General features: G+C 39.0%; 2 long non-coding RNA genes across 2 annotated transcripts; both read left to right on the plus strand.

The window, feature by feature from the left end:
• The first annotated feature begins 2421 nt into the window (after window positions 1-2421).
• LOC143670034 (uncharacterized) lies at window positions 2422-44484 on the plus strand. Its single transcript, XR_013169221.1, has 4 exons — window positions 2422-2678; window positions 22402-22576; window positions 23053-23196; window positions 42056-44484. It is a non-coding gene; the product is annotated as an uncharacterized LOC143670034 (long non-coding RNA).
• LOC143670035 (uncharacterized) lies at window positions 23212-38521 on the plus strand. Its single transcript, XR_013169222.1, has 3 exons — window positions 23212-23860; window positions 25682-25718; window positions 38317-38521. It is a non-coding gene; the product is annotated as an uncharacterized LOC143670035 (long non-coding RNA).
• Window positions 44485-72089: the final 27605 nt, after the last annotated feature.

The following is a 72089-nucleotide window of genomic DNA, read 5'->3' on the forward strand; positions in this document are numbered from 1 at the left end:
TGCTGGAATGCAACACACCAGAGACAGATTGGCTTTTAATAAAAGGGGATTTATTTCATTTGTTCTTCAGAGGAAAGGCAGCTAACTTTCAACTGAGGTTCTTTCTTATGTGGGGAGGCGCAGGATGATCTCTGCTGGCCTTCTCTCCAGGCCTCTGGATTCCAACAACTTTCCCTGGGGTGATTTCTTTCTGTATCTCCAAAGGCCTGGGCTGAGCTGCGAGTGTTGAGATGAGGTATGCTGAGCTGCTTAGGCTGTGCTACATTGCACTCTCTCATTTAAGCACCAGCCAGTTAAGGCAAACATTATTCATTGCAGCAGGCACACCTCCTAGCCACTGCAGATGTAAATCAGCAACAGATGAGGTTCATGTACCGTTGGCTCATGTCTGCAGCAACAGAACGAGGTGCCTTCACCTGGCCAAGTTGACAAATGAATCTAACTACCACAAATGACTATGCTTCTAGATAGGTCTGGGTGTTCTCAACATTTTACAGCAAGAACCACCCACCTCCCCACAGCCAGACAGACAAGGAAAGGTGAAGTTTACATAAGTCCTAGGAGCCTCATCCTTATCGAGCCATAACTTAAACATGAAGGAAGCTTATCCCTTACTTCAAAAGGAAAAGAGGAGATGTTGATGGATTTAAACAGTCCATCTCACAGGCACTATCAAAAAGAAGAGGAAACATGTTAGGATTATTTGTTGGTAGTGATTGATTCCTAACTAACTAGCTTCACTGAAAAAGGAGAACTTATTGAAATATGAGAATGTCACGTAGAGTCTAAGATCAGATGGGTGCACAACTGGAACAAGCAGTAAAACTCATACAATGGTCTCTACCTTCAGTTTTCATTTGTTCCTCTCAGTAAATTTTTAAAATTTTTCTGTTTCCTTAGACTGGTTGCCTCCATTCCTCATGGGGGCAAGGCAGGAAACAGTTACAGAGTCTTCTAAACTTTAGAGCATATGCTTCAGGGAGTGAAAAATTACTTGCTTTAAGTTCTGGTCTCAAGTGCAAAAAATGTAGGCAGGGGCCCTGATTAGCTTACCTTTTATATGGGGTCAAGGTTGGACTGATCTACTGTAACTAGAGGCAAGGGTCACGTAGTGTAGAATGGCTGGCTGTTCCTTAACCCATGTGAGTGATGACTCTGTAAGTGTGAGTGAGGGATGGAGGCTACCGTCTTCAGAAGAGCCAAAGGAACTGGGTAGGCAAACAATGTGGCCAGTGTAGAAAGGCAGATCAAATGATGAGGTGGGCATTACGTGTCCCATACAAGGTCATTTCTCCAGGCTATGGGTATCCCCTGCTCTGCTTGCATAGCCTTCTATTTAAGATTTATTGATAGAGACAGTTGTTTAATCCTAAATCAAATTTAACCTAAATTCCCACTGACAAAACTGAACTGCTTTCCCACCAGATCTTTCTCTCTTCCAAGCCTGCACTTTGTCGTTTCACCTGCTCCCAGAAGGACATCTGGAGAAAGGATGAGGATACAGTATCACCTGCCTTCAGACCTCATCTTCACACACCATCATTATTTGTTCTCCTGACTTCTCACTCAGTGTTTCCTGGGGTTGAGGAGAGAGGTATGGAAGTGGTGTCACAGAGAACTGCTTTGCTGTTAGCAAGCATTGCAGATTTGCTCTGATGTTTAATAAGCCATGGACACCGTTAAATTTAGGCAATTAAGATTTGGGTACAAGGCAATTTTAGGGATTAACAACCAGGTGGTAAAAAGCTGACTGTTTTTAACATTGTCAAGCTGATAAACATTTCCTGTTTATCAACAGGAAATGATGTGCCTTGAGGTAATATTTACTTGGAAAATAAGATGTACAAGGGCATAAATTCATTTTGGGTGATTCAAGGAGGTGGTATAGTGAACACCTTTCTTTGGTGTGACTGGCTTCCATGTTAGTTATTTGAAGCCCTTTGCCTTTTTTTTCACACACACAGTGGTACTCACTGTGAATATTGTCTTCTTTAATTGTTTCATAAAAGTTTGAAATTATGAAATGAGAGGTAAGGTGATGCATCATCGTAGTGAGACATCTAACCCCAAAGGTTCAGCAGAAATATGAGGACGCATGAGTCAGTGGTAGGAATAACAGACTGAAAGTTTAGAACCAGGATTCTAGATCAACCAACATTCCTTACCTTTGTGACCATGGACAAATTATTTCACTTCTAAGCTTTTTACCTAAGGGGTATAAAATAAAATGAAGGATATAATATAAATGGTCTTGAGGGTACTTCTAACTCCACTATTTTATGAGTGTAACTGCAGTCTGTTATCATTAAGGCATCTGGAGAAAACTTGGTGCAGTCAGAAATATGATGTTGTATGTGAGTGATGATGTTTTTATAAAGAAGAAAAGATCACACTAGCTGCTTAACAATTCACTTTGATGACAGGCTGAGTTGACTGTGAAATGTAACACTTCCTACTCTTGCCAATCCTGACTCAGTGCCTGATATGCCCACTCTTTGGGTCACTCTTCATATGGTCTTATCCATAGAAAGCTCTTACAACTAGTAAACCAGAAGGGGCAACACATGAGCCCACGGTCCCTGGATTGTTTTAATTCACAGACCTCCAGCTTTGGAAGAAGTTTCTGAAGAACAGATGGGCTGTTGGCAAAAGGATAAAGCTTGAGTGAAGATAATGTGGTATGAGGCCTTGGGAAAATTGAGTCACAGAATGTGACAGGGGAAGCATGGAAGGGCAGGGGGACAGGGAGGACACATTGCCTATTTTGCAGTGAAACCTGGACTTCCAGAATAAGAGAAATGGCCCCTTGTTAGAAAAGGGAAGTCAACAGCTCAGACCTGTTTGTGGGAGTCTCTAGGATGATGAAGTTCTTCTTTAAAGAACAGTCTTCCCCAACCTGAGATACCAATTGCATTTTTTTGCACCTGAAGCCATGCACTCAATAGGCATTTTATGGATTTGACTCCTACAATAGCTCAGTAAAGGGAGTGTTATTTTTACTGTTTAGCAAATGAGGAAATTGATCTTTGCCTTGGATAAATAATGTTCCCACGGCCACACAACTGAGCTCAAATACTATATTCTTGTATCTCTAACTTCAGAACATGTTATATCACACTGTTTCTCCTACAGAAACTACAAACCAGATAATCTTCCTCTAAATAATTGAGAATGAACATGAGTACACATATTTAATTTTAACACAAAATGGAAGTTAACACTTATATGCCTGCTACTGTTCCAAGGACTTTACACATGTTAACTCATTTAATGCTTATAGCATGCATTGGAATTAGCTACAATTATCAACTCCATTTTACAGAGGGGAAACTGAGTCGCAGAATGGTTGAATAACTTGCCCCAAATTCTGCAGCTTGTAGTTGGTGGAGTTGTAATTTAAACCCTGGTAACAACTACAATATACAGTCTCTTAGCACTTTTTCTGGTTTGTCCCTGACGATTTTGGAAAATAAAGACTAAAAAAAGAACACCTTGGGATTGGATGTAAGAGTGATTTAAGCTCCATAAGACATGGTCTAGTTTTCACACATATGGAGTAGAAGTGTGAAAAAGAGAATGTGAATTTGCTTTGTGAGCCCACCCTCAGCTGGAGGGACTGAAGGTAGGCACATAGCCTGTTCTAATTCAGAAACAGTGGGATTCACCTCTGGCAAGGGAACTAAAGGACAGAAACATGAGCTGCCATTAATTGATTTCTTTTTAAACATTAAAGGGGAAAAAATAGGCAGATGAACACTCAGCATTTTAAAGCTTTGCAGATTGGGATGGTGTTAATCAAATTTCTAGGATGAAGTAGACAGAGTTAGAAGGAGTAAGAAAGGATGCCTCAAGGTCAATACATGGCTGTGTGTTCTGACTGCCTCCTCTATGGGCCCAGCTTATTGATTCCTCCCAAAGCAAATCAGGAGGTAGGAGGCTCTGCATACCGCAAAGAGCTTGGGGCTGAAAAGTTGGGAGACAGAAATTGTTTAGCAATTTAACTAACTGACTGTCTACATCCTCGATTAATCAGAAGTGCGATATGGTTACCAATAAAAAAAAAAAGGCATGATATATTTTTTTTTGGACCATCAGAAATAAAATACCCAGAATAAAAGAATGTCAGGGGTGATAGATCCATTTTATTCTGGTTTGGTTGGAGCCCGCTTGGAATCGAGTATCAGTTCTGGGCTCCAGATTTGGACAGAGTCGGGCCATAGCAGGAGCCGCTGGAATGCGGATAATGATGGGAAGAGGTTAGGGTTGGGAAAGAAGCTGCTCCAAAGAGATGAGAGAGAAGATGTGGCTCTTGGGGTACAAGAGATGACATTTCTTAGAAAATTATGAGAAAAAATCTACTGCCGTTTAGAGTAACAGATAAATAATGTTTGTACAGAAAAGTGATTTCTGTTGGTAGTTGCATTTGCCTATAATATGGCTTTTCCTGACTATCTTTTAAAATTGCACTCCCCACCTGACCCCTTTCTCTATCCAACCTCTCTACTTAATTTTTCTCAATGCTCTTTATCAACACCCAATAAAGGTGGTTGATACTTATTTATGGTCTCCACCTACTAGAATGTAAATTTAATAATGGCGTTTATTGCCCACTTTCTGTCCTCTGTATTTCCCATGTCTAGAAGGGAGACTGACACAGAGAAGATGCTCAGTAAATATTAATTGAATGGGTGGGTTAATGAATGAGTGAATGAGAAATCAGCAGCAGAAGCAGAGAGATAGTGAAGAGACAGTATGGAACATTTATCTTACCACCTGGGTGCTAGACAGTACGATGACTCTGACCACAGTAAGTGTCTATCAGGTGGGCATTGGGTTAGATGCTTCTAAATCAGTAATTTTATGAAACTTCAGGGAAATGAGCAGGAAGGAGATCTTGCCACAAACTAGACAAAATGAACTCTAATCTGAAAACACAAAGTTTACATTGTGGAGGAACAAACAATCCAGGTGGAAAGGGCTCTTTAGACCATTATGAACTTTTAGTTTTGGTGGTTGTTCTAGTTTGCTAACTGCTGGAATGCAATATACCAGAAAAGGAATGGCTTTTTAAAAGGGGAGTTTAATAAATTGCTAGTTTATAGTTCTTAGGCCGAGGAAATGTCCCAATTAAAGCAAGTCTATAGAAATGTCCAATTTAAGGCATCCAGAGAAAGATACCTTGGTTCAAGAAGGCTGATGACGTTCAACGTCTCTCTTTTAGCTGAAGGGCACATGGCAAACATGGTGGCATCTGCTGGCTTTCTCGTGGTTCTACTAAAAGGGACTCTCTCCAAAATGTTTCCTCTTTTAAAGGATTCCAGTAAGCAACTCCATCTTCAATGGATGGAGAAACACCTCCATGGAAATCATCTAATCAAAGGTTACCACCCACAATTGGGTGGGTCACATCTCCATGGGAACAATCAAAATGCTCCCGCCCAGCAATATTGAATGAGGATTAAAAGACATGGCTTTTCTTGGGTCCACCATAGATTCAAACCAGCACAGTGGTCATAGGTGCCAGGAGAGCCTCTGAAAAACTATAATTGGAAAATAAAGCTGTTAGTGGAACTAACCATCAGAGCTGAAGGGGAGAGACAGAATGAGGAAGGTGGCATAGAAGGGGACAAAGCTGGCCTCAGGAGGGTGCAGGAGTCAAGGGGCTCATCCCCCAGCCCTTTGCTTCCTTCAAGATCAGCTCTTTGCATCATGGATGGGCAGATTTCTGGATGGCACACACGTAGACATTCCTATATTCTGTAAAGCTGTTTGTTCTCTCTCTAGTTTTTCTCTGGCTCTCCAACTTAGGACTTCCCACAACTTGGTAGAAAGGAAGTCCACCAAACTTTGAGCACACTTTTGGAATGGGCGTTTGCATCAAGAAATTTAAGAACATGTCAAAAATACAAGGTTGGGGGCCAGAGCTCTGAATGACTGATTTTATCCAGAAGATAAAAATCTTTCCTTCTACTCTGACATTTTGGGATTGCTTGTGCAGCAGCAAAGGAAACTTCCTACTGCCTCTCTTCCATGTTCAGAAATTAGAGAAGAGTGCACTCTCCCAAATGGTGACCATGTAGGAAAAGTAAAATGAAAATTAAAACACTTTAGTTTCAAAGTTTCTGCTTGAGTTTCTGTATAGCTAAGGGGAGGGGCAGATTTCTTGCTAAAAGGATTGTAGTTGATATTGCAGTTCCTTCCCACTAGGTTAGAAACTGATGAGGATTGATCTCCATCTCTTGCCAGTAGTTTGTTCATGCTTAAGCCAATTTGAGCAAATGAGATTCATTTATTCTTTCATTCATTTAACACATCCTTTTTGAGTTTTTGTTACATACCAGATACCTCTAATATTTGGCTAAAAGTTCCTTATGGGTAAATTTGTGACTTCTGTCTTCTGTTGATTATCGATTTTTAAAGTTTATCAGTGTTAAAAATGTCTAAAAGATCATGGGTTGAAAAATTCAAATTTGATCAGAAAATGTGAATATGCAGATAACTTTCAGCTTGCATGCAAAAGGACTTTGTGGCTTATTCTGAAAGTGCTGAGGATATAATAGCAAACAAGGCAAAGAGAAAAAGGGCTTACTTGAGCTTTCTGCAAAAAAAAAAGCCATGTCTTTCTCTCGCATTAGATATTGTTTTGATTTGCTAAAACTGATGAAATGCAGTATACCAGATATGGGTTGTTGTTTTTTCTAAACTTTTAAAAATTGTATAATATAATGTATATACAAAGCAAAGAAAGAAAAAAGCAATAGTTTTCAAAGCTTTCTTCAACAAGTAGCTACAGGACAGATCCGGAGTTTGTCATGGGCTACCATACCATCATCTCAGAGTTTTCTTTCTAGCTGCTCTAGAATCATGGAGGCTAGAAGGAATAAATATTATTTTATCATCACAATTGATGTTTATTTCTTTTTTGTGAAAATAACATATATACAAAAAAGCAATAAAGTTCAAAGCACAGTGCAACAATTATTACTGGAGACTAAAAGAAATATCAATTTAATGATTCAGCAATCATATTCCTTTGTTAAACCCTACCTTCTCTGTATAACTCCACCATCACCTTTGATCTTTCTATCCCACTTTTTAGGGGCATTTGGACTATGGCCATTCTAACTTTTTCATGTTGGAAGGGGCTGTCAGTATATGGGGCAGAGAGACGAAACTAGCTGATCCTTTGGAGAGGCTGGGCCCTCTAGGTTTCAGGTCTTATTTGGTCCTGGTACCCATTTGGAGGTTGTAGGTTTCTGGAAAGTTACCCTAATGGATGGAACCTTTGTAGAACCTTGTATATTGCCCTAGGTGTTCTTTAGGATTGGATGGAAGGGTTCTGGTTGGGGTTTGGCAAGTTATGACAGGTAGCAATGTTTAACTGAAACTTGTGTATGAGTGACCTCCAGAGTAGCCTCTCGACTCTATTTGACTCTCTCAGCCACTGATACTTTATTAGTTACACTTTTTTCCCCACCCCCCCTACACCTGCCACAGAAGTGGGTTGGCTTTTACAATGGGGATTTATTAACTTACAGGTTTATAGTTCTAAGGCCATGAAAATGTCTAAATTTAAGGCATTATCAAGATTATATCTAGACTCTGAAGACAGGCTGCTGGTGTTCCAGGAGTCCTTTGTCAGATAGCAAAGTACATGGTCACTTCTGCTGGTCTTTCCTTCCCAGGTTTCATTGATTTCAGTTCTTGGCTATTCCATCTGTGGTTTTCTTTCTCAGTTTCTCTGGCTTTTCTCTCTCAGCTTCTCTTAGACATTCTTTCTGTGTCTTCTCTCTGTCTTTTATGCTTCAATAAAGAGTTCCAGTAAGAGGACTCATCTATTTAAACTGAAATAACCTAATCAAAAGGTCCCACCCACATTAGGTCTACCCTCATAGGAATGGATTAAGAGAACATGATCTTTTCTGAAGTACATACAGCTTCAAACCATCAGAGATACAAATGAGGGCATTTTGTAGTCTCAGTTGCTGACCATAAGGTACCAGCCAGAATATAAAGAAAATGTTGTACTCAGCAGAAAGAGAAAGGGAAAGAGCCTGAGTTTCTGATGGTATTGTTGGACGACTGAACTAACCGAGGCTTGCATTAGGACATTCTGTATATGAAAATAAATTTTAAGAGTAAATGTTCCTCGTGCCTGTCCATGCATAAATAAATAAATAAATAAATATAAATAAATAAATATTGAATGGGATTTTCATTAAGTTTCAATTTCTTGCAGGCTGAAGGATCTAACTGATAGAGGGAATCATTTCTTTTGTACTTAAGTTCTACATAGTCTGAAAGCCACAGGAATATAAAGACAAGTGGCACAGGCTCTGCATAACAATATTACGTTCTGTGTGTCTTTACCGTAGGCTGCCGCAGGAGATTTTTATGGTTGCATTTTGAAAAAGGAAACATTTGGTGAGAGGAGAGTACATCTGCAGACCAGGAAGCAAGGCTAAGAACTGGGATGTGTTTTCAAGAGTCCCCCATGTCAAATGTTTATTTTTTAGCTATGAAAATTCTGTAAAGCATGCAGTTGAAAAACTTCTCCCCTCTTTTTTTAGTAATATTTCTTAGTTACTTTTGATGTAGTAAAATCTCAACAGCCTTGAGGGATGTGGTGGAGTCCTGGGATGTAGGAAGAGGGGGCTGTAAGGAGAAGTGTGGCTTTTGCACATTCATTGCTGGCTGATGCATACAGGCCAGTAGCACCATATCAGCATGGCTGTTAGTCCAGGAATTCTTACTAGTGACAAGAGATTGATCGTCAATAGAAGTAAATGGTCATTCAGTCATGGAGACCCAAGGGGGAGTAAGGAATTGTGGAAAAGCACTGCAGTGTGGAACTGACTTAGAAGAAATGTATCAAAGCCACCTACCCAAATATATCAGATAACATTCACTTTTGAGGATTACAGAAATGCTGGCATCTGCGTTATATCTAACAACATTTTAAATATTAGAAATATTAATTATATTCCACACATCTTAAATTAGTAAAGTAGCAACTTCTCTATTATTTGCACTTATCATCCTTTGTTCTCTGGGCACTTTTCAGGATCCCCCTTCCTAACAATTCGCTTAGATTGTATGCAGTGTGTTTTGCTTTGTGACAGATAATGTGTATAGCAAGAGGCAGCTCTGCTTGTGTAGGAGTGTAAATATTTGGTCTCACTAACAAATATTTAAATCCTTTAAGAAATTATAATGGAGAAGCTGATTCTGCCTCATTTCCCAGCCTCCACTGGCCCCTTTTTAGAATGATCTGAGATCCTCTAGAGTTTGCCAGAATGTGCTTCTAGAACTGTGATGTGCTTTCTCTTGTCTTTATTTCCTCAAGTTTTATTTGCAAATGTATCCACTCTTAGGCCATCTGCTTCTCTTCCCTTTCCTGTTTTAATTCCCACCTCCTCATTCCCCCTTCTATTTTATCCTCAACTAGATTAGCATACACTACTAAGAGATCTAAATTGGCACTGAAATTTTCACTCTTGCCCAAAGGTATACAGAAACAAATTTCCACACATTAAAATTTCCTATTAGGGGGATTTGTTGCTGGAAGAGGGATTTTTGTAACAAAGAAAGAAATAACTGGCCCTGCTTTTATTCTTTCTCAAATAATTGTCTTCATTCTGGTGTTTTCTTGCCTCGTTTCTTGCTTCAGAGTTTGTTGTTGTTCTTTTGGATCTTTGCTTTCTTGAAATATTTGAGTGTCTTATAATTGGTCAACTCACCAGTTCCCTATTGGCATTCAAATACAGCTGAAGATAGTGACTTTTCTAAGTGTTAGGAATACAGTATTTTTGGGTTTGTCAAACACAAGAATTCTATGATTCTATTTGTCAGTTACAACTCAATCTGGTCTCAGACTCATTCAACAGATCCACGTGAAAATAGTATTTCTCATGTGGTCACAGTATTGTGGTTTCTGGATAAAACCTCCTTCATCATTTCATATTCTTAATCCACTCAGTCATAGAGAAGGCATTACTTTTAAGAGCATAAATCATGTGCAGAGTGGGGATAGGCAATTAAGCAGGAGAACTGGATCTTGAAAACTTCCTTCAATAGTCAACATTGTTTGTGAATAACCATGGTGATATAAAAAAGGGAGTGTAACCTGGGACAACCGCGTACTTCAATTTTCCCCTGCCAAGTAGGTGGTTGGCCTCATTAATAACAAGGATTTGGCGGAAATATTTTTTCCTACAATTGCCTAAAGGATGATATAATTTCAAACCTGTGATTAGAGTTCACCAGACCCATATTAATGTATTTCTGTTGGGTCCTGAAACAAGGGTCTGAGAACAACTGAAGGTTATACTTAAAATCATAAAGTAATATATTCGAAGGGAAAAGGATGAAGATCCAGACATCTAAAGGCTACAATCATTAGACTCATCAGCAGAAGGGAAAAACAGTCCAGGTCTCCTGACTCTGGCCTAATCTTCCTTCCAGAGGGAAGTTCTAGAGGGCTCTCTCTCCGTCTCACTCATCTGCCCATCTAAGCTCTCATTTCTAGTATCTCAGGTGACACTCTGGCAAAGAGAGCAGATGCTCATAGAATGTTAATGTTCGATGGATCCTTGTAGGTATTATGACCAGACTAGAGTCTATCCAAGACCTCACTTTACAGAGAGGCAAACTGGGATCCAGAGAGAGAGAACCAGACGGGGCTGTCACCACTAACGAGAGAGACCTGGGCCTAGAAATGATACCTCCTGTTGCCTTCTTTTGGATTAAGCATTTTTTATCATTCCATTCTATCTCCTTGGTTGGTTTATTAGCTATGACCTTTTGTCTTGTTATTTAGTGGTTGATTAAACGTTTATGGTATTTTTCTTTATCTTATCACAAGATAAAGAAGAATACTTATCACTGTGTTCAAGTGATATTATACCACCACCTCAAGTATAGTATAAGAACCTTACTTTTCTCCCTTGCCAGCCTTCATTCTATCATTGTCATAGGTTTTACCTGTGAATATATTACAAATCCAATAATATATTGTTATTATTTTTGTTTGAGCAATTGCATTTTAAAGAAACTTAAATAATAAGACAAAAGACTTATTCACTCATGTAGTTACCATTTATTCTCATCTTCATTCCTTTGTGTAGAGCCATATTTCCTTATCATTTGTCTTTGGTGACATATTTTTTTCAGCTTTTGGTATGTCTGCAAAAGTTTTATATCACCTTTTCACTTATGATAGATATTTTCACTGGATATAAAATTCTAAGTTGACAATTTTTCCTCTTTAGTATTTTGAAGAAGTTCCTCCCTTGTCATGTCTCTTGCATTGTTTAAGAGAAAGCTTCTGTCTCTTTCTCTTTATTTCTCAGTAGATGACATGATTTTTGATCTTTGGATGTTTTTAACACTTTAAAAAAGTGACTTAAGTTATTGATAATGATATACCTCGGTATAGTTTTGTTTTGTTTTGTTTTGTTTTCATGTTTCCACAGTGCATAGTGATTGATTGAGCTTCTTGGATTAGTGGATTTATAGTTTTAATCAAATTTGGAAAAATTTCAGCCATTATTTCTTCTAGCATTTTTTCTATCATCCCCTTCCTCTCCTTCAAAGTTGTTCCACAGCTCCCTGTGGAACATTTAAACATTTAAAACTATTTTTTTTTCCTCTTTGAATTTCATTTTGGAGAGCTCCTATTTCTAATGTCTTCAATTCACTGATCTTTCCTTCTGTAATATCTAATCTGCTGTTAATCCCATCCATTTTAATTTTCATCTCAGAGATTTTAGTTTTCATCTTTAGAAATTTGGTAGAAAAAAATTTTTTTGCCTGAAATGTATATACAAAAAAAGTGATAAATTTCAAAGTATATTTAATAAGTCATCTTAGAACAGGTTTCAAAATATGGTATGGGTTATAGTTCCACAATTTCAGGTGTTTTCTTCTAGCTGTTTTAAGATACTGGAGACTAAAATGAGTATCAATGTAATGATTTAGTACTCATACTCATTTGTTAAATCCTATCTTCTCTGATACAACTCCTCCTTCTCCTTTGATGCTTCTCCCACTCATTAGGGATATTTGGGCAATGGTCACTCTAACTTCCTCATCTGGATAAGGGGTGTCGACATTATGGGGTAGGGGAATGAACTGGTTGATGCTCTCGAAGAGACTGGGAACTCAAAGCTTCAAGGCCCTCCTGGCTCAGGAACCACGTAGAGGTTTTAGGTGGATTTGAGTGTATTTATATCTTCCATGTCTCACTAACTTTTTGAACATATGGAATAGTTACAATAATTGTTTTATTATCCTTTTCTGACAATTCTTATATCTGTATCAGTTCTGTGTCAGTTTCAATGGATTTATCCCCTTATTATGGGTCATGAATTTTACCTTGTTAGATACTCAATATTTTTATATTCCCATCAATATTCTTGGGCTTCCAGTGTCAGCTCTGATACGTAAAGAACTTGGAAGCTGTCACTCCCATCCTTATAACAGACAAGCTGGAAAAACTGAAAATCCATGGCTTCTCTTGGATTCATCAGAGAACTGAGGTCACAGTGCCAATTTGGGATTTGGAGAGACAGACCCATACAGAGAGCAAATGAAATCATCTCACTTGTAGCAGAAGACACTGGAGCCATAAATGGGTAGAAACACTTAGATGACAATTTTGCTGAACTGCTGGGGGCAAAGTATGACTTTGGAAGAGAGTGAGAAAATCCTGAGAGTCACAGTATCTGGAGGACCCACACACACACACTTACATGAACTTCAACTCTGGGAACCTCACCAGGTTCTCATGGGGTAGATCCAAGAAAGCACCCCTACCCTGGCTCTGGCAGAGGTTGTGGAAGAGTAATCAATTTGAAATATACCTAGGGCCTTCTCCATAACAAAGCCCCATTCTCCAGGAAAAAGACTTTGCCAGAACCTCATCTCAGCAAAGGGGAGGGAATTCCTTCCACTCCTGTCCCCTCCATGCTTCCTCTCTCAAATGAGAAGGGTAAACATAGTAAACAGGGATCAGAGCCTTAAGGAAATTGATTGAGAACACTGCATCCAGGGAAGGGAGTAGGGCACTGGGGGGAATAAAAGATGTTTCACTCAAGAAACACTTGTGAAAGCCACAGTTCTGAAGCATAAGCCCACACAAAGATTTATTTGGAAGATCAGAATGCTCTCTCTCCTCCATACCTTTCTACCACATCAACAGGGCTCCAGTATAATAATAGTGGATAATTGCTGAAAGAGACATAGACTCTCTCTGAGGAGGGCTACTTAGAGTAACCCAAAGTCAAGGGAGACAAAAATGACACCACAAGCTACATGAAACATTAAACACAGCCGCTGGCCGCATTAGCATAAATTCTCACCCTAAGGCCTATTTATTTCTGTTCCTATTACCTAACACAAAATATTTGGCTTTCAACAACAACAAAAAATTATAAGGCATGCCAAAAGGCAAGAAAAATGCAGTCTGAGGAGACAAGGCAATCATCAGAACTAGATTCCAATATTACACAGACATTGAAATGATCAGTCAGGGAATTGGAAATAACCATGATTAATATGGTGAAGGTGCCAATGGAAAAGTAGAGAACACACAAGAACAGATGGAAATGTAAAGAGGGAAACAAAAGGAAATGCTAGAAACCAAAACCACTGTAACAGAAGTGAAGGATGCTTTCAATGAGTTTGTCAATAGACTGAGTACAGCCAAGGAAAGAATCAGTTAATCACTAACAGAAATGCAAAGAGAAAAAAAGAATGAATAAAAACATCAAAACATCCAAAATCTGTGGGACAATAATCAAAGGTGTAAAGGTATTATGTATGCATAATTGTAATGCCAGAAAGAGGGGAGTGAGCCGAAGAAATATTTGAAGTAATAATGAGAACTTTCTCACAGATATTCTTGCGTCTCATCCTGGGGACATTTTGATTCTTTCAGGACTTGCTTAAAGTATTTGTTAAGCAGGATCAGAGCAGTATTTAAACTATGAGACAAGCACTCTACCCAATACGCAGTGAATTTTGAGGTTTCCCAGACTAGCTGAGGGGTTCAGGTGCACTTCTCAATCTGTGCAAAGGTCCAGTATTGTTCCCACTAATCCTTCTAGATGGTTCTTTCCCAGCTTTGGGTAGTTTTCTCACACACATGCATCGATAAATACTCTCTTGAATACTTGACAGGATCCTTTTGTCTATCTCTGGGGTTCTCTGTCTGTGCAGCTTTCTCTTCTCCAGTTACATCTTTAAACTTTAGCCTCTCCAGACTTGGAGGTTTGTCTCTTTAGTTTGGGGAGTCTGCTGGGCTCTACCTGGGTTCCCCCTCCCTGAGCTGCAGGGGACCTCTCTCAAGGGCATAATCTGGGACAACCATAGAGTTCATCTCTTTTGTTTCCCATTTCTCCAGGGGTCACTGTCATTCATTACCTGATGCCCGTGTCTTAAAAACCATTGTTTCATTTATTTTTGTCTATTTTTTTTGTTTCAATCTTGGTTCAATGCAGAAGTCTGACATGGTAGAAATTTAATCTTAATAAATATGGAAAGTTTCCCACTGCTTAAGGGCTTTATCAAGTGTCAGGGGACCTCTGAAAGTGCTGAGATATGGATTGGCAGAAGCCCAACTGATCCTTAACCACTGGCTGCTAAGACATCTCTTGTTCCCATGTTCTTTCAACTCTTGCAGCTCTCTTCGCTACTTCTGGACTATGCTGGTGTCTGGGAGTCTATCTTTGGCTCCTTTTCTCTCTAGACCCAGCATTGTATAGCCATTTTCTTTCGTTTTGGGGGTTTCGTTCATCTTCCCAAGCCTTGACTGGAGAGGAGGTGCAGGTTCCTCTCCCGGGAACCCACTGATTGCTTGGCTTTCATCACTCCATTTTCCCTTTGCAGATCCCTCTTCTTCTTTCTTTTTTATCTGCCCCTCAGCCTTAGAAAAATCTTTTTCTTCTCTGGGGTCGGAGTGAGTTTTGGGGCCTTGTTGGCAAATGAATACTTTAAACTCCCTAAAAGGCTTGGGCTTTGGAAGAACAAATACATAGACTTTCAGGCTATTCTTGCTTCCTGCCCTTGTGACATCCTAGACAGTGTAGAGAAAGCGGACCATTTGCCTGGTAAAAAAGAGCTTTTCCGAAAGCAATTATACCAAAGTAATAAGTAACCTTCATTGTGTTGGGAAATTTACCTTTTGAACTTATCCTGTTTATGGCTATTTAAAAAACAGTGATGTATTTTTTGTGTGTGTGGTGGGGGAGGCAGGGAGGAAGTGCTAAAGAGAGGCTTATCTTCTAAAATTTTTTTTTAGTATCAATGGATTTCTTTTTTGTAGGTATGAGCTATATTTAGGGTATACACTTATTTTACTGCATTCAGTGATAATGCTCAGCATAGCACACACAGTTGTTATTTTTGGCATCTTAAATCAAGATGATATTTTTCTTCTTGGTCTTCCCTGCCACATCCATCCAAATTAACCTTGATCCATTATTGATGTATCCTCACTACTCAGTTTCTGTACATAATTTGTACCCAATAAAATTTCTACAGAGATTTAAGGTGCTTAATCGTGTACCCTGTGGAGCTTTTCAGGAATTAGGCAGGGCCTAGTTTCCAGCCCCTGCAATTCTTCTTGTCCTATAGCTTATTGGACTATTGCTTATTAGACCTATAGCTTATTGACCTCAAAACAGAATAAATGTTTATTCCACAACTGCAGAGTCCTATTGATATTTCTGATGAAAAACAATATAAGATACTTTATATGTAACTTCTAATTTTAATCCTTACAGCAACTTTAGAGATACATACAAATATAGTCCCATTTTTGCAAAGAAAGAATCCAAAGCATAGAGGGGTTAAGCAAATTTTTCAAGTCCAATTGGTTAGAGACAGAGCTGGGATTCAAACCCAGGCAAGACTGGCTCCAGAGCCCACATTCTTCACCAGCCCTTTGCCCTACCTCCGAGTGTTGGACTGATAGTTGCTTTAGTACCTTACACAGAGCTCGGCAAGCATGAGTGTGTCAACAAGGACCTTAGGCCTTTGTAGATTAATTAACAGTTTTAGGTTGTGATGATCAAAGACACATTCAGATTGTCTGAGTTAATAGGGATTTATTATAAGGGTGGAGAAATAAGTAAAGAGTCCTAGAAATTTCAACCTTAGGCTTTGTGGAGAACCAGAAAATTATTCAAGACACTCCAGTTATTTTAATGGCTATTATTCTTGGGTTTTGGCTTCTTTCTGTTTCTGACTCTGCTATGTAACTATCAGCTTCTGACTTATTACCTCATAGCTTCTATATACGTAAGACCCCTATTAACTGCATACTTCTTATTTGGTCTCTACGTATCTTTGAAAAATTTGTATTCTGAGCTGCAATCCAGAGGTAACTGGATTGGCTGGATTGAGCACTCTTCGACACAGACTGGTTTTGGTAGGCAGAATTTTCTGCTACGCCCCTTCAAAAGCCACTGATCTTCCTTACATTTAGCATCCATCATTGGTTGGTGGCTATGGCAAGCATTACAAGGTCATGTGGCCCACATTATGATACGATACCAAGATTTATTTACTATGGCATTAAATGTCTTTACCTACCTTCGTTCACGCACTAAATATTTATTGCATCTGCTACATGCCACACACTGTTCTTGGCAATTGGAATTTATCAGTGGAAAAATACAAAGTTCACGGCTATCGTGGAGCTTACATTCTAACTTAGGGAAGTGAACCGTAACTAAGAAGCATAATAAATAAATGAAGTATAAACTTTGTTAGAAGGTGGTCAAGGCTATGGAGGAGAAAGTCTAGTAGGGTTAAGGGGAATGGGAGTATTTGAGGGGTAGGGGAGCAGCTTGCAGCTTTACATAGTGTGATTAGGATGGGCCTTATTAAGAAGATGATATTTGTGCAAAGCCACACAGGAGGAGAGGGTGTTAGCTAAGACGGTAGCTGGAGAAGAAGCATTTGGGCAGATGCAACAGCTAGAGCAATGGCCTTAAGTCTAGTGTGTTTGATGAAAAAGGAGGGTAGGAGAGGGAGAGTGTAGGGGGATGAGGTTAGAGAGGAAACAGGGGTCTAACAAGGTAATGGATTATAGACCTTTGTGAAAATTATGGCTTTTATTTCAGTGAAGCAAGAGCCATCACAGGGTTTTAGCAGAGAAGTGACACGATCTCACTCATCTTTTAAAAAGTACACTCTGTATGTGGGACTGAACATATACTGTTAGGAGGCAAGCATAGAAGCACAGAGTCTTGTTAACTCCCAATGCCCCCACCCCCCAAATGATGGTTAATTGTAGCTAGGTGATAGGATTAGAGGTGAGAAGTAGTTAATTCTGGATAAATTTGAAGCTAGAACTAAAAGATTTTCTCACAGACTGGATGTATTAAATAAGAAAGTATAGAGACAAAGATAACTCCAAGGTTTTTGGCCCGAGTGGTTGATTAGTTGGAATTGCCATTGACCAAGATGGGTAAGGCAACAGGTGGAACATATATTGAGGGGTATGGAGGATCAAATTGAGTTTAGGTCACATAAAGCTTGATATGAGTTTAGACATTCACGTGGACTTGCTGAATAGGCAGTTGGATATATGAGTTTTGTGTTTGCAAGGGAGGTCTAGGTTAGAAATAGACATTTGAGGTCTTTTAGCATCTAGTTAGTATTTAAAGTCATGAAATTTAGTGAGATCATCAAGGTTATGGAGGTAGATGGAGAAAAGAAGAGGAGCAAGGACTGAACCCTGGGATACACCAATATTAAATGTTCATGTGGAAGACCAAGAATCAGCAAAGAAGACACAGAAGTCACTGGTGATATAGAAGAAAAATAGGGTGGCATCCTAAAAGCCAGGTGAGAGAGAGTGTATTAAGAAGGCAGAAGGGAGCAAGATAAAGCAAAATGAGGACTGAGAGCTAACTGTTGGATTTAACAACTTGAAGACTGTTGGCAACTATGACTAAAGCAGCATTGATGGAGTGGTGGTGGTGGATGCTGTATGAAGAAGGTTTAAAAGATAATGAGCAGCAAGAAATGGGCTATAGAAAGTATAGATACTCTTTCAAAGAGGTTTGCTACAAAATGGAACAAAGAGGTCAAATGTCAGCTGATGGGCTAAGTGAAGTCAAGAGAAGATTAGACTTTTTTTTCCTTTTGTTTTCTAAGTATGCTTACGGATATGATCCAGTAGAGAGTGAAAATGGATGATGTAGGAGAGAAAGGAGAATTCTGGAGTGAAGTCATGGAGCAGATAGAGGAATGGGATCTGGTGCGCAAGTGGAGAGTGTGGTTTTAGATAAGAACACGAGAAGTGGATTAATTAACAGGTAGGAAGTTGGGAGATGAGTTGTAGACGTCTTTGGAACATCTCTTCTGATTGCATCATATTATTATTATTATTATTTTGGAGTTGAATAGGAAACAGTGCATCAGCTAGGAGTGATACTAGTGCAGGATTTGTTGGGGATTTGAGGAAGAAAGAGAATGTTTAAAATAATTTTCTATGAAAGTAGGAGATGAATGGATTCTAGAGAGTGATGGGATTCCCTAAGTGACAAAATCAGAACCCCCAAGGACAAATGACTGTTTCCTTTCTTCTTCTTCTTTTTTTTTTCAAATAGGATGAAATTTGCCAACCACTTGTTTAAAATGTGTCAAATGCTGGCCGGGTGGGGTTGTTGGCAAGAAAGAAGGAAAGAGAGAGATTTTCAAAAGCTGAGCCAGAGCTGGACACCAATGATTAAGGTGGGCAAGTAATTCATCTCTTTTATTACACTTCTAGTTAATTTTTAGCTAGTCCTTAAAAAGAGAGGGAGGGAGATAATGGCACGAGGCCATAGAAGAATTTAGAGATCTGGAAAGATGTTATTCTGTAGAATGTAGAATTCTAACTGTGGCCTGGTGGATTTTGGAAATAGATGAACAGCATTCTGATCACAGCGTGAAATGAAAAAGCGCTCCTAATGTTCTGCCTGCAGTTCTGTTGTATTAAACTTTATTTCCAAATTTGGAACCTCTATAGCCTCCAAATGAAAGAGAAAAAAAAATTAAAAAGAGAAGAGTGCCAGGGTGAAAACCGAAGATGACAGCATGACGAGGACATAGGACAGTTGCTCACTGTCTACTTCTCTCAGCTGCAAAACTGATAAACTGGTACTTCTTCATTATGATTTCCATAGGTCTTAGCTTTGAACAGAAGATACAAAATAATATCAGAGGAGTGTATTTGTGAGGAAAACCCACTCTACTCTCTCTAGAGAAATAGGAGTGATTCTCAATTTCCCATTTACATAGATATTATTTTAAAATCAGTGGGTCTTTTATATTTTCTTAAATTAAGCTTCAGGTTCCCAATAGTCACGATGCATATTTCCAATAATGAGAATAACCTTGAGAATAACCTAAATTTAAAAAGTAATGAATGTACATAGTGTAATAGTCACGTTTTATGAGCCTTCTGGTGAAGAACAGGAGTCCCCTTCTCCTGCCTTGATTTGAGTTTACTATGCCTATATCTTTTAAACATTTACCTCCATATTTCTGAATAACATTCTTTTGCTGCTATTTGTTGATACTTCTATTTAAAATAAAAGAGATTCAAGAAGTAATAACTTCATGTCTTCAATTTATATAATCTAAGGTTCCATTTACTCTTGAGACTCAGTGAAATCACATTAGCAGGCTTCTGTAATGTAAAAGTTTGAGCATATTTCCCTGGCTGCATGTATAATTATATATCTCACAACTTAGTCCTCTACATTTTTAAAAGTTCTTTTGTTAAAATGAGTGAGCATGGATACAATGTGTTCCTGTCCCTGTACTCTTATTTGACCAAGATCTGGAATGGATAACCTTCTGAACTGTAAGACCCTTCACTCAGGGACTGACAGCCTTGCTCACAACCTATCAAGGGGATGCTCATTAACCCACTCTGTATTGCTCAGGAAAGCATCTGCTTTTCCTTCCTCCAGACCAAAGTACAAGCCAAGCTCAGTGGTGTTCAAATTTCATCTCTCTTATCTACATGCTTTAAGTTAAAAGTGTAAAGATGGTTAGCTAATCAATAGCATAGCCATCTACAGCTTGGGAATATGTTAGTGACTTCAAATTTTTACTACTCATCAAACTGTACCTTTTAAAATTTTACTGAGACTTAGGATTATCCAAAAGGGCATTACATTCTTCAAGCATTCATCAAACTGCTGGGTTTTGTCAAGGAACTCAAATTAGAAAGAAGGTATGGAAACAGAGGAAGGCATACTTCTCTGATTATTTCTTCCAAGAATTCATATTCCAATTCAACTGATATTTGCACAAAGTACTGTTTCTTCAGTGTTAGCTGACTCTTAAATAAGGTTTAGAGAGGGCAACCTATTTGATGGAATTGGGTCTAAGTTGGTTTAGGAGAAGATTGCCTTCCAGGAGTGGAAAGGTATTGACATTCACCAAGGTCCCCTACCCATAAATGGAATAAGTGGTCATCAATGGCTGATGGAAAAAACAAAACTCCCCAAATGATTTACCCAATCGCTAAAATTTCCAACATTAAGGAAAAAGCCTCACTTTTTGAGCTAGTGTCATCACTCTCCACAAATCCTTTCAAAGTGTAAATATCTTTGGGAGAATAGGTGATTCTATTTTCACTCATGTAGTCTTTTGTGGTAGAGGAGAGTCTCAGATAATTAACTATCATTCCGTAAAACAAAGAGAAAGGCCATGAAGACACCAAGCCTGAAAGTCTTTTTGTAGGGCATGATGGGTTACCAAGATGAGGCATTACGACAGAGGATTTTGGGTACCCACCTGGCAGCACTGAGGTTGCTTAGGTGAGAGAAGAACAACGTGAGATCATTGAGGAAGAGTGTGTACGTGGTTGTGTGAATGTGTCTGTGTGTGTTGACTGATTTTATAAAAAGCCCTGAAGATTAACTTTCAATTATTCAACAGTTTGTCCTAGGGCTACTCCTTGACCTGAGTCAGCTTAGTTCTTCAAATTCTTTGGATCATGAGAGCAATATTCAACAGCTAGCTTAGTGTTATATTAAGAACAGTAACTCATGGACTTAGAAGTCAGTGCCAGTTTCCACCTCTGGCATCACTATTTAATGTCCGTCTTAGGCAAATCACTTAAGTTTTTGGAGCCCTAGCAACCCAATTCATGTAAAGGGATGGCACAATATTTGAGGATTTGTCCTGAGGACTTTCCAAATACCCACTGCAGTGGTTAGGTTCAGGGGCCAACTTGGCCAAGTGAAGGTGTCTTGTTCTTGGGAACATGAGCCAATGACAGGTGGAGTTCATCTTGATTACAAGGTGTCGTTGATTACACCTGCAGTCAGCTAGGGGGAGTGTCTGCTGCAATGAATGACGCTTGATTTAATTGGCTGGATGCTTGAATGAGAGAGCTCAACACAGCACAGCCAAGCAGCTTAGCATATCTCATCTTAGCACTTGCAGCTCAGCCCAGGCCTTTGGAGATGCAGAAAGGAAGCACCCGGGGAAAGTTGTTGGAACTGAGAAGCTTGGAAAGAAGGCCAGCAGAGATCACCCTGTGCCTTCCTGTGTAAGAGAGAACCTCAGATGAAAGTTAGCTGTCTTTCCTCTGAAGAACTATACGTTTTTTAAATAATAAATCCCCTTTTATTAAAAGCCAATCCATCTCTGGTGTGCTGCATTCTGAAAGCTTGGGCAAACCAGAACACTGTTCTATCATATCATTTGCCTCTCAAATATTAGTAAACGATAGCACTAAAATTTTTTTCAGCAACTTTATTGATACTACAATTTAATAAGTTTTGACATATTTATACACCTTGTGAAACTATCACCACCACAATCAAGGCAATGAACATAGCCACTGTCCCCCAAAGTTTTTTCTTACCCTTTTGTAGTCCCTTTCTTCAGAGCTGCTTGTGAATATCTAGTCATGACTGACTACTAAATTTAGAAATGCATTTGGTCTACCTATTACGCATTTCATGGGTTGTTCTCAGGACAAATCCAATAATGCATTTGAAAGTTCTTTGTAAATTATAATGTACTATGGCAAAAAAGGTATAATTATTAATGTGCAAATCACTTAGTTTTCTCCATGTGGCCCCAGCACTCTCATGCATTGGTAGTACACACAGCTTCTCTGAGTCTATCATTACTCACTCATTAGACATTCTTGCAAGCGCCCCACAGTATTTATTGACATGATGAAACCACTTTGAGTTGGCTTTGAGAAAAGAAAACTAAATGATCATGGGGGATTCTTTTAGGGATTTTGGGACATAGAGTGCAGTATAATTTAGACATAACTTTGGTATTACTTAGATGAATAATACCAAACTATAATGCATGACAAAGTCGCCTCTGAACATTTCTCTACTATATTCTGTCTTTGCTAACCTGAAGGCAATATATTCAAAATAAAAAAGTCCCTGTTCCCTATGACACCTGTAAAGAGGGAGTGGTGAGCCAAGAAAACTACCTGAAGTAAGTACCGTAAAGATACTCCCCAGTTAAATGGAGTCTGGGCATCTGCCCAAGTCGGCATTGTCAAAGGATAAAGTATTTTCCATCTAAGAAGGTAAGACAACGCCCATTTATGGCATTAATTACCTTTCAAGGAATTAATTACCCTACCCCCACTGATCTCAGAAAGTAATACGTCTTAAAGTAGAGAAATCCCTCCTGAACCATCAAGAGTTGGGATTCTGAAAATTCCCAGGTAGGAAGATTCATGGCTGGGGAAATTATGGGGACAAGTTCAGAGGAATGAATGTTGACCTGACTGCAGATGAATTTTATAAAGTCCTTATTAACATATATATTTAAATATACATAAAAATAAAAAAAGGCAAACTAGATAGAGAATGTCAAAGATCTTAAAATAGTAATAAAAATCTCTTAAAATTGTGATAATGAATACTGTACAAAGCATTTCTGTTTTGCTTCTACCCGGAGATGACTCTCTAGGTGAGAGGAAGGAATAGAGGTGGATCAGAATTGGGAAGAAGACTCATCATCCTTTCTTCCTCTTTCTCCTCCATGCTTACCTTCTAGGGTCCATTCTGGAGGCTGAATCCCACGGCTGTGGCTTTAGCAGCAGGCTCGGTGGCTTCCCAACAGCGAGAACAGCGCTGTATGAAGGGCTTGCCTTTCTTGAGTGAGCTTTCTCATCCTTTATGAAGAAAATGTGTTCGGCAGGCGAGTAGCCTTTTTGAAAGATCTCTTTGATCCTCTTCATAGGTTGCAGTAAATTATTCAAACTCACTTTTTTGGAGGATGGGGAGGTTTGCTTTTATATGGGTTCAAAGCGGAGTCATTAAGTACTGTTAACCAATTCATTCCTTTGGAAGGTTTTGTTTCCTCTCACTATTCTCTGCGAAATGTCGTCTGCCAGTGTTGGCAGTCGCTGGGCATGACTGGGTCATGGGGAGTCCCATTGTTCTAACATGACTGTCCCCACCTGCACTGCATCTATATTAGTCCCATAATTTAGCAGGTTGAAGAGAGACGGGAAGCAATTTAAAGCCTCCTTGTCAGAAAGAGTCACTTCCAGTACTTGTGAAATAATGATCGAGAACATTTTTTTCAGTACAGTATTCTCTTTTGCTTTCTGGGATATTGAAATAGACAGAGGGGAGTACCTGAAAGCCCTAAACTATAATTAAACTGCCCTGATATCTGAAAGGATTGTGAAAGTCCTTATCTTGTATCTTTGTGACTGTAAGAACTGTCACTCCCTTTATCTGGTCATTTTCTTGTAGGGCAGAGGCCCTAATGCTACTGAAGAATTTGAAGTCAGCCATTACTTAGCTTCAGCCCTGGACATTTGTAAATCATATCAGCTAGATTGTACTATTGAAAGGTAACTCGTCTGTGTTCCTTTTGGCTTACACCTGTAGTACTGAAGTGATAACCTGCCTCCTCTCCTTGGAACTTATGCTGTCCTATTGAAATGATAATGATTACACTGTTTCTTTTCTGCTTTGAACTTGCTATTTGAAATGACCTCAACTCCCCTTGCTAAAATCCTTAAAAAATCCTTAAAAACCTTGAACCCCCTAAACTCGGGGAGACAGATTTTGGGCTGCTAGGTGATCTGCCCTACTACCACATGCCTAGTAATAAACTAACTAATGAAACCCCGGTGTCTCGGGAATTGGTTATTGAGAGTGTCGGGGAAAAGAATCCACAGCCTTTGTCTGGTAACACTATTACCCTAATTTTAACAGATGGTGATGAGGAATAGAAGAGAGAAAAAGTAACTTTTCCAGGATCATATACTGAGTAACAGACAAGGCCTATGTATACAGCATTCTGACTCCAGGCCTTCACTCTTAACTTTGCTACCAGACTGCTCCCTTATGTATTCAATACTTTCTTTTGGCAATCACCAACCCCATACCTGGTTCTCCCCCCACCCCTAACCACTACCTAGAAGCAACATCTCAGGAGCATTACTATTTAATTCTTCATGAAGCTACCAAAGCACCATAGAGTATTATACAGGCATTCATGAGAGGGCACAAAAATAATCCATTCACCAAAGTCTAGGGAAAAACATAAAGGGTATCCATAAAAAAAGGTAAAGGTAATGGCCCCATCTGGTTTCATAAGATTCTGTCTTAGACAACTTTGCACTGACTTCGAGTAACTTGATCCACAATTCAAGAGGTGGTAGAAAATGTGTGCAGGAGTAAATCTGCAAAAAATTCAAAATTTATTTAAAAGAGAACTTGATGGCTATATTATTTACTGGATTATTTTATGGTCTGCCCCTAATTGTAATTGTTGATTATTTAAAGAGAAAGGCCACCAGTTAAATGACCTCTCTAGGGTCTGTGTTCTAGTTTGCTAGCTGCCGGAATGCAATACCAGAAACGGAATGGCTTTTAACAAGAGGAATTTAATGAGTTGCTAGTTTACAGTTCTAAGGCCAAGAAAATGTCCCAATTACAAGTCTATAGAAATGTCCAGTCAAAGGCATCCAGGGAAAGATGCCTTGATTCAAGAAGGCCGATGAAGTTCAGGGTCTCTCTCTCAAGTGAGAAGGCATGTGGCGAACACAGTCAGGGCTTCTCTCTCAGCTGGAAGGGCACATGGCGAACATGGCATCCTCATCTGCTAGTTTTCTCTCCTGGCTTCTGGTTTCATGAAGCTCCCCGGGAGGCGTTTTCCTTCTTCATCTCCAAAGGTTGCTGGCTCGTGGACTCTCTGCATCTCATGGCTACATCTTTCTGCTCTGCTCTCTCTGAATCTCTCATTCTCCAAAATATTTCCTCTTTTATAGGACTCCAATAAACCAATCAAGACCCACCCAAATGGGTGGAGACATGTCGTCCCCTCATCCAATTTAACAACCACTCTTGACTAAATCACATCATGCAGGGAGATGATCTCATTACAGTTTCAAACATACAGTATCGAATAGAGATTATTCTACCTTTATGAAATGGGATTTATATTAAAACATGGCTTTTCTTAGGGGGCATACTTCCTTTCAAACCAGCACAGTCTGCCACTTTGTAGAGCTGACTTGGGTTCATTTGGCCCTGTCCTGAATAATATAGCAATAATAATTAATAATAATAGCTCATTTTGTTTTCCTGGCTTCATGTAATATCTAACCTTGTTTTATTTACTTATTTATTTGCCACTCTTTTTTAAAATTCTCATCATACTTTAGACACCATACTAAGCCCCTGGAATCCATCTTTAAGAAGGTGAGTAAATAAACTTTCTATTTCCTAGCTCGCATGGAGAATAAATGAGATAATAAGAAAATGCTTTTAAAACTGTAAAATCCTGTATAAATGTGGGTTATTGTTATTCCTTTTCCCTAAGAATGTCTTCTTTTCCAATCTGTACCTAACAAGTTTTCTCTTCACTTTCAAAATATTCCCCGAAATTTGTTCAGGCTCTAGTTACCACCATTTCTCGGAGCATAAATGTTGATTGTTATATAACTTAAACTAATTAGTAGTTGTTTTTTATTTATGTGTGATCAGATGTATATTTTCTTGACCTCTCCCATTGTTATAATATTTTCTAAGATTTCTTCTTCTTTTAAGAATGCAGTGTAACTTTACTCCCTGACATAATCTAAAGTCATACTCTTATCTTTCTTATTTTGCTTTCATAAAACAAGAAAGATCAGAACTGTTTGATTACATTTTAACCATTTTATCTCCTTATACTCACAGAAAAAGAACCATTACTTATCTTCTGTGATCAAAATATAATCAGGTTTTCACCCTTTAGCGATTCAATATTGTTGGAAAATAGTTCTGTTTATGAATCCTTCACAGCAGACTGCATCTCAGTCTATGCAATTCTTTGAGAAAATAATTTAACGGGACTATATAGGTTGAGAAAGTGCACTAATCTTCCCACTTTGCTCTTTATCATTTATGATTTTCCAGAGTAAAGTAGCATATTATGTCATTTAAGTCTCAAAGGAAATGAACAGAAAGGCAATTCCTCATATAAGCTAGGAAATTGAGATTACTCTATTATACACTCTGTGGTAAAATGTTTAAAAATGATGAAGATTTTTGTCATTTAATTTTGTATCCTCTTAATAAATATGAGGACACTAGGCAGTATTATAAAAACTATAATGTTGATAAATACAGATGCAATAAAACAATAATAAAACACAGTGTTAATGAAATCAAATATCACTTGAATTTGATGAGAAAGCCAAATTGAGGCACTTCTAAGTGAAATTTTAACAGGATCTCTTAAGTCATGAATTTATTCCCCTGAAATAGCACAAATACAATGAGAAGCAGGCAAGCAGGAAAGCAAAGCACACTGTCAGAAAAAAATGTTCAAAATTGCAATCACGGATGTTCCCCAAAGGTAACTGAGCTGCCTTATTAGCTGGCAATTTTGAGGCTGTGCCTTTTCTCACAAAGGCCACAGTCAATGCAGGCATGATTCTCCTTTTAATGGAATGATAGGAATCTGACTCTCCAGGGTTTAAGAGGATTCATTTTTATCATATGTTCCTATTCACCTGCTTAATTGATGCTTAGACATATCTAATCTCTTTAATAGAAATGTTCAATACTTTGTGAAATGAGGACAGTGGAGGTAGGTAAAGGAGAGCTCTTAGGAGTTTGAACAGCCGCTGGTCTTTCAAGATGCCCTAATTTCAAGGGGTGTTCATTACAGAGATGTACTCAAACTCTACCTTTCCATGTGCTCATACCTTCTGCTCTCACCCTCCAACTGGTGGATGTGGGATGGTGAGGGCCACAGGCAGGGAAGGAGGACACGTTCGTCAGCCAGGTTGGTGACATGCCAGGAACACAATGGGATGCCTGCCACATTGCTCCACTTCTCAGCAAGTCAGGGATGCAAGACCCCCCAGGAGAGGCTTGGGCATGGGGCTAACATCATGCTGCCCCTGGTTTGGTGGTAAGACTACCGATACATTAAGGAAGAAGAAAAATTACTAAGAACACAGAAGGAAATTGAAAGTCTTCCCACTTACTAGCTCCGTGACCCTGCAACTAATTCCATCTTTATACTTTTATTTCCTTTGCTATAAAATGGAGAAACGAATAAGATCAACTCTTAGGGTTGTAGCAAGGATTAAATGAGAGAATCAAGTAAGACTCTTTGGAGATTGCCTAGTAAAAATTCACAAGTGGAAAGTGCAATTCTTATCCCTATTATTATTGTTATTGTTATATGACTTGACCATTCTCTTCTGCTTTTTTGGTGGGAGGTCCTAGGATTTTACTGATGTAATCTTGTGCTGTTGATTTAATAATGGACAAGAATGACTCTTCCCTTGAGGATGATAGAGTTCATAACACTAGAATTTTGCAAACCTCTTATATATATACACACACACAGAGACTATATATATATTTGTGTAATTTGCCTTTCTTACCAAATATATAAATATAGTTATGAATCCATATATCTATTAGCAAGCTAGCTATCATCTATTGTCTATCTAATTTTATCCTAGTAATAATATGTCTGGGCATGGCCACTTTAACTGCAACCTTGGAGAGACCACAACTTGGAATATAAGCAAACCAGTGGGAGAGGGATGGTGGAAAGATGGCAGAATATGGAGTTCTAGGACACAGTCCTTCTACCAGAATACTAGGCAGCAACTCTCTGGAATAATTATTTGGAAACTCTGGAGGCCTGAAGAACACTGTACACCATCCAGAGAAGAGTGGGAGGAAGAGGCTGATAAATTACAGTTGAGTAAATTTCTCTCACAGCACACTGGCTACTGGTGTCCACCACCCACTCTCGTGGCACCCTGTCATGTCATGGGATCCAGCCCACTAAGCCCAGCTTTCTTTGTTAGCATGTTGTGTGGCAGGGGTCACATTTTATTCTTTTTCCATGTGACTATCCCATTATTGCAGCACCATCTGATGATTTTTTCTGGGGGGCGGGGATGTGCATGGGCTCTGAATTGAACCTGGGTCTCCTGCATGGCAGGTGAGAATTCTACCACGGAACTACTCTTCAACCCCTAACCCCAGCTTTTTTTTTAATTAAAAAAAATATATATATAACAACGAACAAATGCAAACATTCTTAACTTATGATCATTCCGTTCTACATATATAATCAGTAATTCACAATATCATCACATAGTTGCATATTCATCATCATGATCATTTCTTCTAACATTTGCTTCAATTCAGAGAAAGAAATAAAAAGACAACAGAAAAAAATTCATACATACCATACCCCTTATCCCTCCCTTTCATTGATCACTAGCATTTCAATCTAAGTTTATTTTGACATTTGTCCCCCCTATTATTTATTTTTATTCCACATGTTTTACTCATGTTGATAAGGTAGATAAAAGGAGCATCAGACACAAGATTTTCACAATCACAGAGTCACATTGCGAAAGCTATATCATTACACAATCATCTTCAAGAAACATGGCTAGTGGAACACAGCTCCACATTTTCAGGAGGTTCCCTCCAGCCTCTCCATTACATCTTGGCTAACAAGGTGACGCCTATTTAATGCATAAGAATAACCTCCAGGATAACCTCCCGACTCTGGAATCTCACAGCCATTGACACTTTATTGTGTCTCATTTCACTCTTCCCCCTTTTGGTCCAGATGGTTTTTTCAATCCCTCGATGCTGAATCTCAGCTCATTCTAGGATTTCTGTCCCACGTTGCCCTAACCCCAGCTTTTGAGTAGCAACTTCAGATCACGGCTGGCCCAACACTGAGGGCAGCCATTGTTTCAAGCTAGCATGGACAAAGGCTGTGGCAGAGGAGACTTAAAGATACTGTGCATCCTCAGGGCTATGAAGAGAAGTTAGTTGAAGGAATGTAAAGTGTTTATCCCTTTGGTTGGGCCTTGGAAATATCTCAAAGGACATGGGTACCTTCTTGTGCAGTGATGTGAGCCCTTGTGTGTTTCTCAACAAGGGCATAATTATCACTTCTCCCACTCCCTCTCCCATACTGAAATCTCTTTATTGTATTGTATGCTATAAACATTATAATCATAGTAAGTATTTTACCTATGAGACTGTGCTGTTGAACATATAACAATAATAATAATAAAAAATCTGCTTAACATTTATTATGCCCACAGGGTACATAATGCCTTTGTAAGCTCTTCTCCTTCTATCATGATTCCTAGTTTGTCCGTTCTTAATTTTTGAAGCAAGGTTGTTGTATCAAGTGCTCCAATATAATTGGAAATTTAATTTTCTTAAATTTCAGATTAAGTCAGATTGCCAATGATGATAGCAAGTTTTTCCCTGAAAATTAATACCTGTTATAGGATTAAGTAAGAGATAACTTCTCATTCATTTTGATAAATACAGTGGAAACCTTAGGGGGTGGTATCTAACTGAATTAACGAATGCTCTTTCTTTGTTCACGACCTCCCAGAATGCAGAACATGGTACCCTATTTTGTAAAACATGAACGTGACCCTAAAAATTGACTGGAACATGAGTGGGTACCAGAATTGGGACTCAAAGAGAGATTCATTCTCTTCAAGAGGGCAGACCTACAAACCCATGTTAATTCAAAAGCAGACACAAGCTGGGAAAGCAAAAGAAGCCAGTGAGTTGAAAGAGAAAAACTACACACACATAAAAATCAGAACAGAGATGAGGAAAAAAGAGTCCAGATGCCTTCCCAGTTCCTAGTTCTCATTTCTTCTGGGCTCTGGCTTAGCTTTTGTGATATACCCCTGAGCTCAAATAGCAAAATTCCACTTTTTCGCTTGCACTTGCTTGAATTCTTAATTTTATTTCTATTACTTGCTTCCAGAAAGCCCTACTGAATTGAGTGAACATTCCAGATACAAATGCCGTGCCCACTTGTGCTTGCTTTGGTGGGCGTGAGGGTGGGGTGAGGTGTGGTGGGGGAATTGGCCTCCTGCTGCTCTGTGGCAGGCTGGTGGCACTTACTTTATGCCTTGGGCTTCAAAACTGTGTTTCCCTTCAGGAGGAACTTGAGAAGAAGATACTTTGACCTTGAGGTCCTCCAAGGAATTGTCCCTGAGTTATGTAAAACCTAAGAAAAACAACAGCTCTCTTTTTCTTTTTCCAAAATTTCAATTTTCCTTGTGTTGTTAAGGTTGGAGACCTGATCACACCTTTGGGAGCCAACAGCTCTTTTGCTTTGGAAAAACACCCTGTAGGTTTTGCAAAGTTAAAGCCCAGACCCTACGTTGGAAAGGAGAAAAAGAGAAGTTGACTTGCTGTACATAGCTACGTCAAAGGTTGTCTTCCTCATGGGTAAAATAGCATCTCTGAGATTACGTGTCAGAAGAGGCTGGCCTGTGATGACAGGTGAAGGATAAACCTTACTTTGCTTTTTGTTTTGGTTTTTCTTTGCTTTTGTGGGTGGTTAAGGTTCCAGATCCTGGAGCCAACTGGCCTGGGTTTGAATCTCGTTTCTGCTATTTCATGAGTCAGGCGCCAGTCAGGGGACAGAAACGGTACCAGTTACTTGAACAAAGAGAATTTAATAAACAGAATTATTAATTAGGTACAAAATTGTTAACTAGATGACTAAAGGGGTGTCCCACAGGTAGCAACTGGAAGAAGCAGCTGCTACCTAAGGCTGAGAGAACACAGGGAAGGGGGGTGGATTATTAAAGCTTAGTTTAATGGAGAAGGAGCCCTGGGGAGATGAAAGTCAAGCACTGAGGACACTGTTGGGTTGGTGCTGGGGTCTCTTAGCTAGTTCAAGTGACCCTATGGGACCTAGATTTTTGAAGAGCAGGTGCTGACGCTTAATACCGGCATTCAGGAAGTAGCTGCAAAAAGAAAGGCGATTCTGCAAATTGAATGCAGCTACTTGTATGGGAAGGAACTGCTGTTCTCAGGGTGAGAAACATTTCTGGGAGCCACAGAAGCCACAGGAGACAGGAAACAGGCAAAAAATTGCAACCCTCCTCCTCCTGTTGGCCTTGAAGTCTCTTTCTAGCGCTCCCTATTGGCGGGACCTAACAGAACCAGGTAGAAAAATGGAAATGAGGTTTGCAGAGTTCCAGTCCTAGCATCTAAAGGAAGAGTATGAAAGGGTGGATTTAGAGTCGAGAGTCTGCAACTTAGTAACTAGTAAGGCCATTTACCACTTAAGGAACTTAAGGTAATTGCTCTACTTCTTTGTGCTTCAGTTTCCTCACTGGTGCTATGTGAATGGTATTTGCTAAGTCAGAGAGAATTTTTGTGAGGATTAGATTAGGTAACACGTAAAGTTAATGTTAATGTTAACATATGCCTGATAGAGAGTAATTGCTATGTAAGAAATGGCTTCTATTATTATTGTGGTAGTTGAAAGCTATTCTTTAGGTGAGGACGTGTGGTCAAATATAATCCATTGGAAGGAGAAGACTGGCTATGGGGACATGGGAGCAGCCAGGTCAAGGAGAAACACAGCATGTAGTCTCTATGTCTCTGGGACAATTGTATGCAGTATCTAATTTTAAGTTATGTGTGTATGAGAGTGTGTGTGTGTGAGAGAGAGAGAGAAAGAGAGACAGCACACAAGTGTGTGTGCATTTTGTGATTTCTTCTGCAGCCTTTCAGCCAAGGGTTGCTTTAAAGTATGTTACCGCTTGGTCTGAGCTCTGTTCTGGGAATGAATGACTGGATGTATGTCCATGCTTGGGCCAGTGCACTATGGAAAATCAAAAGTCACTTGAAGCTGCTGGTTCTGAGATGGCAGGGAGTAAACTGCAGAGGAGTACAACAGAGAACCAGGTCCAAATGACAGACCATACAGACAGGGGACATATGGGATCCATTTGTGGAAAATCAAAGCGTTCCATAAGGACTCCCGGAAATATGTAGAAGAGTAGAGTTGGGTCAAATGGAATTGGATGGGGGAACTTAGATTATATTATTATTATTATTAAATAACTCATTAGTTAATGAGGGAGCCAGTACGATATTATGGCCACTTTGAAAAGCTTTTAAGAAACTAGGGTAGTTATGCAAAATTTAAATAAGAAAACAATTATAGTAAGATTGCTGGCTTAGATATAAATTTGTTTGATGTCTGACAGGCCATAAATCTTTGGGGTTATCTATTCTGCCAGGCAAAATTATTTGCATTTCTAATCAACAGCAATCTATAAGTTAGCAAGTAACTTACTAAGTCTGGAAATTTTAATATGCAATAAAAAGATGAGATGAACTAAACACATTCTCTTACACAATCTCTGGGTGTTCTTTGCCTCCATATACTATTAAGAGGACATGCCTTCCATCTTTTTGCCTTAATTCAAAGTTTTGAATAAGTTTTCTGACATTTTTTAGACAGATGTGACCTAGAAGTCTTCTCTAGATGCTTCACATAAGTCTACATGGTGACTGCATTAGAAGCCACCCAAGGCCACATTTTGTCTTGGATCCTAGGAAATTGTTTTAGTTTCCCAGGCTGCTGAAAGCAGATACCATGAAATAAGTTGGTTTAACGGTGGGAATTTATTAGCTTACAGCTTTGAGGCTGAGAAAAGTGTCCAAATCAAGCTATATCAAGGTGATGCTTTCTTCCCAAAGGCTGGCTGCCAGCAATACTCGACTCCTCTACCACATAGCAAGGCACATTGGTCTCTCCCTTCTCTTCTGGGATTTGTTGCTTTCAACTTCTTGCTTCTGTGGCTTTCTCTCTGTCTGTCTGAATTGCATTCCACTTATAATGGACCCCAGTAATAGGATTAAGACTCATCCTGAAAGTAATGGGTCACACCTTAATGACAAGTCTCATCAAAAGATCCTACTGACAATGGGCTCACACCCACAGGAATGGATTAAATTTAAGAACACGCCATTCTGGTGTACAGCTTCAAACCACAGCCATCTTCTATTGCCCACTTTGTTATGTCTGGGCTTCTACCCAGTCTTTCAATACCAGACCCTGCTGTAGGACTAGTCTATTTGATTAGCTTGATGTGAACTAGTTTCCCTAGCTTTGGCCTAAAAAAAACCTAAGGTAATGACTTAAAAATCACTACCTTTGGACTTCATAAACTTCCAAAACCATGTCTCCATTTGTTATCTCAAAATATAAGGTATGTTATGGACAGATCAACATGTTATATTGTAATATAGTATATAAATGACGTTATATATATATTATATGATATATATCTAAAATATAACTGTACCTGGGTGAAAAGTGCAGAGGGTAAAAGATAAACCTAGAAAAATGGAAAGAATTAAAGCTTTTTAACACTGAAATAAGACTTCCAATGGTATAGAAAACAGTTACATTTAGAAAACTCACCAGCCATTTCAGCTCCATTTCCCTTGCTGTCCCCAACTATTTGCAGATTGTTTGGACGGCTTAGCCCCAAAGCCCATTTCTCTAATCCTTTTGGAGATTCCAGAAGTTCCTTTTGAAATTCCATTAATAAATATCTTTTGATAAATTTCCTGCCCAATGAGCTAGAGTTTTTTCCTCCTAATCATGAATTCTAATTGCTATAAAGGATAAAGAGAGGACTTGAATTTATGATTATAAAACCATCCTTAGTGACCTTTGAGGGAATGTGGGAAACAGGAAATGTGCTGAATAAAGATAAACAAGAGGGAAAAAAGAAAGATTTCAGAAGGTGTACACAAAAGAACAAAGTTCTAAAACAGAATATTAAAAAAAAAAAAAAGGCTTGTAACACTTAGAAAAGCCAGTGGTCCTCCCCATGGATTCATTAAGAAGTCTTTTTGCTTCTATTGGTGTGTTTTTGAGAGTGATCTCATACTGGTCAGCCTATATATTTATTTAAATAAAACTCTATGTATGTGGAGTTAACCAAAGTACTTATAGTGTTGGTTTGCTAAAGCTGCTGGAATGCAATATACCAGAAATGGGATGGCTTTTAAAAGGGGAATTTACTAAGTTGCAAGTTTACAGTTCTAAGGTCATGAAAATGTCTAAATTAAGGTATCAACAAGAGATTACCTTCACTCAAGAAAGGCTGATGCCATCTGGACACTCTGTCAGCTGGTTTCTGCTGGTCCGTTGCTCCTGGGCTCCATTGTTTTCAGCCTCTGTTTCCTGTGGGTTCCTCACTTGGCTTCTCCAGGGCCGGGTTTCATCTCCTGGCTTCCCTTGGCTTTTCCCAGCTTCTGGCTTGCTTAGCATCTCATGGAAAAGCACATGGCAATAACCGCTGAGACCTGCATCTCCGAATGTCTGGGTCTCACGTTGGCTCTGCTGGCTCTGTCGCTTCTGCTCTCCAAGCATCTGCAGCTGAGGTTTCTCCAAAATGTTTTCCCTTTTAAAGGACTCCAGTAAACTAATCAAAGCCCACCTCGAATGGGTGGAGTCACATCTTCATCTAATCAAAGGGTCATACCCATAATTGGGTGTGTCACATCTCCATGGAAATAATCTAGCCAAAAGGTCACACCCACAACTGGATTGTCGCATCTCTGTGGAGCTAATTTAATGAAAAGGGTTTCCACCCTACAATATTGAATAAGGATTAAAGAACATGGCTTTTCTGGGGTACAAAACAGCTTCAAACTGGCACACTTAACAAGTTGGTCATAGTGGAAAGAAAACACTTTTTAAACTTTCTCTCATGATAGGTTTGCACTTATTGTAGAAGAAACCAAATCTAGATAATAGTTACAACTAGATTTCAAAGCTTATTAATGAATTATTTAAAACAGCATACAACAAAAAATGTCTATAGTTCAAAGAATCAGAAAAAATGAAAGAGTAAAGAAGCTTTAAATAATCTGGTAGCAAGGGAAATATGAAACATGATAATGTATAACTGCTGTAATACATTGAGGAATAGGCAAGGTTTCCCGGAATTAAATTCTAATAGAATTTTTTTTCGGGTAGAATTTCATAACAGAAATAAAATCTCCAGTGCCTCCTTGAGCACAGATTTATTCTTAGTTTTTGAAGTAGAATTCATATTATTGTTTCTTGTAACAGCCTTTAGTAAGAACCAAGGGCATAAGATTAAAAGCAAGTTCAGTGAAGGTTGACTTGGGGAGGAAACAAGCTGCAAAAAAGAGGTAGATTTTGAGTGGCTCACCTGGTCCAAGAATAGCTCTTGAGAGCAATTGACTTGATCAAGGTCATAGAACACATTAGTGGCAGAGCCAGAATTGAACCTTGTGTCTCTTGATATTTCTGCCTGACAATGGTACACATCCCCCTGCCTTGCCCAAATGAAGAAATGTGGAGCCTGTTTCAGTTCCTACAATCACCACACATCATTGACTTGAATCCCTGACCAGAAAATGTCCTGCAGATCTATACCCACCCACCTTTCTTCTGATTACATAAAACTATTATTTTTGTATTAACCCATATCTTTGCATGTATGTATATATGCATATTTGTGCATGTGTCTGTGTCTGTCTTACATTGGCAAGGCCTTGAAGAGATAAAGGCATATTCTATGTCCAGATTTTACCCATAAGATGCCAAACTGCAAACACTTGCCCTTAAATGATTAATGGCATGGTGTAATTGATGGGAAATTTACAAGATGCTTTTAATATAATTAAAAGTAATGTCTCCACTGGCTCTTAACTCTTCTCAAAGACTAGTATTGGCTTCTTTCCTGAACTAACGCATTTCGTCCAGTGGCTGGAGCACACAATTTGGGAAAAAGGAAAATTCTTTCCCTCTGATGTCCAGAGTGTAGTTTGTGAAATTTAATATCAGTTTACTATATTATGAAAGAGTCATTGTGTTACTCCCAGTTTTTTCATAAATTCATGGAACATTTTAGAGAAGAAAGGAATAAAATGAAAACCTGTTTCATTTTATGGATAAGAAAACCAAGTCCAGAGAAGTTATGCAATAGTAACCATGAATCCTGTGCTTTTTTCTTTCTTTTATTTATTCTTTCATTTGAAAAATAATTTTTGAGCATGTAGTTTAGATTGAGTAGTTGTAGCTCATAGTTAAATATAAAATGCCTTGGTTCATAGTTTCAAGAAATAACAAACTATGGGGGCTGCAGCATGTATTAATGAACATTAATCTATCTTAATATATTGCCACATTGTATTGTAGCTATCTTCCTAGAGGTAAGAGAGGAAAGATTAAGGAGTGGTGAGATTTGCTTAGGGTGGTTATGAAAGTTTTGCAGAATGGGTGATGTTTTGTCAGAGCCTTGGAAGATGAGCTGGAATGCATCAGTTTCAGACATGAGGCAGGAATATTCAAGGCAGATGAAAATGAGTGAAATGGAATAGATGCACACAGGTGTGTGTTTATATGGGAGATGTCAAATGACCGGCTAAACAAAGTGGCTGAAGGTAAAGTCAAATGGAGAAGTTCTGACATAGTGGGAAAAGTTCTTGTAGAACCAGCTATGTTGTATAAACATTATTCTATTGGTAACGAGGAGTGATAGCATAATGTTAAGTGTAGAAACTACATTTCATGCTTTCAGGAAGGTCTGTCTTTGAGAGGAATAATGATTAGCATCGTAGAGGATGGAGTTGAGGGTAATGAAGGACTACTGAGTCAAGTCCAGATGAAAAGGATGAGGTAATGAACTGGACCCATGAGAAACTGCAGTAAGAGAAGAGGAGATATTTATGAGGTTAGAATTTTCAGGACCCTATGATGATTGTGAAAGAGAGAGAAGCCAAGGATGAATACAAAGTTTCTGGTGTTCTAGATTGAAGGCATGGTGGAGTCATATAACTAGGCTATGTAAAGTATGAAAAGAGTGCTAGGGAGAAAGTTAGCATTAAATTTTAGAGATATTCAACTTACCTATGGAGGGACACTTAAAGGGAAGATATACAAGAAATAATCGAAGATCTGTGTCAAAGTCATAAGAAAAGTCTGGGTTGGTGTTAATTGATTTTGGAGTCTTTAAAGTAAGTGAAAGTTGAATTTAAGAAAAGGGAATAGAGAAGGAAGAGAAGTCCAAGAAACAGAAGTCCAGGCATTCTGTATTTAAGGGATGAATGGAAGAGAGGAACTAGTATGAAACATGCATAGAGTTAGTAGTGGTTTAGGAAGAGAATGAAGAAAGTTGTGGAAATCATGTTAGTTATGATGCTTTCAGTGCAATTAACAACTCAAAATGAGTGTAACTCAAAAGTGGATTTATCTGCTCATGTATCAGAAAGCTTCAGTGGTAAGTAGGGCCACTCCAACTCCTTTTCTCTCTGATTCTCTTAGAAATGCTCTTCTTTGCAGGTTAGGTTCATTTCCAGGCTGCTGGTGAGATGCCTACAGAATTTCCAAGCCTCCTGTCCATGCACAGTCAAGTCTTTTCTTTAAGTAGTCTTCTCTTAAGAATGAGGAAACTTCTTCCTCTTTCAATTCCTATCAGTCTTATCCTTCCATTTTATTGGCTTGATGTACCTATTCTTGAACCACCTCTCTGGCCAGTAGGATTCCATATGCTGGTTGTGTTCAGCCTGGGTTTCTGAATTAGTCACTAATTTTAGATATTAGATTGACTTTCGTAAGGGGGGACTCATTGATCCCTCTTTTCTTTCACAAACTGTGGAATGTGTGCTGGGGTGGGGAGGTGTCTGCTAAGAAAGTCAAAGCAAAATAGTGTTTCAGAATCAAGAGGTGGTCCTTCATATAAAAAATTGCATTTGCGATCAAGCAGGATAAATATTATAAAGAGACCACTAAATCCATCAGTTATGTGGTCATTGGTGAACTTTGAGAGAGCATATTCAAAGAAGGGTAGGGTCAGCGTTTGCAGAATACTCTTGGAAAGAATCTGGTAGCAAAGAGAAGAGAGGGAACGTTAAATTAAATGATGCATCTGAATTTGTTTGACCATATCATTTTACTTTGTTGATAAATTTGCATTATCTCACTCATTCCTAGGTTAAAGGGAGGAAAAAAAGTGATTCTACATATGAAAAGAATGTGACATGATATGAATAAAGTGAAGAGGATGCAAAAAGAGAAGAAATGACATTATATATGTATATGGCATGGTGAAAGGTGACATTAAAAATATGAAAGGTGGCAAAAAAAATGTTGATTCCATCAGCATTTCCTGGGGATCAGAATCATGCTGTTTTGATATGTTTTGTTTACTTAGTTCTTTGCTTTGATAAAAAAATGGATACATTCAATTTACGAGGTCAGCCTTAGCACTTTGTAGTTGCAAATCATATGCATTTTGTAATTGCACTGTAATTACATTAAAAGGCAGAAGCAATTTTCTCCTAGTGTGGCTAAACACTCAGAAGATTTGTAGAAGAAAAGCAAGAGGGCACACTTAGTCAATGTCAGGCCATAAGTTTCTAGATTTCCAATGTTCAGATCAGAGTAAATATGAAATAAGTTTCAAACCCTAAGGTCAACAAAAATTTCAATGTTATTATTTCTGTAATAATAGTAATATTAAAGATGTCTTCACAGGGCTTATAGGAAGATAAGTAACTCTACAGAACAAGTAACTCTGGTAATGGTTCCATTTAGTTTTCATTTGTATAGCACTTTTCATAATCCACTCAATTTTCTCTTCAAATTAAAATAATTCTGTGAATTAAGAATAGGTGATATTATCTTTATTTTCTAGATGGGAAAACAGAATCCTAGAAAAGTTGCTATGGTTACCTGGTTATCTTGAATGTTGACTCAGTGTCTGGGTGGCAGCTGTTTCATAATAAATGGAAAGAAATCAAGATAATGCTGAGTAGGACTCATGGGAATTTTATAATTTGTCCATGCTGAAGCTGGGAGATGTGAAGTTTTGGCAGGTTTTCACTTAGAATAGACCAAGCAGTGTGGCAACAGTCTGGCTTGATATTTGAGCTTTTGATTTATCCAGGCGCAGGCTAAGGATGAATATATGCAAAAATTTCATTTCATAGAATTCCATATTCGGAAGTGACCTTAAAGAGCTCTTTCCCTAGTGCTCAGGAAAGAATTGGTCTAGTAAAGTAACTGTGCCTGATACTAAAGTAGGGTGAAAGAGAGTCAAATTCAAAAGGACATCTCAAAGTGTTCCTTGCTACAAACACAGCTTATGAATTATGAAGTTAGACATTGGACATATCCTACATTCTCTGCAAAGATACTAAAATATTTGAGAACTTTCTGTAGTGTTGATGTAATTTGTCTTGATTTTGGGAGAAGTAATTTTTTTTAATTGCAGATATTTTTCAGTGAAAGATAGCTCCTTTTGGGTGTTGGAGGTGGAGTAGGAAATGCAACTTCTAGTTGATTTATTTCCCTTAGAGTAAGAAGCAAATAGCCTTGTTTATTATTAGTCATAGTTATTACACTATTCATAATCTGTTTTCCCATTAGAATAGTATTGCAGTTATGAATGACAACTAATAAAGAAAAAATGAATTTATTGCAGGATGCACTTCCAGTGACAAGAATAAGAAGTTAGGTCTGCAATATCTTCAAGCGATTTTAGGCAACTCCAGTTCTGCTCAAAAACTCCCCTTTGAAGGATAAGAATGAGCAGATACATTGCTAGCTGATATTAGATTGCAAGACCCCTCTCTGTGAAGACAGGGCCATGTCTTATTCATTTTGTCTTACTCGTAGGATAGAATGAAATGAATGTTATAGAGTGTATTTCTATTAGTCAGGGTACCCCAGGGAAACTGAACAAAAGATATGTGCGTGCATGTGTGTGTTGTCTATAAAGAGATTTATTTTAAGGAATTGGCTCACATCATTGTGGGGCTGATGAGTCCAAATTCCATAAGGTAGGCTGGAGACTGGAAAAATCTGGTATGAGATGATGTTAGAATCTTGAGTCTGAAATCTGGAGGGGAGGATATCAGACTGGAAACTCAGACAGAAGCAGAGGGTGCAGTCTTGAGGCAGAATTTCTTCTGTCTGGAAACCTCAGTTCTTTGCTCTTAAGGCCTCCAGCTGATCAGATGAGGCCCGCCCACATTATCAAAGCTAATCTTTTTCAGTGAAAATTAACCAGTTGTAGATGCCAGTCCCATCTACAATATACCTCTACAGCATGATCTAGACTGGTGTTTGACCAAACAACTGTACCCCATAACCTAGCCAAGTTGACACATAAAATTAAATTTTGCAAGGCTGAAATAAAAGTGACTTTCATGTGTAAGAAGCTGTTTTAAATGTCTTAAAGTGTCTGACTTAACATTTAAGTGTTTAACTTAACATTAAAGTTAAATGTTTCACGTGCATTAACTCACTAACTCCTCACAACAAGGAAGATACCTTATTATCCCCATTGAATATGCAAGAAAATGATGTACAAAGATAACACACAATTTGCAACATTAAATAACATAGCTAAATAAGTGATAGAGTTGAGACTTAATCCCAAGCATGTTGCCTGTGGAAGCTGCTGCTTTAATGACTACACTCTGTTGCAACTGTGTGTGTGTGTGTGTGTGTGTGTGTGTGTGTGTGTGTGTGGTATGAGATGAAGTATTTCCCTCCAAATTTCCAATAATATGTAAAATGATGATTTTTTTCTTTCCTTTCCTCTTTGACTTATACTATAAATGCTGTGTTTACTTTTACATTTTACATATCAATGGAATGATATCTATCTCTTCTTGTGTCCGAATGATGCCATATCTCCAGAAAATATTTTAATATCTGCCTGTCCATCCTTCTCATTCTCTTAATTTTCAAAGAAAAATGTTGCCACTTCTCCACATTATTCTCTCTTTTTAAAAAAGTGTTATCTTATCCTTAGGTCAGGAAAACTCTTCTTCCAGAATATAGAGATCTTAGGCCAGAAGTGTTCCTTAAAATTACGTGGGAATCAGAGGCCAAGAAGAGCCCGGGGCAGATAAAAACGAACTTCAGACCTGTAGGGGTGTAAATCACAGGTGATGATTTGTGATCTTATCACTCTAAACTCGCCCTATTCCATATGTGTGCGTGTGTGTACATATATTTTCTGAGCTTCAGTTGACATTTTCTCTGGATCTATGAAGATGAAGGATTTTAAATCAATTATTTTAATTCACTAACTTGTTACTCTGAGTAGAGGGGACCAGATTATTCTCCAGCCTCACATGTCTTCGGAAAGATGGGAGCAAATATGGAGAGCCAATGGAATTGTAGAAAAACAATTGGGAGTGTTTCAGTGTCTTTCTTACAGGATAAAGCTTATTGACACTTAGAAAAAAATTTTCTCTGGTTTGGAGAATGTGCGTGAGGAAAGGTCTGACTTAGGGGAAAGAAGATGGGAGTTTCCTCTGTTTCAGTGATAATAACTACAATTTATTGTATGTTTACTGTATCCCAGTAGGTGATTTCCAAAAACTTTGTATGGCTTTTCTTTGCCAACTGCTAAAGTAAGTAGCACCAGCACTTCTTCATAGATGATGAAACAGAGTGATCCTCTGCTAGGTTACTTAACATGTCAGAGCCATGCGACTCGTAACTGAGTTCTGGCTTAAGATCTAAAATCTCTGACCTGGTTGCCAAGACCCTCTAGAAGCTGGCTTTCGGTGACCTATCAGCCTCACTTTGTGCCACCTGCAATCCTCTATGCTTTAGTTTTATTTTTTTTCTCTCCCGGTTCCTTTAATGTGTCTCATTTGCCATAGCAGGGGCATTTTTAAGTGCTCTACAGAGCATTTCATTTTTCTTCCAGGTACGCAGAAGACTTCTTTCCCCAGCCTCCCTTTAGATTCTGGTGGGAACATATGACAAATAGAATGAGGATGGAAGTCATATACATCACTCCCCTGACCAGGACGCTGAAGAATTTCACATCCTCAGCTCTGCTTTCTCTTCTCCATCTCCAGAGCTGGTGGAGAAAAACCTTCAGATCACAGATGGCAGAGTCACTAGATGGGAATCCACACCCCTGCTTCAATGCTTGGATAAAGGCCATGCAGGACAGCTGCCCAAAGAGCTGCGATGTGAGAGAGAAAACTTTATTGAATAAGTTTCCGAGATCTGGAGGTGGTTTCTTATAGCATCTAACATTGCTAACTATGACTAAATCATGTCTCTGGACCAATTTTGGCAATTTTTTTTTTCTGTAAGAGGTAAAATAATTCATATTTTAGGTTTTGCAGGTCATACAGTCTCCATTGCAACTACTCAATGGAGTAGTTGGAGTAGTTGCTGCTTTAGTGTGAAAATGACTTTAGACAGTATGTTAATGAATAGACATGGCTAGATTCCAACAAAACTTTATTTCCCCAAACAGGTGCTGGCCAGATTTGGTCCATGGGCCCTAGTTTACCATTTCCTGCTATAGGCTAATGGACTAATCTAAAGTACATTTAGATCTAAAGTACATGCTGACCCTCCGTTTTATTGTCTCCATCTTTCTCCACCACTCTCAAACTCAAACTACTCTTTGCCTGGCTAAATTCTTACTTATCCTTTATAGTTCCACTGCATTTTGATTCCATAAGGAATTGCCATAAGGAATGTTTCCCTTGCCCCTCTTCCTTTGCCTCCCTCTTCCAACTGGGTCAGGACTCAATATTACATGTTCCTAGAGCAGCTACCTATACTTCCCTTTTTGTAATAAGTTTCTGATTTATGATAATATGTTCAATGTCTGCCTCCTTGGTTATGCTGAGAGCTTCATGAGAAAAAAAAGTGATGTCGATTTGATTCACTATTTTATCTCTACAACCTAGCACAGGACTTGGCATAGAGTTGACGCTATAAATACTTGTTGAATCAATGGTTAACTACAAGACATATGCCATTAACCACCACATTCAGTATATAGTACTTGTGGCAGCACGTCCTTCCTTCCCCCTTTCCTCTCCTCCTCCTTGTCCTTCAGTCTTTGGACGCAATACAATCAAAGAGAAACCAAATCCCAATTATGGGATAATGAGCACAGTCTGGAATAGAGAAAATAGCACAGAGATATTTATTCTCTGCACATTTCTCTGATCTAAATACATTCTAACTGTATCTTCACTTCAGTCAATATTTTCTCTTCAGGATGATAAATCTCAGGATGTTTTCTCACAAAAGCCGATCTTTGTCACAGCTCTAAAAGTCAATTCCATCTCCAGCTCTGCAAATGGGGAGGGGCTCTTTCTGAAAATTCTGTTATCTCTCTAACACTTATAAATCTGAAAATCTTTCCAATTTTCCTCAATATTGTAGCTCATCGGTAACCACTCTGAATGGTCAAAGATAGTTCCACTGTACATGAGAAGGGAAGGTAGGATAAGAAAGGGATTCCATATTTAGGATAAGGAACAAATACCAGTAACAATGGCAGCCTAGAATAGCCTAAGATCATAAAGTTACTCCAAGACTGTTCCAGAGTAGCTCACACATTCATAAAGCCAATTAAGATGAAACTGTAGTTTTGATAATGTTTGGTTTCCTATGACAAAATGTAGAGGCTGAAGAATTCAAGTACTGTCATGGAAAAATTCACAACGCAGCTAAAATGATACGGGCTAAAAGCTGAATAGTGGTTGGTGCTTTTGGGATCCTGATGGGTATCCCACAGGTGAACATCTCTCCATCTAAGGCAGGAAAGACAAGTTTGCCAATCTGGGAAAAGCCCAAAGGCATTTTACTAAAAGGTCTGCTTGGCTGGCCTGTTTCCTTGTCATATGTCCATAGTTTTTGCAGATCATTAGGGAAGGGTTTGAGGCATAAGATGTTAATTCCTAAGGCTATCTGAAAGGGACTGTAGCCTTCAGTCTAAGATGTAGCTTAAATACAATATTTTTTGGAGAATAACACTAAGTTGCTAGTTTTTTTTTTTCATGTGGGAAAGCCTTAGGAGTGCTAGATTATGAGTTCACGAAAGAATAGCTCACCTCAGTTCATTTATCGAAAGGAATGCACCTTTAAAATCTAGAAACTTGAAAGCATCTGGAATCTTTACCTCTGACTGGCTCTAACTGCATCGTTGTCATTTTGTCTCTTGAACCCAGCCCAGTGTAATATGCCATAAATATCTGCAGAATATGTGAATGAATGAATGAATGATGTGATTGATGGACTGAATAAATGGATAAACAATTGAATAAAAGAGAGCTGTCAAAGATGGATTAAAATTTGGTCCCTAGCCCATCTTTTTTTACCTTTCCCTGATATTAATTCCCATCTGTAAAAGGATCAATTGTCAAGTGGTTTATAAGTAGTTCAACAACCAGCACCTGTGCCTCACTTTATATACTTAAGTGATATAAGACATGTGGCCTCAGTTTTTTAGGTGCATTTCATTTATGCCTGCTGGCCCAAGTGTCAGTAAGCAAGTAATTACTACATTTAGTTTCATGTGGGAAGGATGCTCTGCTCAGTGTTCAGTAGAAATAGGAAATATTGTCATTCTGAACACAAATAACTGAATTAAGAGACTTAGGTCCATTACATTAAAAATTCAAGGCTTCAAATTATGTCTTTGATGGAATTTAGTGGGATCATTAGGATAAGTAAACACATCAGACATACAATACATATGCTGAGACAAATGCAATAAAGGAAGAAAAACTGTTTTTCTCTGCTGTGTCAGTTCATTCTGGAACTCTAAGTGTAGTTGTATGCAATAATTCTCTACAATGATATTTAGGTTTTCAGCTAAAATGCTGTATCTGACATATTTCAAGCTAATTATTTGACATTATAAGATTATATTCTATTGTGTAATGGCTTTGTGACATACATTTTCATTAGAACATCAGTAATTTCCAAATATTAAAAACATAATTATCAAAGATAAATAATGATTATCTAGGTTGGTTTCTTGGTCACATCGCTGTATGGGGCTGAGGTTTGGAAAAGTCACTTATGCCTGCTATTTAGATGCGTAATTAAACAGTTATAGTATTTCCCTCCCTCTCTCCCCCTTCCTGCTTCCTTCCTTCCTCTTTCTTTCAAACACAGCTTATTGTTCCTATTATGAAATTTAGAGAACATATGACAAATATAACAACTAAAAAGTCACTCTACTTTCTTCTTACCATCAGTAATTCATTCTACAAATATTTATTGAGCACTTGCTATCTATCAGGCACTGTTCTAGACACTGATAATTCTGTGATTTCTAAATACTTATTTCAACTGAAGTTAAGAACTGTGCGTTAAATGTCCCTTGAGGAACGTGTAAGTTGCTATGGTTTGTCTTCTCTCTGTCCCTTCATTCTCTCACTCAGTCCTTCCACAACTCCTTGTCTTCCTTACTCTTAGAAATTCTCTTCTCAATACTTTAGGACATTGGAGTCCTTCCATTCTCTTCTTTATGCTGAAATAAAACTTTTCAAGAATGGTTCTGCTAAGTGTTCATTGCAATCTACAATTGACTCTTGATAGCTTTTAGAAGTCTAGGGTTCCTGGCCTTCCAGCGTTCAATAAAGGCAGTTTTTAAATAAAAAAAGACAAAAGAGCGTACGTTTATCTATGATAACGCTGCATGAGCTATATAAAATAGAAGGCTTTGCTGGAATTTCTAATGGTCTTTGATACATAAAAGGAGAAAAAGTTATTAAGTACAATTTGATAAACGAAATCTTTGAAAATGTGGGAACCCAGGGATAAAAATGAAAGTTCATCCTACGCTCTTCCATCAAAATGTTAAGATAACGAATGTAGCTATATTGGTGAAGTTTCAGGCATTGAACTGAAGGTGGAAGGAATATTTTTGGATTTCAATAGAGCCTTGTGGGCAGGTTCCTACTGGTCCTTATATGTAGTGTTAGCCTTGTGCAAGCATTTTGCATTTTCCACAGTAGCAGAAAGAGGGGTGAGCAAGCTGGGTGTGGCAAGGGGATTTGCTTGTGGTCTGCTTTCCCGGACACTCTGCCAGCTCACCTGGAAATGGAAACTTGAAAAAAAAAAAGGCAGTGAGTGCATCGGTGGCTCAGTGGCAGAATTCTTGCCTGCCATTGAGGAGATCCAGGTTCAGTTCCTGGTGCCTGCCCATGACAAAAAAAAAGAAAGAAAGAAAGAAAATGGAAGCTGGCCCAACTTGCTTAATGGATGACATCTCATCCTGCTGAACACTCTCATATAGCTCGAGAACTCTCTGAAGCTTTGGATATTAGAGCCTTGGGCTGTTCAGAGATCAAAGACAAGACTCCCTCCTTCAATTTTGAATATCAAGATTGTTCTCTAAAGAGATATTTCTTCTAGTCTTCTCTGGGCTACCATGTTAATTTGCAACCCAACTGAGTGGGTTAAAAATGTCTTTGATCACACACCAACATATGTTCACCAGGACACTGGTGACATTCAACCCCAAAAGAAAATCAGCAAGGGAGCAATCTCAAAGTGACCTCTGTGACAAAAGGGACTTCCTCAGTGCGGCATGCATCTCAGGCAAGATTGTCACACAATGAGCAAACTGTGGCCAGCTGACATTTCATCAGTGAGTCGCTGCTTAAGTATTTAGAGAGGATGCATTGATCCCACTCTCCTGGAAACCCCCAAAGCTCTCATAAAATACCCGCTTTCATTTAGCTTTTGTTAAAACAACTGAAATTCCCTTCTCACAATTGTTGGGACATCTCAACAACACAGCCCTTTCTTTCCCAGCTTGCAACTCAAACAAATATTGCTTCCTTTATTTCTCGTGGGTTCCCCAGTCTTGTAACAATGTTAATAATTTTTCACATTGAAAGGCATTTCCTGGGACTTCCTGAGGGTGGCAGTGTTGTTCATGAGTGAGTCAGCGGATAGTACTGGACAAGTAATTGGGTACCTGCTGGGGAAATGGCTTTAAGGAGCATGGCTTTACAATATCAAAATGAACAAGGTATATAATGGGGCACAATAAAACGAATGCCTGTCTTCTATTACAGGAGAGTCTTTTCTCAAAGCCATATGCTCCAATGTGAATATAAAGTGCAAAATAAAAAATGAAACCTGTGATGCTCATGTCAACAGCAATCTATGGATGAAAGTGGTAATGCAAACACTATTTCAGAAAAGCTCAATTCCAGATTATTATTTAATACAAGGTTACTGCCCACAATACTTTAATGCCTATGGGTCACCCACAGGCAGCTGACTTGGCAAATTCAGATGATGTCAGTTCCCTGGGAATTTTCCAGGAGGAGAAAGGCTGCTATTGCTTTCATCCAACTTAACCCTCCAAGAATTTGCAATCCATGTGGCTCACAAGTAAACACCCCATTGTCCTCTGAGTTAAGTCATTTGAGAGACATGCAGCAAGACTGCTCTAACCAGATATTTTACACCTATGCTTATGTGAATATAGCTTAGCATGATCCAAGGAGAAAACAAGCAACTAGAATTCAGCATAACTCACTGATAAGTTTAAACGAGAAGAAACATCATTCCATAGTATTGGTTGAAAAGGGGAATTTCATTTCTATGCACAGGCAAAAATCAATCACTTCCTCTGATAACGATGCCCATGATTGTGTTTGGGGATACCTGGTGATGACATCAGACTGTACCTTAGGAACTTGGTAAATTATCGAAGTCAAACCCTGAGCATAAATATTAAAGGGATACAATGATAGTAGCTGAAAGGGCAGAGCTACAGTTTAATTTCTACAAACAGGTCAGTGATATGTGGAAAGTATGTATGGGAAGCTGGGAACATCCGGGTCTTCCCAGGAGACCCCAAACCGAGAGAGTTCCCAGACTTCTGGTCACTTCCACCTTTTGTCATGCATGGTCATTGGGGTTTTCCAGTTTTCTGAGATGCAGAGGACACATGATTTTATTTTTATTTAAGTGCTTGCAATGAAGCAGCGTTACTTTCTTACTCTGCATTTTTTGAGAGCATGTAGTTGCCTAATATGGATAACACATCAGTGTCAGACATTCACAGTCATTGATAATAATTGGAGGCCGTTGATAATAATTGAGGAAAAGTCTTCTGGAAAGGTGCCATTTACAGAAAAAGCAAGTTATTATATGCCACGCATAGTTGTGAGTACATGTCTCATCTCATTTAACCATCATGACACATGATGACTTAAGTACTATTATTTTCATTAGGCAGATGAGGAGACCAAGGCTCAAAGAAGTTCAGCTTGCCCAGAGTCATGAACAATAAGTGGCAGAGCCGGGATTCAAACTCCATGCTTCCTTCTTAGAAGAAAGAGCAGATAAATTTTTGAAAGCATCAAATGGGTTTGCTAGTTTATTATATGCTATTTTGCTTGTGATTTAAATTGGTAGAGGGTGGTTGGTTAGCTTGGTTGTATTATAGTGTTATTACATGACCTCAAACCCAATATCTTATTTTAGGCCATCCATTCTGAACCTGCATTCTACTGGTCAAAAGGTATCAGATAATGAGTGTTGATGAGCTAGCGTTAATCCTGATTGTAGGGGAAAGGAACATCTTCTTTTACTTGAATAGGGTATGTAGGAAGACCTGCAGCTGGGGATGATGAATTGATTTAAGGGATGCCACTCCACCAATGAACTTGTCACTCAGAGCTTACCTCATCAGTGCTAGCACAGCTGCCTTTTCACTACTGCAGCCCTTATTCTCCCCAGCAGAGTTTCCACTGCCAGAAGCTCTTGTTCTCCCCACAAATGAGACCCAAAGATGATCACGTGCCCAACAATGGGTCATTCAGTTGGATAGGTAATTCCTTAAATGTGAGGAATGAGGAAATATATGTTAGCCACTTGACATGTAAACAAAAAATGATTCTATCACACTTAAAGAGTTATCGTCTGGGTCAGTTAAGTGAGGTCTTAGCACAGCTCAGTGCTGCCTCCCAATAGTGCTCTATGATGTCTGGTAATCATCAGCCTGTCACCCAACCTTCTGAGACCAGTCCTGAAATCAAGACTAGTATTATGCTAACAGCAACACAAACCATTTTCTATGGTTAGGTGTATTTTTCAGTTACTGTGTATTTGTGGGACTTTCACTCAAAATTAACAGAGTCGTTGGCCATTCGAGACATGATATATGCCAAATGCAAGCAAGCAGTTTCAGACAATATAGAGGAAGTTGTATTTTAGCAGGCTTCAGACAACAGGGATAATCTGGAACTGCCTTCGGCCATTGCAACTATTTTTGGTATCACGAGTCTGCAAGCCATAGCAGAAAGTTAGTATTAGAAATATAATGGAGGAATAAGGATCTTTGTTGGAACTTCTCAAAGTAAAACTTGTGGAGGAAGCACCTAAGTGAGGTGTAAAAGTTTCAGATTGTGTGCATTACATGTCGAATCAAGGACCAATCCTTTACCATCCAGGCAGAAGTTAGGAGAGGTGGTATATGATTTAAATGGATTCTCAAAATGTTGTCTTCAGACCCAAAGCATGAGCATCACCTGGGAACTTATTAGAAGTATAAATTCTTGGACTTCACTCCAGACTTGCTGAGTCAGAATCTCTTGAGCATGGAGCCCTGAAATCTGTGTTTTACAGGTCCTCCAGGTAATTCTGATGCATGCTAAAGTTTGAGAAACACTGCAAGAGAGAATTCTCCATGGGCCTATAATGACAAAAATGAGCTTTTAATCAGAAATATCTGCAGATGAGGCTCTGAAATCTTCATTTTTTATTGCACTTCCCTGGCAATCCTGTTGCACACTGTTTGAGGAAAACTGATCTAAAAGAGCAAAAGGTTTTTTTCCTTGTCTTTGCCAAGGCACTTTCCCATTATATCCAAGGCTAAGAACCAGTATCATTCTTCTAATTATTTAATTATTTAATTAATCTTCTAATTATTTCTAATTCTGTTCTGCCCATGGGCTCACCTGCTTGAGCTCATGGGCAGAACAGAAGCATCATTCTGTATATCCTACACGCTTGCTGCATGTACGTTTGTGTATATGTACATTTCTGTGTGTGTGTGTATGTGTTTGTATTTTAACAGAGCAAGCCATTTTGCTCAGAAGCACCTGGATGTCAGGTGTTATCATCACTTCTGGACTGCTCCTAGCCTGCCAGTGAGGTTCAGCCCAAATTCCAGTTCAACTGCTCCCCAGCCAGGAAGGTGGGGGGGAATGTTCTGTGTTTCTATAGAGTTGACACTCTCAGCTCAAGCATGAAAATTAAGGAATTTCTGGCAAATTCTAGGATCACGACATTGGTTTTGTAGGCCTAGATGTTTACTTAAAGCAAGGTCCTACCTGTGTCTGAGCCTGCTGATAGGGTAGCCTGGAGTGGGGTGCGTTTTCCACATAATTCTGAGGAATGAGGGACATGCTACAGTCTGCCGCTGTCCTTTACTATCCATATTTTTCCTTCTCTTTATCCTCTTCTGACTGGAAACTGGGACCTCTCTCTTAACAGGATCCATACTTTGCACTAAACTTCAGAGTTCTACCAACAGCATTGTCTTTTTTACCCCTTGCAGCCTGCTTCAAGAGACTTCTCTCATGCTGTGGCATCATCTCCTTCTCTGGAAATCTCGATTGGCCATGGCAGATATTTTCTATCAGAAAACAGTAGAGGTACAAGTGAGACATGGATGAGTACCTGTACTTGTGTTCTTGCCCAAGATAAACACTCCTTCCCTGAACTCAAACGGAAGTCCTCCATAAATAAATAAATCTTAGCCATTTGCGGCAGCTACCTTCTCTTTCGGCTTCCCCATTTTCTGGATGAGTACCGTGATGGGCAACTCTAAATGAAACTGGCCTGTTAGGAACCCACAGAATTATATGGGTTAGGGAGAATGATGGGTGGAAAGCGACTTTCCAGATGAATAGGAACAAATTATACTCTTCAGCCTGTGTAGTCCTCATATCTACTATGACCTCCTGGGCAGAAAGATCTCTATCTACTTGAATATCCTATTGAATCATTCCTTCAACAAAGAGTGATACCCCCAGTGGCACTCTCTCTGGGAAAACCTCAAAGGACGTGAGTTTGGAAGCCTGGAGATGTGATATTGTATCCAGGCAAGTCAATTTTTGAGATCAGATAAGATGTTAGTTGATGTTGCTGTGAGATACCCCTGGTACAATAATCAAAGAAGCTGATGAGTTATTTCCCACCATTGCACCGTAAATAGGATGATTGATTTCAGAAAGGAGAAGAAGAGACATGTCTATTCTACAACCTTGAATCTAAGGTTTTGTTCACTTCTGCCTTGACCTGTTCTAACTAGTTGCAGCTAACACACACACACACACACTAGTCACACTGAAAGGGACCACATTCTTCTGGGCAGAATTTACACCAGCAACCTTGGGACTTGAGCCTGTTGCTCTTGGCTGCTCTCCGTCAGCGCTAATCACTGTCTGCAGGGATGGGAGTTAATAGTTAACAGATTATTTTCTAAATTTTGGGGGCATTACACTGAGAAGGCCTTGTATCCCTTGGCGGGGTGCTTAGATTGTGACAGCTTAAAGCTGCTGGGGTACAATCAGGTCAGTTTGTTCCAGACAGTCTTGGCTTCCTTATTCCTGTGATTAGTCTTCACCAAATATGTGACAAAAAGCTACGATTGTACCCTTGATGCCCTCTCCTGGAAATGGATGGTTCCAAAGATTGTCTTCTCCTGAAGAAAATCCCTATACTAAGAATTTTTGCCCATTTAAATGAACATCGCATTTCTGCCACCGTGGGTATTCACATTCTTCGAAGCGTGGTTCTCTTTACTCTATCTCCTCACTGTCCTCCTCTTTGCTCATGACTCCTCTGGCGTCTCCTCCATTTTGATTCTGAGTCTTGGTTCCCACTTTTCTTTTTGGCCATTTGAATTTGGTTCTCCATTTTTTTTTTTTTTTTTTTTAGAGTGCTAAAGAGACATGGGTGTGGCACTAACAGCATCTTCTATATGCAGCTATGGATATTTTAGTACATATATTTTGGTGTAAAAATGTATGCATTTCTATTATGCATGTGTGTGCATGTATATGTATGTTTCTTTGTATGTGTGCATATATGACTGTACATGTACATAGTTTTAAAATTGCAATGTATGTGAGCTCTAGTTGCTTCACACCCTTAATGTTGCAGTCTTCTGGTTTCAGCCATCCTGGTGGAAACGTGGTGGCTTCTCATCATGGGGTTTTAGTGGTTAATTTGCATTTTTGTTGATATCAAATGATGTTGAGCACCTTTTCATAAGTTAATTACATGCTTTCATAAAGTGCCTTTTCCAGTCTTGCCTATGTTTATATTGTATTTTATGACTTTTAAATATTTCATTTTTAGGATTTTGTTATATATTCTGGATGTGAATCCTTTTCAGAGATATATGTTGCAAATATCTTTTCCCACTCTGTTGCTTGCCTTTTCACTCTCTTAACAGTTTTGTCCAGTACACAGAAATTCTTAATTTTAATGTCCAATTTATCAGTTTTTTCCTTTACAGTTAATGCTTTTAGCATTCTGCTAAAGAAATATTTGCCTATTCCAAGATTGTTAACATATGTTATCTACTAGAAGTTTTATTGTTTTACCTTTCATATTTAGAAATCTAGAATCTATTTTTGCATGTGGTGTGAGAAAAGGATCAAGATTCATTTTTCATTTTTTCCTGTACAAATATCTAAATGATCTAGTATTCTTTATTAAAAATACTGTCCTCTCCTTAGTGCTCTTCAGTGCCACATCAGTCATAAATTTAGGCGTTTTCATTCATAGAATCTCAATTCTATATTTTCATAGGATAAATAGACTTATGAAATAGAATAGAGAGTCCAGAACGAGAATTGGTTCTCCATTTTTAAAGTCCCCCCCTCAATTAGGGTTTATCAATCCCTTATCAATTCACAGAATAAAGCCAATTGGAAATTGACCTTACCTTGGAACAAAACCTTGAGAATTTGCTTATCTGATTCCATGCATATGATGTACCCTATTCTTTCTTTCTTTCTTTTTTTTTTTTTACACAGTTGCTGATTAGTGTCTTTATTTTTAACCCCTTAAAATGCACAGGGCACGCCCATGGGTGTGGCTAGGCGAATATAACAAAAGTCATTGCCACCTGGTGACTCCAAAATTCCGTGGTCTTGCCCTCATCCTCCCCATCATTCCTGCTTTCTGACTGTTTTACTATGCCTTGCTCTTTGGTTTTCTAGTTTTTGCTGAATATTTTGGCTTTGTGCCTTGACTCCACCATCCCCTTCCATTTAAAAAAATTGCAACATTGGACTTTGCAAACTTTTTTTGAATATTTTTTTGTTCTAGCTCTGATAGCTCTGGCCACCTTTGAGATTATTCCACTTGACTCTGGGTCTTTCTCAGTCACTATCCTTTCTTTGCTCATCCAGTTATAGGCACATTATCCATGTCTTGAGTAAGTTGAGCTTTGGAGTAATTGAATACAGAATCTCCCTGCATCTCTCTTATTATACAATTCCAGATCCCTCACCTATTCCTCTTATAACCTAACTATGACTGGAGGTACTCAGGTTTGTTCATGCACCTCTTGGCATGTTGTTCCCAGAACAAAACACATGAGTCTAGTATAGAGGGCATCATCACTGCCCTTTGATTCAAACACTGAAATATTTCTTCAACAGAATCTTAAGTTCTTATTTGAAATTCCTGGCATCTGTCTCACAATGTTGGCTTTAATATTGAACTTTTGGTCAATGAAAATCCTGAAGTTTTCCATACTGCTGTTCAGACATACCTCATCCTTTCTATAATTGAGCATTTCTTAGTGTCAGACTCTATTGCCTTTAAAATTCAATCAATTGTTCCAGTCCTTTGAAGTCTTTTTAAAATCTTGATTCTAAGTCCAGTACGGTGCTTTTCAGACCATGCTCCAGTTGAACCTGGTGTCCTCCAGGCTGATGTGATGTCTTATCAATTCACAGAATAAATGAAATGCATTGAATTTCTTGAGTTGACTCAATTTCTTCCTAAACCATTTATATCTGATGCTACCCATTTAATAGTACAAAACCGACGAAGTAGTTAAAATAGTTTTACTCAAAAAGCACCATGATTTCCAGACACTTTCCATCCAAAGTCATTTTAAGAACCTGCTATTCAATGCCTTAGGTATCCCTCCCCTTATCAAATAGTTCACACATGCGATCAAAACGTCATCTTGGGCGGGCCACAGTGGCTTAGCAGGCAAAGTTCTAGCTTGCCATGCCGGAGACCCAAGTTCGATTCCCAGTGTTTGACCATGCCAAAAAAAAAAAAAAAAAAAAAAGAAACGGTATTTACTATTGATTAAACCACTGAAAAGACTTCCCCAAAGCAGACAATATGCACTAATACATACTTTTGGGCAAGGTTGTTCAGTAAGTGTGACTTACTCTCTCCCTATACATTTCTGTTCTATCCATAATTATGTCATGAGAGATTTTGTCAAAGGCTTTCCTGCAATCCAGATTTATTTGAAGCATTTGTTTCATCAGCTAATCTGCAGGGTCTGTGTGTGTGTGTCTGGGTGTGTATGAAAGCAGTTTGGTATGATTTGCCCTTGATGTGTCCCGTGTTGTCTCCTTGTGTTCCCCACTTCCCCTTGTATGTACTCACACATCAACCTATTAATATTCCTTCCCAGAAACTTGCCTGGAATTGATGTCAAGCTCACTAGTCCAGAATCTGTCAGACAGGATCCATCTGCATTGTTTTTAGATAAGTGGGAACATTTTTACCCAGTTTCCAAAATTCTACAAAATATCGCACATTCTTGAAGCACACTACACCATTGATGCATGCTTATACAGTCAGGGAATGGAACCACTTTAGAGTAGCCAGGTGCTGCTTTATTATGCCTTGTGCATTTATCAATATTTACACATTCAGAATAAAAATCACGCTTGCTTATAAGGAAGGCAAATGCAAAATCATTATATCAGTAGCACCAGAAGCTTATAAATATATTTCTTGGTATGCCATTTACTTTCAATATAACAAAAAATGTGTCAGTTGCTCTGTTGGTGTGCTTGACATTTCTCAGCTATTTGAAAGTGTTAGGTACTTCAACATTATTCTTAAGAGATTCAAGCCAACCTTTCTCTTTCTTTACTTTTTCCTTTATGTATAATTTTGATCTCCCTCTCTTTTGCACATGTCTGCAGAAATTTGAGTTCCTAGAGACTGCACTATTCAAGGACATTAATCTCTTTTGTACAGTCCTCTTTTTGTTTCTTGGAAACAAAGAGGATTGGAATCATTTGTAATTTTATTGTCCTGATACAAGTTTTAAAAGATTTGTTGGCTCTCATGAATCATCTTGATGTTTATCATGTCAGACAAGACAAGGTGGGGGGAGGCAGGGGAGGGAGTTTAGAGATTTCTTCATCATCCATCTTGTTTTTTCCAGATGCATGAAAGTGAGGTTGATTAAAAGGCATTCTATTTTTCCACAACAAAAAACAAAAAAAAAATTACTAGAAATGTGGCTTCATACTTCTCCCATAAATTCACTATTTACTGATTAAAAATAACTAATGATAATATTCAGTTTTAAGGAGAATCTTTTGAAAACCATCAGGTTTCAGAAATTTACCCCACCCACGTTTTATTGCCAATAGCCATAAACTACTGTTTAAGCTACTGGCTCAGTTCTGCCCAGCTCCAAAAACCAGTGGTAGCCCCCATAGCAGCTGTCTACTCACTGGTGAATGAGATTGGCAGTTCATTTTCTGTTTTAACTTTCGATGTTGGACCTAGTTGGAGAAAGTATTCTCACCTGGGCATTATCATTTGGGCTAGTTTGTTTGACCACTTTGCCCTTGGAATTTTTTTCTTTTTCTGATTCTACTTAAGTTCTCTGTTGGAACGGCAGCCAACTCTTGATCCTGAGAAGTCAGTGAGTACCACATAATTCTGGAAAGAACTTTGTGACTTGGACCCATCTTCCACTATTTCTCATATCAGTCCAAAGGTCTTGCTTTGTTTACAACTCGGACAGTACTTTGGTGGCTAACAATTCTTCTCTCTTGCCCTATCCCTTTTTTTGGATATTGACACAGTACACAGTACATGCCCTATCCCTTTCTTTGGATATTAACACAGTACATCCTTTGGATATTGACCCTACCTCAGTGTAAGCCTGCTTCAAGCTCATTGAAGAGTTCTCAGAATGCATGGAGTTTTAGAAAAAGGGAAAACTTACTTTCTGTTCTTATCAATGTACCACACAAATTTTCTGAAGACACTTAAAAGAAATCAGTACTTACATTCAGATTCTAGACATTTGGAAGGATGTCAGTTTTTCACAACCCCACTGAACTGAAAAAAAATTTTTTGAAATGTGATGCATAAACTTGGCTGCATGGGAAACTATATGGTAAGATAATAAACTTCTCTGATAAAAGAATTTCAAATAAAGAGTACGGTTGAAATTTTGGTCTCCTTGCTGAATATCTCTGTCAGTAAAAATGATTGTCAAATATGATTTAAATGTTCCAGGAACTATACTCATATTTTAAACCACCACAATCCATTGTTCACATTTTAGAGACGAGGAAACTGAAGCTTGGTGAAGCAATTGGAAAGAGGTCCTTCCACGGATAAGTTCCAGAACTAGATAGTAGTCGACCAGCCCTCTCAGTTTGCCCAGGACTGTCCTGGATTTGGGATTTAGCACCAAAATTCCCATACCCTGACAAAACCCTTAGTTCTAGGCAAACTGGAATGTTCAATTACGATACAAGCAAACCCAAAAGTGTAAGAATTTGAAGCTAAAGTTTTTTCTTTAATTTCCTTGCACTTCTTGGCTTTTCTGAGCTCTGCAACATTCCTGTAAAACACTTCAGTAGAAGAAACATTAGAATACTGATATCCATGTGTTGGAAAGGGAAATAGTGACTGGGCCAAAGTCTTTTAGCTCCTTCAAGGTCTACCAGTAAATTTTAAGAGCATTTGCTTTTAGCATGCAGGTGTTCTGGTTTGCTTAAGCTGCTGGGATACAATATATCAGAAATGGATAGCCTTTTAAGAAGGGGACTTATTAAGTTACAAATGTTTATTTCTAAGGCCATGAATATGTCCTAATTAAGGCATCAAGAAGATGATACCTGGACTCTGAAGAAAGGCTGCCAGAGTTTGAAATACCTCTATCAGCTAGAAAAGCATGTAGTCAGTGTCTGCTGGTTCTTGCTCCCAGTTTCCTTGCTTTCAATTTCTGATTCCAGTGGCTTTCTCTCTCTAAGCATCTGTGGGTTCTTGTTTAGCTTTTCCGAGGCAAACTCTAGGTTTCATCTCTTAGCGTCCCTTTGCTCTCTCCAGGTTCTGGCTCCTTCAGTTACTGAGGGTCCTTGCTTAGCATCTCCCAGGGCATTTCTGTCTGCATCTCCAAGCATCTGTGTCCTATCCATAATGTCCCTCTCTTAAAGGACTCCAGTAAGTGGCTTAAGACCTACCTTGAATGGGTGGGGTTACATCCCTGTGGAAACAGCTTAATCAAAAGCCCCCACCCACGATGGGATTTGCCCCCACAAGATTGGATTAAAAGAACATGGCTTTTCTCGGGTACATAACAGTTTCAAATCAGCAGGACTTTTTCATAATTCACAATTTTCTTCTTTGTTCGACTTCTAACCCAGTCAAAATACTGTCTCTCTAAAATGTCTCTTTTAATATTAGTGACCTTCTGCTGATAAGACTTGTTTTCTTGGTAGTTGCCCTTTTAGCTCACTTAAATGATATGCAAAGAACTTGCTTGAATTTAACTCATCAACATAACTAAAGTATTAGCGTCCTGAAGTGAGACAAAGTATGGTGTTAATTCTCATGACAAAATTTCAAATGACCTTATTAACATCGCTTTGGTGGAATCAGTTTTATTAGAGGATTTTTCTGATTCCTCAATCTGGACTTTTACATTTCTCATATTTTATTAACTCAACTTGAAAGGTGGAGAGATAGATTTCCAAAATTAGAATCTTAAGTCTTACACTAGAATTATTATTCAAAAGAAAATAATCTATTTCCAAGTACAAGATCAGAAATTTCCTTTCCAACCAGGGAAAAAGACAAACCAAAACAAAAGCTTTTAGGGCTGGCAATAGTGGCTCAGTGGCAGAGTTCTCGCCTGCCATGCCGGAGACCCGGGTTTGATTCCTGGTGCCTGCCCATTTAAAAGGAAAAAAAGAACTTTTGGATTGTGATGATCACATGGAGAATGCAGTTAAATATTCATGTTCAATCTTACCGACTTAGTTCTATTAACCACGAACAACTCCATCTTTGTTTGGCATAGGGATGTTCAGATTTGGTGACCCATGTTATTAGCTGATTCAGTTATTAGCTGATTCAGTTTCAGGCCCCCTCACATAGTGGGGCATCTTAGACATGTTTATTCTCACCCCTCACCACTGCACTAAATGCTGGTAAGTCCTGTGTTTGCAGTTCAAATTCCAGAGCATTCCAAATAGAAACAAGACTATAGCAGAGGGTTATTAAAAATATTATTTCCTTTGCTGAATTACTTTCTGTCTCCTCCCCTCTCTCCACTAGTGCTGCTGGAGAAATAACTGCAAAGAGGTTGCTGAACTCAGGCTTCTCTAGGCAGAGTATGTTAACGATGGGTTCGATTTTCAATAAATCGTTATTGGGTGTTTATTTTTGCTGCTGATTGGAATAGAATGCTGAACCATACAGCCTTTCCCTCTTTTCATGAGATTTGTGTTCTACAGAGAGAGAACACACAGCTTGTATCTGTGTTCAAATGTCAGTACTAATACAACAAAGGATTCTTGAACGCTTATTCTGTCCCAGGCAACTTCCGAGGCATTAAGGACACAGATATACCTATGAACATGTCATTATCTTCAAGAGATACTCAAAGTACAATGGTGAGAGCTAGCACAATGCATAATCACTTGAAAAAGTGATGTGTTAATATAAAGTCAAGAAGAGAGTGTTGCTGAAGACAAAGAATGAAGTGGGAAATTTGGGTAATTGTACTTGCCCTGGGGCAAGATCAAAATAGAGGACTCAAGGGTGGGAAAAGAGGTTGTGAAAGGGGTTAAGTAGTTCTGCAGAGCCAAAATCAGCTCTGGCCAGCTTTGAGTAGGGACTGAGCTAAGACCTTGGGCAGGCCTTGTTTCAGTTTGTCCTGTCTCACACTATGTCCCAGGCATTTGTCAGCCGTCCATGATATGCTCTTGTCCTCACTGAACTGAGAAATGAGTTTTAGCGTCAAATTCCCCAGTGAAAAAGTCATTAATCTCAACCTGTGGCTACTTAAGTTTTTCTAGTCTGCATGTCCCTTGAGCAAGTATACCTACAGTTTGTTCAGCTGTCATACTTTCTACCCATCTGTCTAAAATGCATTCAGGGAGGGTTTTACCCTCTGTCTTAGAGGCTTATCTGAAGCTGTACTAACTTTATTGATATTCTGCAAAGCCTGGAGCCAGGAGTTCATATTCCAAGAAAGTTCCCCACACAGATTTCATATTAGGGAAGTCAAGACAAAGGGATGGTGTGGGAATGGCAACTGCATGCTGCCTTAGTCCTTTTCCTGAGAGGATAGAGCTGCTGGAATAGAAATGGGGAAGGCAGTGATAAACTATTTAGCTTTTGGAGATAGGAAATCTTTTTAAGAAATAGTGCAGTATGCATTAATTTGCACTACAGGTACTGAATGCTTTTCATGTATGCTTTTCCATGTCCATTTGGAGATGACAGAAAATAGCTAAACATTGACCCAGTTACAAATACCTTCCTGAATTAAAATCCCACATTTACAAGTTTTGTTAACAGAGAGTTGTATCGATCTGCTCAAATGGTCTAAGAACATAGATTTTCCATTAGTCCCTTATAGCAATGTCACATTAACTAGGATTATTGGAGGGGAGAAAGTCTGGGAGTGTTTCTATTTGGGTGTCTGAGTTACTAAGGGAGACAACATCACCGTTAGAAGGCAAAAACAGTCATAATCTTAGAAGACTTAAAAATAAAGTGAGGACATATGGTAGCAACAGCAGGACTTGTGCTCAGGCTCCGAATTAGAGCAGACCTTGGGACATCTGGAGTGAGTCTCCTGTCCGAGCTCTGCCAGGTCTGTCCCTCTGCTCTCAAAAGAAGTGATTTCCCACTGAAGGCAAGGAGGCATGGGGGAACTCGCCTTTGTACCATCATTGCCAACACAGGATGAAGGCTGTCTCTTTTATTATTTAAACAAAATAACTTGAAACGACAAAAATATTTGTTGAATTCCACTCTTCTAATCCAGCACTTGCTTTTCTTCCTCCAACTTTAATCCAAGGCTTTATTCCCAAGTGTATATTCATTTTATGTTGTTGCCAAATTGCCTATGTGATTTTGTGACCTGCCTTTTTGTTTTCAGTAACCTTATTTCAGGGACATTTCCATGTCGTTACAAAGGCTTCACGTTTATCATGTCTAATGACGGAATAACATTCCATTGACTGGATGTTTTATAATTTACATGCCAATCCCCTTGTTATTGGATGTTTAGGGAAGCTATTGTTTTTGGCGGACGTTTGCTTCTGTGGAACTCTCAGCTGTGTGGACTGAGATGGGAGAGGAAAGACCAATCCAGAGCAGGCCAGGGTTGAATGCTGGGGAGCCTGTGGATAAGATGCCAAAATTTAGTCCCCGAAGCAGAAGTGCAGCTGGGAGGGGACCAGGGTTAGAGTCCAGGTTAATACAGAAGGAGATTACTTCCCCACTCCTTCTTCGTTTATTTATTTATTCTATTTTATTGCTATCCCCCAATACTATTCCTCTCATCCTTCCATAAATAACCACTCCAAAGTGTTTTCCAGAAGCAGCTATCCAGAAGGTTATTGGTAATTCCTGTGGGGGTCATTAAGAGCCAGCTTTCTGCTGGACGTCTTCCAGCATGAGGGGTGAGGAGTGGGGAACCCCTGACCAGAGTTGATGAGTGGGTTAAGTGCCTACTGGTAGAATTCAGTGTTAGGATATCCAACTACCCCTAGATAGAAGCCAATCTCTCAAACTGGCTTTATTGATGGTTAAGGTGGCTAAATTATGGTAATAGAAGACACCAAACATATAGTGGCCAAACGATAAACTTATTTCCTTGTCTCATAATAGTTCAAGGCTGGTGTCCCTGTTAGTGGGACGACACTCTTCCCTGTTGTCATTCTGCTTTCAACAAATGTGTCCAGGCTCCCCCGATTATCTTCATTCCTGCCCACAAGAAGGGCAAAAAGGAACAAAGACGTAGGGGTGACAGGCCTGGCAAAGGGGAGACATCGCATCTTCTCATATTCCATTGTGGTGAATATGGCTCCACCTAACTGCAAGGGATTCAGGGAATTATGAGCTCAAAGAGAAAGAATAGATTTTGGAGGTCAGTTAGTCATATCTGCAGATGTGAAATTTGTCTTTATTTCTCAAAAGCTGAGTGGAGAAGAAAGGTGTTATTTGAGAATCCCCTAAAAGACTTGAACAAAAGTTATTTTGGCAATGCATCAGTATTGTTGATATGAATATGTTCTTCCAGTAGCATTTAGTGGAGTGGAGGAGGGGGGCTAGGGGAAGCCTGAGAAAAGGAAAGCAGAAACTATTTTAGTGCAGGGGGTCTATTAAAAGTCATACCTCTGTGGGATCATATTCACTATTTGTAAAGGTACAATACTTTCTGTCATTCTCAACAACTTAAGTTAACATATGCTCTTTAAGCCAGTGATTCCAAACCTCAGATTTCCTTTACCTTTGTATACTCACATTCATTCATGAATGAACAGTTATTGGAATCTGGTATTCAGGCTTATACCTGACTTCTATTCTAATGGGGCTAGTAGATGCAAAACAGCCAAAGGATGTCACACAGTTTTAAAATAAAATGAACCTGAAATGATCCGAATTAAGGACAAAATGTGAAATATACAATTATTTCAGAATAGGGAAGGATATTGAAAAATTTGATAAATAATCACAAGAGCTTGAATTAAAAAAATAGGTAAGGGGCGGGCCGCGGTGGCTCAGCGGGCAAAGTGCTTGCCTGCTATGCCGGAGGACCTCGGTTCGATTCCCGGCCCCAGCCCATGTAACAAAAACGGAGAAACAGAATACAATAAAACAAGAGAATGTTTAAAAATGTTTCCCTTTCTTCCTTCCTTCCTTCCTTCTATCCTTCCTTCCTTCTCTCTGTCTTAAAAAAATTTAAAAAAAAAAAAAAAATAGGTAGGCCAACTGTTTGAGTTTCCTAGGCTGTTAGGAGCAGATACCACTAAATGGTTTGGTTTGAACAATGGGAATTTATTAGCTTACAGTATTGAGGCTGAGAAAATGTCCAAATCAAGGTATCATCAAGGCAATACTTTCTTCCTGAAGACTGGTTACCTCGTGAGCCTTGGTTCCTCTGTCACATGACAACACACATGGCTGTGCCTTCTCTTTAGGGGTCATTGCTTTCAGCTTCTTGCTTCCATGCTTTTTTTTTCTCCCTCTCTCTCTCTGTATTCATTCCATTTATAAAATACTACAGTAATAAGATAAAATCTCATGCCAAATGAGGAGGGTTACACCTTAACTGAAGTAGCCTGTTCCAAAGATCCCGCTTACAATGGGTTCACACCCACAGGAATGGATTAGATTTAAAAGCATGCTTTTCTGGAGTATACACTGCTTCAATCCACTACAACCCATCCTCTGAACCCAAAAGGACACATTTTTTCCATATGCAAATATATTCATTCCTTCACAGTATCCCAAAAGTCATAAGTAATTTCAGTGAAAATAGTACAAAAGTCTCATCAAAATCAGTTATAGATGTGGTCTGTCCTGCTGCACAATTCCCCTCAATCTGTGGACCTGTGAACCTAGAGAACAAGTTATATGCTTCCAATATACAAAGGAGGGATGGGCATGTGTTCCAGTCCAGCACAACCTCGAGCCCAAAGAACATAACAGACAGAAGATTAACCATGAGTTTTAATTAGGGGCTTGTGGACAAGAGAATAATTCTTGGAACTCTGCACTCCACCCAGAAGCAAGAGGGAGAAGGAGGAGTCTTGGGGTGGGAAGGTGGCTTACAAGTTTCAGAGTTCTACAAGACATGACTAAAGGAAGAGAGTTTTACATTTTTTGATCTTTAACATCAGTCTCAGTCATGTAAGCAGCTGTGTGACTTGCTTTCAAAATGGAGGAGGGCGCAGAACCCAGGTCCTGCGTCCTTACAGCATAGGATAAACATTCTCATCACCATAGGGAAATGAGAAGGAAAACATGGGTCCCCCAAAATTCTGAAACCCTGTAGGGCATACTCCATAGAATTTCAAGATCTGAGTGTCATTGATGGAGTGACATTTGGTCCTCCGGGCCTGATGGAGTGACAGCCCCACCCTTTCCAACAGCTTGTGCAGTGGCCATACTTTCCTCAAACACTGGGGTGAAGATTCCATCCTCTGAGAACACTGGGGTGACAGCCAGAGCCTCTGTAATCCCCAGGGCATAGTGCAACACTCTCAGAATGCAGGGATGATGGCCAGACTTTCCACAACCCCCAGGGAATATGCCTCACCCTCTGTGAAGACTGGGATGGAAGCACTCTTCCTGAACAATAGGGAAGAAGGCTTGCCTTCTTAAAGCACCAGGTTAGATGCACGCTTTCCACACACGAGTGAGTTCATTCTCTTGATTCAAAAAGTCTTCGATTCCATGTCTCAGACTCCATGTCTCAGACTCCATGGTTCTGTCTTTGAAATGGTTTTTCCTTCAACCTGTGCCTTTTCTGTTCCTTTTAGTCGAGTCTTGCAGTAGTCCCATTCATACAGACCTCCCAAAAAGCTTGTTGGTTTTGCCCATAGTAGACAGGGGTTCAAACCATCAGGTAGTTGGACTTTCCACAGATCCTTCCTGGATAACTGCACCTCCAATCCTGACATGCATTGAAATGCCTGATTGGATCCATGTTCAGTTAAACCCTCACATGGAGATTACTTTTTGGGGACTCACTTTCAGGAAGCTCAGAATTTTCCAAACCATCAATTTCTGGTTTCTGTGTGCCCATGAGTTCAGTTCTCAGCATATTTCTTTCCACTTATATTTTACTATAAGCTGCAGGGAGAAACCAGGCTGCACTTTCCACCCCTCACTTGGAAATCTCAGCTAAGTATCCAAGCTCATTGCACTCAAATTGCACATCCATCTGACATCAGCTCTCAATTTTGGCACATCCTCTGCCACTTTAAAATAAGAATCATCTTTCTTCCAGTTTTCAATAACTCATTCATCATTTCTGCTAAGTTCTCATTGGAAGTAACTTTAGCATCCATATTCTACTAATAGTATCTTCAATGTAATCAAAGCCTTTTCTATTAAACAGTACACAATTCTTCTAGCCTCTATCCACTACTCAGTTCCAAAGCCATTTCCACATTTTTGGTATTTGCAACAGCAGCACTCCATTCCTAGTATTAAAGCTGTATTAGTCTCTAGGTAAACAGAAATGATAGAAGATATTATGAGATTTTTATAAGAATTGTCTCACATGACTGTGGGATGCACAAGTCCAAATTCTGTAGGGCAGGCTGCAAGCTGGGAACTCCAATGCTGGTTTTCAATAAATTCCCCAGGAGAAGCTGGCTGGCTGATGTAGAGATGGAAATTCTCTCTTCTAACAGCTGAAATCATCACTTCTCTTTTTAAAACTTTCAACTAATTGGATGAGACACCTCTCATTATTGAAGGCAATCTCCTCAGTTGATTGTAGATGTAATCACTCACAGACACAATCAACTTACTGATGATTTAAGTCCATGTAACGTCCTCATGATAGCAATCAGGCCAGGGCTTGCAACTGGACGCCAAAAGGGCCAAGTTGATAATGAACTTAACCATCCCAGTAAATCAAGTGACTAAAAAAAAATACTTTGTTCTTACAGGACCTTTCACTAACTGTGCAATAATCAGGTGGAGCACCTGAGAAATAATCAGCCCTCTAGGGGCTAAGGAGGGTGTCCCCAACAGCAGATTTGCACAGCCAAGAAGAAACTTTTCTTTAATTCTCCAATCTATCTTAACCTGTTTCCTTGTTGCCTGCTCTGAATTCTGAGCCACTTATGTTTATTAAGTAGCCATACGTAGACACCCTAAGCATAATCTTAGCAGCTCCATCTGGACTCGTGACCCCATCACCCACAGGCTATATTCTTTTTAGATTTTGAGAGATATGAAAATGAGTCATAACAATAGCCAGCTCTCAATGGGTACTTATTATATGCCAGGCACTGTGTGAAACACTTTATCTGTAGTATCAAATTCAAGCCTCCTAACCCCCCTGGGAGGGGGATACTATTATTTTTCTCATGTTACATACTAGTAAACTGAGGCTTAGGTTAATTAACTTCCCCGAGGTTACACAGTCAATCTGAGGCAGATCAGAGCTAAAAAGGCAAGGCTATATAATATCTGAGCTTGAGTGTCAGCCGTTTTGCTAAGCTGCCCTTCCATAGGGCCAAAGAGAATGTGTGGCCACCCCACTGCCAAGTGCCAACCTGCACACCCTTATTCTTTATTACAAAAATGCTGTCTTTGTTTTTAAATCCTCCTCTCCATGGCCCTTAAACTGACGCACAGTCATTCACATGGGTGACTCCTGAGCTATTTGCTGTTCCAAATGCGCAAATTGAAGAAATGTGGCCTTGAGTAAAACACCTAATCTTTTCACAACTAGAAAATGGGGCCACCTGTCTTACAGAGCTCTGTTCCATTTCCTATAAGATACAGTGTAAGGAAATCACTTTGTAAACGAAACACTTAGCAAATGAAAGGATTATTGCTACTGCTCTGTGGACAAACCTAGAAACCCTATGTATGTTTTATGAAATATTTTATGATGAAAATCAAGCATTTGATGCGCAAATCCTTCCCCAAACCATTTAACTCTCCCAGGGCTTTTTCCTGATTCCTGTGTCTATTTGTTTATGCATTCTTAACATTTATATCTGAGTATTCTGTGCACTATCTCATCAGAGCCTCTGCAGTATAATCTAACTGAGAGTGGATTTCAATAGACTACAAGAAATAAGATTTTGTGTTTTGGTTCAAAGACTCTTTTAGATGGGTAAAATATTAATGCTTTCAAGTGAAAAACTGCTAATTGGCTAGCACAAGGAATTAGATTAGTCTTATTTTTTCATGAAGGCTTAAGTCTTTTAGCTGCCTTATACTCTTAGTCTGGAATAGGTCACTGTTAACTTATATTTTATATTAACTTATAAAATAAACACACTCCTCTTATTAACTGAAGTGTTTTAGCCCAGTAATTTTAAATGAAATGCCTGTCATTTAAAAAGTTCAAGAACTCTTTAGGTCCCAGGAAGGATTTGCAGATCATATTCTAAAAAGGTGAAACAGAAGCCATTTATTAAATGTCATTATTAACAAAACAAGTTTTGATGAGTATTTAGATCTATTGAGCAAAAGGTGGGCTGGTTTCCCTCAAAAATAATATAACTGAATGTTGTTGGAACAAACTGTGAGGTTGAGAAATCACAGCTCCCCATATCTCCAAATCTTTCCAGGTTCCTGTGCCTAAACACAAATAAGAAGTGGCAGTTTTCTCTTAAACAAAGCACACCTGCATTCCTTAGTCTAGCCCCAAAGTCACCCTTACGGTGAAAGGAAGAGCTGAATCAGTGAATAGTGATGCAATTCTGGGAAGTCTTAGTTTCCAGCCTACCCTTGGGAATTGGTTTCCAAAAGAGGTGGCTGCCTTGCTCTTCAGCTCTCTTTAGCTGGATCTATGCATGTAAGATGCTGTCTGCAGTACTGATCATTCATCAGCCTTCAACTAATTCATAAAAGTTTCCATAGAAATTGTGGACTGAGTGAAGACCATGAATTGAGTCATTTGGTCACTGTTCTAGTTTGCTAGTTGCCAGAATGCAACATACCAGAGATGGATTGGCTTTTAATAAAAGGGGATTTATTTCGTTAGTTCTTCAGAGAAAAGGCAGCTAACCCTCAACTGGGGTTCTTTCTTATGTGGGAAGGTACAGGATAATCTCTGCTGGCCTTCTCTCCAGGCCTCTAAGTTCCAACAACTTTCCCCGGGGCGACTTCTCTCTGCATCTCCAAAGGCCTGGGCTGAGCTATGAGTGCTGAGATGAGGTATGCTGAGCTGCTTGGCCTGTGCTAAGTTGCGCTCTCTCATTTAAGCACCAGCCAATTAAGTCAGACGTCATTCATTGCCTCCTAGCCGACTGCAGATGTAATCAGCAACAGATGAGGTTCATGTACCATTGGCTCATGTCCACAGCAACAGAACTAGGTGCCTTCACCTGGCCAAGCTGACACCTGAATCTAACCATCACAGTCACCCCCAAAGTTTGCTGTGCTCCTGATGCCGTGGAGTGGGAGACTCAACGAAGCTCGGCATCACTGTTTTGGGCGCCATCATCCGTCGTCTGAGCCCCCACTGCTAGCAGGGTATTCCACAGAAGTTTTTGTTCCACCCATTAAAGCTGGCTAGGTGAGACCGAGGAGACCTAGGAGAAGTAGGTGTCACCCCAGCAGAGGAAGGGAATGTGGGAGGATGTGAAAGGGTGGAGAGACGAGAAAACCAGGTAGTCATGGGAAACTTCAAGTGGCTCAGTGGAGCTGAAGTACGGCAATGGGGGCAGCCTTGTGGGGACAATTGAGATAAGAGAACAGAGACCAGGTCATGAGCTCTTGATGATCACTTACACTTGCAAGGCATTGGAGAACAAATGAAGCTTTTTTAAAAAAGTATTTTAAACATGATTATTTTCATATTTAAAATACATCACTCTCATTGCAGAGTGGACTATGAACCAGAAAGTGGGAAATCTAAAGATGGGTAGGAGAGGATAGTAAATCAGGGAACAGACAGAGAAAGCTGGGAGAAGGGTATGCAAATGGTTGTGGGGAAAAAATGGAAAGATTTAAATATATATATGTTTACCTTTAAACAAGCTTGAACTTACAGAAAAGTTGTAGGTATAGTTACAAAGAACATTGTTTTTCTCTTCAGTTAGTTGTTTATTTAATATGCCTCCCTCCTCAAACACGTAAGGGTGTATTCTTTATAATCAAGGACATTTTCTTTTGTTACCAAATACACCTGTCTGTATCATGCTCCCACATTGACTAGGTAGACAGTTAGGAAATATGCAATTACATCCATATTTATTTCTCTCTATTGAAAATCCGGAGTTCACACCTGTACCTCCAATTCCATTCCAACATGTCAAGATTCATCCTAGCCTTTTTCCTTTGCTTCCTGGTAACTTCCTACTGTTCTCATCTTGCTCAGTCTCTGACACACAACGCTGGGACATCCTCCCACATCCATGGCCTCCTAAATCCCACTTGAGCTCTGACATTGGCCCACTGAGGACAGCAGGCTGAATGAAACGTCAGAAACAAAAAGAGAAGTATCGTAATGTCTCACTTATATGGACTAATTATAATATAGAAACTCAGAGAATTGAAGTCGAGAACACGGGTTATCAAGTTGGGGCCTTTTGTAAAGATTCCTAGATTGTAAACTCCTACAGCATTTGGAAGGACACCATACAGTCCTTCCAAAGTTTACAATCGATGGCTCCCAATATCATCACACAGTTGTGTTTTCAACATCACGATCATTCTTAGAACATTCGCATCTCTCCAGAAAAGAAGTAAAAAGACAAAGAAAAACCCATACATCCCATGCCCTTACCCCTCTCTTTCATTGACCATTAGTATTGTAATCTACCCAATTTTTTAAACTCTTGCCCTCCCATTATTTATTTATTTTTTGACCTTATTTTTTTATTCATCTGTCCATACCCTAGATAAAGGAAGCATCAGACACAAGGTTTTCACAATCACCTGGCCGCATCGTTAAAGTCATATAGTTATACAATCTTCTTTGAGAATCATGCTTACTGGAATACAGTCCAACAGTTCCAGGTACTTCTCTCCAGCCACTCCAATATACCATAAACTAAAACAGGATATCTGTATAATGCATAAGAATAACTTCAAGGATCATGTCTCAACTCTGTTTGAAATCTCTCAAGACACTGAAGTTTTATTTTGTCTCATTTCTCTCTTCCCCCTTTTGGTCAAGAAGACTTTCTTAATCCCATCATGGATCTTCCCCAGGAGTTATGTCTGGTGTTGCCAGAGTGATCTACATCCCTGGCGTCATGCCCCACATAAGGGTGGAGGATAGTGAGTTCACCTGCCAAGTTGCATTAGAGAGAGAAGCCACATCTGAGCAACAAAAGAGGTTCTCTGGGATGATTCTTAGGCATTATAACAATTAATCTTAGCTTCTCCTTTGCAGGAATAAGTTTCATAGGGGTAAACCCCAGGATAGAAGGCTCAGCCTATAGAATTTGTTGTCCCCACTGCTTGCAAGAATATCAGGAATTCCCCAAATGAGGAAGTTAAATATTTCCTCCGTTCTCCTCAGTCCTCTAAGGGGACTTTGCAAATACTTCTTTTTTTTTCTTTAATCTTCTACCCAAATTACTTGAGGATATTGGGGCATCACACTAACTTGTATAACCAACAAGATTTCACTCCTTGTTCATGATTCCACATAATTACGGTTTTCAAAAAACCCGACCATACAAGTTAAATTAGATAATATGCCACCAAAAATATAAACTTTGTACAAACTAAACATCTCTTCCTTTTGTCTCATGTAGTAGTTGAAGTTTTAAAACATGCACTATATCAGCCTTTACCTTGTATTCTGATTTACCTTAGTCCTATCCAGTTCAGCTTCATTCATAACTCTATCTGAAATCTGATCACTGTTTCAACTTCTTAAACAGTCGTTGTATGGGGTCATACTGACTTTCATAGCTTCAGAGCTCTAACCCTGAGTCTCAGGTGTCACACAAGTACCCAAAATTCCAGGGAATGACCAGGTTATACACAAAGCGTTTAGACATTACATGTCAGAATTTAGAAAAAAAAACAGTTATTAACTCCAGAATAGATGTGAATGCTGTAGGAGCTTACAATCTAGGAATCTTCACAATAGGCCCCAACTTGATAACCCATGTTCTCGAATTCAATTCTCTGAGTTTCTATATTATAATTAGTCCATATGAGTGAGACATTATGATACTTGTCTTTTTGTTCTTAACATTTCATTCAACATACTGTCCTCAAGATTCCTCTAATGGATTTTCCAATGACTATTCAGGAAAAGAAGGAAAAGGAAGGGGAGAGAATAAAAGAAGGGAGAGAGGAAGAAGAGCAAATGAATAGATTTGAGATACTTAGGAGCTAGAATAAATAGTACTTAGTGTTTGCTCTGATGTGAGGGTAAAGGAGGAAAAGGAATCAAAGAAGATACTCAGGCATGATTCAGGTAGAGAAACATAGAAGAACAAGTCAGGGAAATTTGTAGGGCTGGAATGGAAATGATGAAACTTGAACTCAAATATAGGTTTGGGATTCATCAAGTCATACCCAATATTTGAAGACATCAAAGTGGATGGAATTTCCCAAGGAACATATATATAAATTGAAAGAGAAGAAATTCTAGAAAAGCAATACGTAGAACAATTATATTAAGAGATAAGCAGAGAAAAGGAGTCCACTATGCCGAAAGCAGCAGCACGGACAGAGTCGTGGAAACCTAGGGAAGAGAGCATTTGAGGAAGGAAGTCAATTGAGTCAAGTACTGCCAACATGTCAAGTAAAATAAGAACAAAAATATGTCTCCTGGATTCGGCACCAGCTGATTAGTGTCTTTAGTGTTCTTCCAATAGATGGGACTGATGGCAGGAGATCAAAAAGGAAATGTTATCTCAGAAAGTAAGTGTAGCAACTTTTTGAAGAAATTTGTCTGCGAAGCCGAAGAGAAAAACCAGACTCTAAGTGAGGGAGAAACAGACAGTCAAGATTGATGAGAGAGAATTGTAGATGTGTAAATATTTATGGTTGATGTTGAAGACATAGGGGAGAGGGAAAATGATTATCGTAGAGCTCCAAGGAGACAATAGGGCAGTCATTCTCCTATTTGAAGTAGAACAACTATCACCTGGAAAATGTTTTTAAGAATGTACACTTTGATGCCAAATCTAGATATTCTTTTTTTTTTTTTTTTTGGGTGGATAAGGGGAAGATTTTGGAGGAAAATCTAGATATTCTTATTCTAAAGGTCTAGCACTAGATGATGACGCTGGTGTTTCACAGATGATACTATAAGAAAAATTGAAGGAAGATAAATCTAGAGCACAATGGAGGGATTTTCTGGGTACCGAAAAAGGAATATTTTATACATTGTAACAGGGGCAGGTGCCGGGGCAGTTCCTGTGTTGTTTAGAGATGGAGAGGGGTTTCTGTCTGGTGTGTTCTATCTTTTTTTTTTTTTTTTTTATGAAATAGGAGGTGAATTGATACCTTGAGGGTGAGGAGTGAGTGGTGGGATTATGAAGTTTGAAGAGAGTTGCAAAGATTGGAAAATATCTGTGATAGAGTACATAAAAGAATATGGACTAGTAAGACTTCTGTGGAGTATCAGGAACCCACTTGAGGGTTGTAGATTATGAATTTATAGTAGCAATAATCTTCATTGTTTTGGTAGTGTTTCTGAGCCCAGCAGCTTAGCATGAGTTTGGAGAAAATGGTTTTTTTGGATGAATCCAGTGTTTGTGTTTTGTGAGGTGTGAAAGAGAGAAATATAATGAAGAAAGGAGTTGCGTGTAGTGCCAAGAAAGTTGTTAAGAAGATGTTATCCAAAATGGACAAGAAAAGAAGTAAAAGAAGGGGAATTCTAATGAGGCAAATGAAGGTGAGCCAAAGGGGCAGGGATCTCAGTGTGACCCAGCTTAGGCAGAATACTAAACAGATGGAAGGATAAAGCTCTGTGGTCATTGAGGGGAATATCTGAATGGAAGATTTCAGAG

Source organism: Tamandua tetradactyla, chromosome 26, assembly GCF_023851605.1.
Source record: "Tamandua tetradactyla isolate mTamTet1 chromosome 26, mTamTet1.pri, whole genome shotgun sequence".
Classification (NCBI taxonomy): domain Eukaryota; kingdom Metazoa; phylum Chordata; class Mammalia; order Pilosa; family Myrmecophagidae; genus Tamandua; species Tamandua tetradactyla.